Genomic DNA, 62665 nt, shown 5'->3' with positions numbered 1-62665 from the left:
ATATGGCATACTTGCTTCAGTGCCCACTAAATGAGATAGTAAGTTTTCCTCCTCTTTGCCAGGTTAAACTACAGATATTCCTTCCCGTTCTCTTGTACTGTCTCCCAGAGCACAAATAAAGCACCATCTGGCCCTTTCATTAACTCTATTTGATTTCCTTTGATCTCATGTAAACGATGAGAAAAAGATCTAAGACTCTCTTCTCTTTAGACATGTGCATAACTCACATCAGTGTCAATGGGAGTATGCCTACAGAGAGGAAGAAATAGAAACCACTGCAGCATCTTTGCATTTGCAAAATGGAAAACAAAATGGGTCCAAAACCTAATTCCCAGATCACATTCCTCCAAGTCTGAAAAGTGGACCTTAGAGAGGATGTAGAAATACCAGGATACTGTGACAGGGACACAATAGGGTAGTTGATGTTCTTATTCATAAAGCAAACCAATCTCAGTTGTCATGAATTCAAGTGTCTGCAGCTCAAAGGAAGAGAAAAAAGAATAACATTTAAAATGCATTTTGAAGTTTTACCACAATTTGCTTTATCTTCTCTGTATATACAGTACAAAAGTTTCTGCAAATCAAAGCCTGAGGTCACAGAGCTTTCCAGAGGCCTTCTTTTATTTGCCCCCCTCCCTTTCTCCACCATCGCTCCCCAACTGAAAAGTTCAGCATTATCTCCTCTCACTGCTGCTCATGATTGTAAGGGCAAAAGATGGTCTCTGCCTTTACAGTGGCCAAGGAAGCAATGGGTGTGGAGAGCTGGCAGTTGGCCAGCTGACACCCCAATAAGGCATGTGGAGAAGTTTGTGCCTGTATAACATCACTGGTGCTAAAAGCCAGGGGTACATGGACCCCCAGGAGAACCACAGTCAGCCAGGTGCTCATAGTCAGGGAAGGGAACCGGGGCACTTGCATACCCTTAGCATGCCCCAGATTGAAATGCTTGGGGTACCATGCTAGCTGAGCCCTTCACACTGCCCTGACAATGAGGGTTCCCTGTTTTTGCCCTGCTGCCAGGGAGGTTCTTACTCCCCCATTCTACCCCCTCAAAATCCCCTGACCGCCCCTTTAGTGAGGTTTTTTCATGGATTAAATTATGGGTTTAGGGATGCATGAGGGTAGTAAGAGCTGACAAGCCTGCTCAAGAGCTAAATAAGGGGTCTAAATATGTGACCCCCCTCCTGCCCTGAACAAAGTCCTACATGTGTGTGCATGCACACATGCATATATGCACGCACACATGTATAGAAGGACTGTTTCCAAAGCCTCAGGCAACCCCTGCTTTCGCACTAGCTGCACAGCCCAGGTGCAGTGCAGGATGCGCCGGTTGCTCTCCTGCTGGACCAGGACGAAACAAAGACATGGGAAAGGGCCTGGGAAGGGTGGACGTCCCACAGTGCTGCGCTCTGGAACTCCACGGGCGCGCAGCCGGGCAACAGCCCCGTCCCGCCGGGCTTGGAGCTGCTCCGAGGCACCGCTGCGGGGCGGCTCGTCTCACCGCCATCCACGGGTGCGCAGCGCGGCGGAGCCCCCGGCCGCAGAGAGATACAGGCGGGAGCCGGGCCTGTCCCGACAGACTGTTTAGTTTCCCTGACGTCTGACGCGTACTGTGATCTCGTGCAATAATCAATAACCATCCTTCAGCCTTTGAACACCAGGGGGCTGAGAGGACTTTTCAAGACAAATTCCTCGGGCGATGATGTATACTTCACACTTACTGTGCAGTTTCCACTTGAGAAGTGAGAAAGAAAAGAAAAGAAAAGAAAAGAAAAGAAAAGAAAAGAAAAGAAAAGAAAGAAAAGAAAAGAAAAGAAAAGAAAAGAAAAGAAAAGAAAAGAAAAGAAAAGAAAAGAAAAGAAAAGCAGACAAGAAGAGAAAAGAGAAGAGAAGAAGAAGAGAAGAGAAGAGAAGAGAAGAAGAAGAGAAGAGAAGAGAAGAGAAGAGAAGAGAAGAGGAAGAGAAGAGAAGAGAAGAGAAGAGAAGAGAAGAGAAGAGAGAGAGAAGAGAAGAGAAGAGAAGAGAAGAGTAAGAAGAAGAGAAGAGAAGAAGGAAGGAAAGAAGGAGGAAGGAAGGAAGGAAGAAGGAAGGAAGGAAGGAAGGAAGGAAGGAAGGAAGGAAGGAAGGAAGGAAGGAAGGAAGGAAGGAAGGAAGGAAGGAAGGAAGGAAGGAAGGAAGGAAGGAGAAAATAATTAAAAGGGGGAAAGAAGGAGAAAAGAAAGGGAGAAAGGGAGAAAGAGAGAAAGAGGGAGAGAAAGAAAGAAAGGAAGAAGGGAAAAAGAAAGGGAGGAAGAAAAAGAGAGAAAGAGAGAAAGAAAGAGGAGAAAGAAAGAGAGAAAGAGAGAGAGAAAGAAAGAAAGAAAGAAGAAAGAAAGAAAGAAAGAAAGAAAGAAAGAAAGAAAGAAAGAAAGAAAGAAAGAAAGAAAGAAAGAAAGAAAAGAAAGAAAAGAAAAGAAAAGAAAAGAAAAAGAAAAGAAAAGAAAAGAAGAGAAGAGAAGAGAAGAGAAGAGAAGAGAAGAGAAGAGAAAAGAAAAGAAAAGAAAAGAAAAGAAAAGAAAGAAAAGAAAAGAAAAGAAAAAGAAAGAAAAGAAAAGAAAAGAAAAGAAAAGAAAAGAAAAGAAAGAAAAGAAAAGAAAAGAAGGAGAAAGAATAAAAAAGGGAGAAAGAAAGAAAAAGGAAAACAGAACGGGGGGTAACAAAACAAGAACACAAAAGATTAACAGCAACAACAACAACAACAAAGTCGTAAGGAAATCATTGCATTTTTTCTACAGAAATCAACTGAGTGACAGAAACCCGGACTGCAAGGCGTGCGTGTGTTTAATGGGAGGACCTTAACTGATACACATGTATCTGCCTGCATGTATGTTTATGCACACACATAGATTTAATACTATTATGTGTATGGATATACACACAACGCATTCGTTTGCTTTTAAAAAGGCACCAAGGGGCCTTTACACACGCAAACCTGAAAGGAGGGTGACTTTCAAGCCCCGCTTTGCGACACGAAGCTGGAGTCTCCGCAAGCCCCTCGCCCCGGGTAATTGCAAGCAGAGTGCTCGCAGCGTTTTTAATAACTGTCTCCCTTTCAGCACATCGGAAAAGCAATATATTTAAAAGATATATTTTGTATGCAACGCTTGCTAGGGAGCTCGGGGAAAATGATCTCCTGGATGTTCTTCTGAAAGTATTTTGGTCTGGCTGATTGCAGAGCAATTTAATTTTGACGAGCAAATCCCTCCTCGCAGGTGACACGAGGAATCGCTCCGCGCTCAGGGGCTCGCTGCAGTAGGCGAGCCCGGGGCTGGCGCGGGCAGCCGATGTGCGTGGGCTGCGCGACAGAGAAGCCTGTTGATGGCTTCTTTCAAAAATCGCTGCCCAGATGGACCTCAGCTTCCTCCTCAATAAAACTCCTTCCTGCCCCTAAAGCCTGTTCGCCTCCCTGTTTCTCCGACGGCTCCCCGCAAAACCCACTCGCTCGCCGCCTCCGGGGTGTCCCGGCCGGGCATCGAGGCGCAACGGCCCCCGTTCCCACCTGGAGTTCCCCGAAAAGGGGCAGTGCAGCTTAGCAAGGGCGGTTGCGAGCGATGTTGATGTCCTGTCACGAATGCGGGGCTGGGGGTAGTAGCCCCAGCAGCATCTCGGGGTGCTCGGTGCCTCATCCCCGTCTCCTGGCGTGGGCCGCCCAGGCTCGCCTGGGCTTCAGGAGTGTTTGGGGCGGGGGGAGAAATAAAAGGCGCAAAAAAAAGCGAGAGCCTTCGCCCCCATTTGCGTGGGTTTTCGCTTCCCTGCGAGCGAGGAACGCCGAAAATCCGAGCTTGAGGCTCCGAGAAGAAGCCCTTCGGGCTCCCGGCCCCGCGTCCAAACGGCCGAGGTTTTACCAGGCGGGGGAAGGTGCGTTCCAGTCAGCGAAATACTTCAATTCCCCGCGCATATAAACACAGGAACGGCCTTTTCAAGAAACTCAGACAACTTTGTAAAACACCATCTACTCACACGTTCACACCGAGAAGAGCAGTAAAAGGGTATGAAGTGTAGGATCTGGGATTTTATACTTTCCTGTCCTCTGGGGGTCTGGTGTTAGACAGAGGGAATTGGGTTTTATTTTAGGGATTTTTTTTTTTCTTTTTCTCTGTGGGGAAAGATTAACCTTTCGAGCCGAGAAATACAGGTGCTCCCAGGAATTTCTTCCCCGCACCGCCCCATCGAACACATTGAGGCGAGAGCCGCAGAGCCGCACGCCTGCGGGGCAGAGAAAGAAAGATTGCGAAGCTGCAAGCTAAAACAAAAGGGCTTTCGTATTTCCCACCAAGTAGTAGTGGGCTACTTGTGGCAGGGAAAAGCTATGCCCTTAGCAAGTGAGAGAAGCAGGAAGAAAGCCAGTTCAAGGCGGAGAGGCAGAGCCTTTCGTTCAGAAATTGATCTACGCTTGGAACAGGAAAAAATGACTCTTCCTCTCACATCTGTCAGATTATTTCGGTTTATTTATAGCTGATGGGGAAATATCATCTTTTTCCTTCCCCTCCCTGGAAACGGGAAAAGTACTAGTAGCTCTTTCCTACGGCATAAACTTTCCCGCCGCTGCGAACGGGCTCTGCTTGCGAGACCCGGCGGCGGCCGGTCTGCGCTGGGGGCGGTGCGGTGAACCTCCCGCCCCGGCCAGCCCCGCCGCTCCTCTGGGCCCCTCGCCGCAGCCTTTCCAGCAAAGCCTTGTACCGCCTTACACACACCATCGGGGTCGTGTTTCGGGGGGATCTGCGAGGCGTGGAAGAGGAGGCCCGATCCTGCAGTTAGACTCGCGTAAAATTCGGAGGAAGTCTTAACTAAGCAGAAAGTGTAAGGTCAGCTTCTAAAGCAGGCTCCTGGGCTGGTTTTGTGGCCATAAAGTCCTTAAGTAACCTTACATTTAAGAAAGAAAGGGGGAAAAACAGAAATTAAAAAAAGAAAAGAAAATAAATAAAGGAGACGCCTTCTTTGACATGGTTCTGTAATAAAACAATCGAAAAAGTTAAACTTCTCCCACTCCGTCGCTCCAAGAAGGGAGTTTGCAATTAGCTGCAAAATCCCCTTGTGAGTTAATGACCTAATTTGTGAGGTATCAATTCACTGTCTTCTTTTATTTTTTCCTTCATTTTTTATCTTTTTCCCCACCACCACCTTCCTTTCTTTTTTTTTTTTTCCCTTCTTTTTGCCACAGACCTCCATGGAAATGTCTTTGTTCATTTGTTGGGAATATAGCAAAACTAGGGCTGCGACACTTGGCTGCGCAGCCTTCAGAGAATGGAAAGTACTCGCCTGCGTACCCTGGGCTTTGTAAATAACTGCGTTGCCAATAGATGGCATAGTGTCCTTTCCATTGTGAGGAAGCTCCGCTTCCCCGTTTGTTTACCTTTGCTTGTTTGTTTTGCTCTCGGTTTGCCTTTTCTTTTTGTTTCTCTTTCACGCATAAATGTCTCTTTGCATTTCCTTCCCGGGAGTACAGAAAACATAGGTATCTTTAAAAAGGTATATTGCAAAAATTAAAATTACAGATGTAATACATACTGTGAAACCTATAAAAACGCGTTTACAATAGTTACTTAAAAAAGAAATTTATAACTTTCATATGTACCTTACCCGTGCAATATGCGACTGCCATATGTTTCCTAGTTCCATAATTCAGTTTTTCCTGGACAGCTGGAGCAGGTAGTACTCCTTAAAGTGCATTTCATGTAATATGAGAACTAGTCCTGACTAAAGACCGAGGGTTACCATAAAAAGACACAAGACTTGCTTTAAAAAAAAAATGTTTTTTAACTACCCATCATTTCTTACAATGATATGGTAGAGATAATCCCGCAGGTCCACGTTAAGATAAAACGGGGGGTACACCGTGTCTTTTTTACTGCTGAAATCCCAGCCCCGCAAACATAAATACTTTAAATTAGTGACTCTACCCTAAACTATAGTGATTTAAGGCTACCTAATTTCATTTAATTTCATTTCATACATGTTTTCATATTTTTTCCCGAGACAATGGCGAAAATATGAGTCAAATTTATAGCAGAGCAATAAAAACAGTAAAGCCAGAAATTTCTTCGACCCTCATTTAGCGTTTGCAAACGCTTATTTTGTGACTGGAGTAATGAAAATGCTATTTTAAACAATAATTTGTCTGAAACGAACAATATCATGTAAGTGGGAGCGTCGTATTAAAGACTAGAAATTTCCTTCAAAATTCCTCATACTCGTGGCTACGCAATTCCAAATTTAAGACAGTAATTTAAACGCTATAAAACGCAACCACCACAATATTTATACTTTTAACACGAGTGCCTTTAAACTGTGTTTTCTGTTCTTGAATGCGGCTCTCGGAGTTTTCATCCTCCTGGAAAGCCGCTGGGTTGGCCTCGTATTTATTTCGTGTGCTGATCTTATTTATACGCCGCTGCAGGGAAGAAATGTTTTGGGTTGTTCTGGTTGTTTGTTTTTTATTTGGGCTTTTTTGTTTTGGGGGTTGTGGGGTTTTTTTTCGCAGTTTTTAAACGAGACGTGAGGCTGCGGGGGGCACCGGCCGGTAAAGGCGGCAGGTCCGAGGGGCCCGGTGGGGTGTGCGGGGAAAGGCCGGCCACCGCCGCGCCGGGAATAACGCGCGGCTGCCCGCGGACCCGGAGCCCCGTCGGTGGGCATAGCGGGTCGGCCCAAACCCGTTCGCGCATTCCTTGCGCAGAGCGCCGCGGTGCTGAAGCGGGAGCAAAACGTGCCACGCCACACCGATAAGCCTTGCTATAATTCCACTCGCGGCGGTTGTTTGAGGGCTGCCGTCGCGCCTCTGTGGCCGTTCTCCTGGAAGGTTTGACTTGTTTTCGGGGCGACCCGCGGCATCCGTAGCAAGTCTCCCTGAGGTTAACTCTGGGTCACCGTAGGCGACAAACGTCTGTGAGCTGTGAGGGCGCGGGAGTTCCCTTCACCTCCCCAGCCTGCTCGCCTCCTGAGCTAGGACAACGGAGGGGATGCTGCATACACTCTAGGCTTGAAGGCCGGGGCCGGGTCGGCTCCGCCGTCCGCTTTTGGAAGCGGCCAGTGGAGTTCGAGCCCGAGGAGTTTCAAGTGCTGGGGAAGTCAGCCCCGCTCCTTCCCGCCTTAGTCCGGCCGCGAAACTAAGTCCGTCGGGAGGACGCACTGGGCGGTGTGTCCGAGACAGGCCCGGGATGAATACTAGGGGCTGAGTCCAGGATCGCCGGGGCTCCGCGGGCCTGGGCCCGATGCGGGGTGAGCTAAGGCCACCAGCGCACATCTGTGAATCGCGCTAGTTACATGCCCGCGAAGGCGACGCACATAAGCGGGGGACAGAGTCCGGGCCGCTATTATCGGGAACTGAAGCAGAGCCCAGCCGCCGCCCCGTACGGCTGCTCCCGCCGGCTCCTGGTGCAACCTCCTCCGCAAGGCGATAGCCCAGTGGGAAGTGGCGAGAGCAGGCTGACTGGAGGGTCCCCGGCACAGCGGGATGGGCAGGCTGTAGTACCCCGCCGCGGCCAGGGGGACTGAGGGGGCTTTCCTGCCTCTTTTAAATTTAAGCCACACTTAACCTTTTCTCAAGCATGTTTTGAAGGTGACCTGAATCTCGGGAAGAGTCACTGCAAGCTTGCCGTGCACCCTGTTAGAGGAAAGCGGGAAGTGCTAATTCGGCACCAACACTCGCAGTCAGCTCAGCCGCAACCGCGGAAAGCAACGAAGAGAGACGGGGGCGAAGGTGCACTTGGAAAGCACAAACCCCAGAGTTTACATGCGATTTCCTCACCAGCGTCGGCAGTTTTTCTCCAGTTGATAATGTTTGACCGACTATCCCCCTCACCCTCCCGTCAGCTACCTGCTGTCAGTCTTACACACCGCGTCTCCTTAGGATGAAGCGATCAGGTTCATGGTGGGGAAAAGTGGATAATGGTATAAATATGTTTTCCTTAATGTCCGTTCCTCTGGTCCCCTGCTGGGAAGCTATGGAAAATCGTGGCTTGGAAGAGAAAGGGACACTGAGGCTGTTTTACTCTCTAATGGTATCCCGGCTTTAAGATTCGAAAAGATTTGCAGAAATCACACTGTGAATGGTGAATTATGGCCATAACTATTCCCGAAATGTTACTCTAGATTTTCGAAGGTAGCACAGGGAAAGATCTTTCTGGTGGAAAATATATATATATATTTTTTTTGTTTGGCTTTTTGGTTGTGTTTTGGGGTTTTGGTTTGGTTGGTTGGGTGAGTTTTGTGTGTGTGTATGTTTGCTTGGGTTTCTTTGTTTTGGTTTGGTTTGGTTTGGTTGGTTGGTTGGTTTGGTTTGATTTGATTTTAATTCCAGGAAGTCTAAATATGCGACTCTTCTACATCAAATACGCAGCAATTCATCCAACTGCCTAAAACCCCAGACTGCGTTTTAAAGTCCGGAAATAAAAGTAACTCCAAAATGAAGTGGTTTGAATATGGATATTATTCTATTAGCAGATCCCTATATTGAGAGATTCTTCTCTCTTTCATCATCCCTCCCCCCCCCAAAAAAAACCCCCACAACAACAATAACAACAACCACCCACCCCAAAAAAGCTTGACACATACAGATCGTTCAATAACTTTAAATCCATCCAGGTCTTTTAAAAAGTCGAGAAATGACAGCACCAATTACGGTAATCTGGCAAGAGGGAAAAAAATGAAAGAATAAAGAAAGAAAAAAAAAAAGAAGAAGAGAAAAAAAAAGAAGCCCTAAACAACAACAAGAAGAGCCCGCCCTCCCCGAAAAAAAAATAAATAAATTAATCCAGACGATTTGTAGGACGGGGAGGTTGCGCGCACCCCACGGAGCGGTGCGGAGAAAGGGATCAGGGTTTCCTCCACGGAAAAGAGCGGCGCTTGGCTCTAGGGGAAGGGAAAGTAATAAAGACTGCGCAGGACCGGCAACCCCCTGCCCAGAATCTTCTTCGGGACCGCCACGGCACGCTCGCTGCCACGGTCCCGACCCGGCCTCTGCAGAAGGGACAGTACTCCGCCGCTCAGCGGCGGAGAGCCCGGCACAGGCGAGGGACAATCTACTCCCCCTCAGCAGGTCTTGGCGGCCGCTCGGGGCCGACCTCGCTCTCCCAGTCCGCGCTGCGCTCTTCCAGAAGCGCAGCCTCGGCCTAAAGCCTCCCGCGCCCTGCGCCGCCCTCACGGCGCACCCGCCTCTTCCCGCGCTCCTCCACGCCCCGCACTGGGTTGCTGCGGCGGGGGTCGATACCTGCTCCCGCGGGCCCCGCCGGGGCCGTCGCACCGGTGGCGGTGGCGCGGGTGGCCGGGCTGACGCGGGCGGCGGGATCACGGAGAGGGACCGCGGAAAGTGCCGTCGGAGATGGGCGAGCGAGTAGGGAGGCTGCCGGAGCGCCCTCGGACAGAGAGCATCCATTTCCTTCCTCCTTTCCTCTCCCTGTGGAACTCATCCTCACCGCGATGGCGGTTTAAACTCTTGCAAGAACCTCTAGCTTAGCACGTTTCGATCACTCTCGCACATCTGATTTCCTTCAGATTCAATCACGGCTGGAACAGGCAGAGCAGACAGACTTTAGACCATGGAACAGTTAATATGTCCCAGATTTAATCTAAAGATAAACTAACTCCACAGCACTGTTCGTTAGTGATAGGCATGAAGCATTTTCTGCTCTCCTATTCGATTCAGCGCGACAGCCCGCTGCCGGGGCTTCTTTTTTTTCGTAGTGATGATTTTTTCTCAGATAAATTTTCACCTCTTCCAAAGTGAAGAAGATTATTGCCCCTGCGGCATTTCGTTTACTTAATTTTACGTTTAAAAAAAATATTTGCTGTATTCAATTGACTCCCTGTCATATACCTGCATTTCGCCGTCTGGAAAGCACTTCTACAATTTAATAACCTTAGATAATTTATCTCTAGAGTACATTTATTAATCATCCTCTTCCTCAGACTCTCTGACGAAGCAGCAATTAAAAATAGGGATAAATTAACATTTTAAGGATAGGTAAAACGCAGGAGTGTAAACGGTTACGTCTCCTAAATGGCAGCTATTTCCTTTTTAGATTACGATCAGAAATCTCATCTGTGCCACTCGACGTCCCGAACAGGACCTCCAGGGCTGCAATGCAGACGAACCACACCACCGAATTTCTCTCTTTCTCTCTATTGCCAAACAGCGAAGTGAAGCTGAGATCCCGTTCCCCGAAAGCGTGAAATTTCAGAGACTCATTTGGGCTGGAAAAGACCTTCCTTACGATATTTTACAGAAAAGGGGAAAAAAAAAAGGGGGGGAGAGGAAGAGAGAGAGAAAAGGATTTCTATTCTGTTTCCTTCAACGGAGCACGTCACCTCATTTAGTTCTCTGGGGAAAAAGAAAAAAAATACATAAAATCTGCGAACAAGAGGGGAAAAAACACAAAAGAAAACTCAACGAAAAATCTCAATAACATTTTCAATTCTCTAGGCATTAAAAAAAAAAATCTGGCTCCAAATCTTTAATAGTTTTACTTACTGGAAAGATACGAAAGGGTTTTCCCCCTAACTATTCTATGCATCTGAATGTGATTATTATTAAAGTCGCTGCGGCTGGACGCATCGATGTTCATACATGGTTCCGTTTAATTCTCTTTTATTGCAGCTTCAGCGCCTAATGGGTTGGGTTCAAAGGGGGCTTCGGATGCTGAGCTGAAACCCCTCAGCAGCCAGCGTTTCAATAACAACGCGATCAATCTCAGAGTAAAGCAGCTGAATAATACTAATAATTACTAAGCCCTAACAGCAAGAAAGGGCACAACGTCTTTTTTTTTTTTTTTTTAATGTCCGAAGGGTTTTCCCGAGCGAAACCCAGTGACCCGGGAGGCCTCCCTCCCTCCTTCCCTCTGCTTTTCGGAGGGAGCTGGGGCTCCCGGCCAACCCGGTCCCCGCCGGGGGCGATGTGAAGGGGTGTGTGGGATCTCATTAACGTTTATGGCGGGGTGCATCTGCCGCTGGCCGGGGCGCGCGGGGCAGTTTCGGCGTGGGCGCGGCAGGGCTGGGGGCGGGCCGGCAGGCCGTCCCCACCTCCCCTCCTTGCCAGTCCAGGGAGGCAGGGGCCCCTTGGTAGGGCCGCGGGCCGGAGCGGCGGGGCCGGGGCCAGGGCGACGCTGATTGGGCTGCGGGCGGCCGGGGCCGTGGTTGCCCCCGCCCCGCGGCTCCGCCCTGCCCCCGCCGTCCCAGTGACACTAATGAGCGAGTTCTTCCCACCGGTCTCCTGCCTGGAAGTGCTGACAGATCAAGGCAACAAATTTCAATTACAAGCCCTAATTTGTGTCCGCAGAGCGTTTGTTACCCATGTCAGTCCTGCCTGGCCCATCAGACGGGGCAGAACGTGGAGGAGGAGGAGGGGGAGAGAAGGAGAGCCTCTGCAGAAAGGAATAGACTTTTTTTTTTTCCTCTTTTTAAAAATCCACCCCCCCCCCCCCCGAAAAAAAAAAACACCCAAACCAACCAAAAAACCCAAACAACAACAACCAAAAAAAATCTTGGCTGATAACTCGGATTTAAAAAGAAAGGCGAGGAAAAGCCCCAGCCCCTTGTCTGCGTGGTTGGGAGAACGGGAGGGCGGCCGGCGCGGCTGGCCGGACGCGGGTGCCGGTGCCGGCGGCCTCGGCGCGTCTGGATGCGCGGGCTGTAGGGGGGCGGGCATGGCCGACAAGCGGCGGTCCTCGCCCGGCACCACCATGAGCCTCAAGGCTCACGCCTTTTCTGTGGAGGCGCTCATCGGGGCCGAGAAGCAGCAGCAACAGCAGCAGCAGCCGCCGCCGCTACCGCGGCAGCCCAAGCGGCGGAAGCTGGGCAGCGAGGACGAGGCGGCGGAGGACGAAGGGGGCAGCGGCTGCTGTGCCAAGAGCTCCGCTGCTGCCGCCGCCGTCGGCAGGACCTGCGGCGACATGGAGCTGGGCTGCGCCGCCCGCGCCCCCGCCGGTGAGTGCCGCCCCGCGACCTGCCGCTCGGTCGGGAGGCCCGCTCCTCCGCCCGGGCTCTGTCTTCCATCTCCCTCAGCCCGCACTCGTTTCCTCGTTATTTCTTCTGCCTTTCCACACTGCATGGACAATCTCCCCAGTCCTTGCTGCGGGTGTAGCCGCTTAAAACTCGCGGGGCTGGCCGGGCCCCAGTCGGCGGCGCGGAGCCGGTCGGCTGTCGGCCGGAGCTGCCCGTGCCGCAGCGCGGTGGAGCAACAGCTGGAGGCTTGTTCCCGAGGAGGCGGGAAGACCGCTCATACGATGCATACGCATATGTGTACTGCTAGGAGTGTGTGTGTAACAGCGTGTGTGTATATATATATATACAAAACATGTATGTATGTGTCCGTAATTTACTGTATACGGACGGGACTGCACTTCGACGCTGCGGGGGCAGAAGGCCTCGGCCGGCGCCGGTTGCGCTGAACGCTGCAAACGAAATGCGCCCCCGGCCTCGCACCACGGACCCAAAGCCGCACGCTTGGGCCCGGTCCGGGTTCGCCGCACGTTTGCTCTGGCCCGGGCCAGCTCGGCGCAGTGCTGGGGGCGGCTGGTCCCTGGGATCCACGTCGGGGAGGCCCTCTCGCCGCCTGGCACTCGGGTCTCCCCTGGGCCCGGCCCGCAAGGCCGCGGCCCTGGCCCGTCGCAGCCCGTCAGCCCTGCCGGACCGGAGCGGTGTCGAATCGGCGCGGCCCGGCTCGGGCAGTGGGAGCTCGCCGGTGTGGAGGATCCCACGTTCCCTCATGCTTCCTCAGCAATCTGCTCTCTCTGCAGGCGGCTGCGAGGAAGGTTTCCTGGCGGGCTCCCCGCCCGCCTCCCCCGGCGGCTCCCCCAAGGGTTCGAGGCCCAGCTCACCGCTGCCCACGCCGCAGGCGCCGCGAGTGGACCTGCAGGGAGCCGAGCTCTGGAAGCGCTTCCACGAGATCGGCACCGAGATGATCATCACCAAGGCAGGAAGGTAACGGGCACCCGCGGGGTTTTGCCAGGGCGGTCGGGCACATCAAAGCGGGTAAAACCCGGGGGGAACCCCCCAGATTTACGAGGCAGGTAGATGGCGATAATTTTAGATGGGCACAGGAGCATGTGGCGTTCGGGTTTCCTGTTCATTAGGGCCAGAGCTGGGAGCGCCGTGTCCTTCTGAGGGGAAACTTTTCCCCTTTCCAGTGGATACACATGGTGAAAACCTGGGTAGTATAAAAGTATCTGAACTTATTAGAAATTACAAAAACATATTTTATTGAATCCATATGCTCCCCTCTACGTTTGCAGAGAGGCTTTATTAATGATTGAAACGCGGTCTTCAGCAGCACAAAGCAACATTTGTCTTAAGAGAGTCCAGTCGGGGAATTTGTTTTATCTTACAGGTGCACTGAAATAACAGCAAAAACTAGTTAACCGCAGTCAGCTTCACCCTCCTGCTTATTCAGAAATAGGAGAGATAGGATTTTTCTTTCCAATAACGACTTTTAATTGATTTATATATGTACGTAACAGCGGCAAATACTGAATAAACTGGAACGGCTCTCGGTTGTTATAAAAGGCAGAAAAGTACCATTCATTACCTTGCAGCCGGCTCGTCACTAGGACGTTTCTTTTTTTGGCTTCAAGAATGAACTTTCTTGACAGAAGGCATGCCAAGCATGAGCTAAGTAGTGCATTTTTACGTTAAAACCTCCGAATTGGTTAATTACATAATTTTCTCTGCAGAAGGATTTAAATCGTCAACATTTGAGTTTTGTTCTTTTTCTTTGTTGGTTTGGATTTTTTGTTTGTTGGGGTTTTTTTGGTTATTTTTTTTCCTCCTTCTTAGAAATTACTTCGTAGATTTGTTTCTGCTTTCAATAAGGAAGTTTTACTATACCTTTCAAAGGCAGAGTAGCTCTTGCACTTCACCTTTAGTAAGTTGCAGACAGGAAGTCCTGTCTCAATAAATACCATATTGTTGGGTTACAGCATGGCACTTTGGCTTTTACACAACGGCATTCTTGCAGTGTTATAATTGTGTCGCTGTGCTCTCTAATTTGCTGCTACAGAAATGATACACCATTTGCTGCTGTCAGTTGAAACTTCAGTGGTAACTTGCAATTCTGTAAGGACTGGTCTTCCTGGGCACGGAGGTGGTGCTTGCACATCTTCAGAAATGTATTTCTAGTCAGTATCTCCAACAAATGCGTGCGCTGCCGAAGTCAAGTCCCCAAACCGAATGATTTACTGTCTAACAATAAAGTTGAAATGATGTGGTAATGGCTGTACTCCCAAAGCGTATCTCAAAACATATGAAGCATTGTTCGAGTAAATGCACTTTAGAAATCTGTTTTGACATATCGAATGGGCCATTTCATGTCTGTGTAACTGTAATCGTCCAAAAGGACTCTGTAGCCTAAAAGGAGGAACGAGAAAAATCCCACGAACCAGTTACTTTTCCTAAACAACCGTTCCCGAGTCTGTTTCATATTAAACATGACCTCTCTCTTTCCATGTTCAGGCGGATGTTTCCCGCAATGAGAGTGAAGATCTCAGGTTTAGACCCACATCAGCAGTATTATATTGCTATGGATATTGTGCCAGTGGATAACAAAAGATACAGGTATGGTGATTTTTAAGGCAAAAAAAAAACCCCAACCCATAGGATGCACGCCATAGGGAGCTTGGCTATCGCAAGGAAGCGTTAACACTACATAAATTAGCAGAAGGTTGTGTTTAATTCTCCTTCAGTTTCATATTTTTATCTCAGTGCATTAAAAAAAAAATTGTGCAGAGTATCCAAAACCAACTGAAATTCCTGCTGAAGCCCTTCATGCATTTGCCTCATTTTGCATGTGTGCAGCGGGCAGATGCTCAGGTTTTGGCTTTCAGAGAGTGCGGTTCTGGTGCGGTCAGGAAACGTTGCCCTGTTTTATTCCTCATCGTGTCAGTGGGAATTGTTGCCTAGTAACAAATAAATATGAAAATGCACTTATTTCTGTGGCTGAACGGCATTAACATCAATTAATGGCATTAATAGCCTTTAATGGCTGTGGTAGTTTCAGGCTGTGCCTGGAAAATCTTCCTCAGACGTCGAACAGAAAGGAGTAGAATGTAAATAACTGGTAATTTCATGTTGGGGGGAAGTTTCAGCCTGCCACAATGGCACATAAGCTTTCTTGGTGGTGCTTCAGACTGATTACACAATTTAATTTAAAAGCTGGTCATCTCTCACATACTGGGTTGCTCAGGTTCACAAAGGGTGATGTTTCTGATGATTGTTTTTGAAAGAGTTCATGGCATTACTGTCTGAGCAATGATGCGAGGAGCAAAAGTAGTTGTTCTCTGAACATTTAAGAGTAGGAATTAGATGCTGAAACTCACACTGTTTTGAGGACAGTCCCGGTTTGGGGGAGCTAGTTGGACTCTGTGAAATGTTTGCAGGATTGGGCCCACAGCAGTTACTGCTGTGAGTTGTAGATGGTTTGTAGGTCTTGCTTTACAGATGCGATCTCATGCTCTGGGGCAGCCAGGAGCCTGGCCAAGTACTTCAGTGGAGGCAGGATCCTTACCAATTGCTGGTTTGATTGTTTCAACCCTGTACTTAGTATGATCTAGGGAAAAACCACTGCAGGTCTGATTGTAGAACCAGGAATATTTCAGACTAAGGCTGATGTAGAACCAGGAATATTTCAGACTAAGGCTGAAGGCTGGATTGTAGGAACGGTGCCTTGTTTCCATCCTGCTTTGTCTCCTAAGCAAGCACTGCCCTGTGTTTCTTATGTGTCCTTACCTCATTAACTGCAATTTTATCCTTTACTCATATGATTTGTCAAACATTTCTTAGGACCATTTTAGGTTTTGTGTTTTTCAATAAGGTGCAGATAGCAGTGCTGAGAATGTCCAGTAAGTTAGGGCAGGCTTTCCTGACTGTACCATAGAGAAAAAAATGCATTTTTTTCCTTTGGACCAGAGCAGTACAGCTCAAATGGAAGCCCTTGTCAAGCTTTATGTTGTGTGTGTGCACATTTACTTTGCACTCCATGTGTATCATTCTTAGAAGGTCTGAGCGATTCCTTAATTGATAGAAAAAGCCAGGTAAATGTTTCAAGCTGAATACAAATGATACAAATATTAATCTTAAAAAATTAAACCCAGTTATGTTGAATAGGAGTTGTTTAAACCTTATTCCACTGAAAATAAGTGTGGACATCCCTGAGCTGCACTACCTGCCCGGTGTTGATGCGTGGTGCCCAGATAACTGAAGTAGCTTAACAAAAAGCTCTGTGAAGGGCATTATTTCCTTAGATGGCAAAATCAGATTTCTGTGCTGTCTACTAGTACCATGCCTTTACCTTCCCCCTAAATACTAATGTTTCTCATGTTTTGCTAGATTCCACTTTTCATTCTTTGCTGTGCAATCTGTGACTTTCAATTTATTTATGTTTTATTGGTGAAACTCATTTCACCTGTGGTCATTCTTGTGGCTTTGCAAACTGTCCTGCAGATCTTTAGATTGGAAAGATGCAGGAGGAGTTCAGATATGGAGCCTAGTCTTCAGCTCTCCTAGCAGACAGCAAAACTAAATGCAAATGAAGAAAATAACAACTGGGTGTAGACCTCTAGAAAAATGGGGCCTTTTTTTTTTTTGTCAATAGTTGGAAGCTCAAGCTGGTGCTCAAAATATTTTGTGTGTTAATGATTTGATTTATTTTTGTACAGGAAGTACTGATTTAGTATAAGCCCATAAATACTAACTAAATAAAAAAAACATGCTAACACTTGACTGTGTGATCTGGAGTTGGGAATTTATCTCAAGGAGAGAATTTTGCCCTCATTCTAGATCTCAGTTTACAGCTAGATATGAATTGTGTGGAACAAAGCACGTGTTGGATCATTTTATTCTCATTTCCAATTACTGTATTCAGTATTCAGTATCACTAAGGTTGGATGTTGTTTGTCCTTTTCTAATAAGGAACTGGATTGTACAAACAAATTATTTGATGAAGTCTTTGTTGCTTGAATTTTCAAATACAGCTGTCTCACTGGAATTTTACTGTACTTGAGGGGGAAAAAATCTTTAATATTTCAGTTAATGCTTTTTAAATTGTCCTGTGAAGTGTCTGCCTTCAGAATAAGTTTTCTACCCAAGCAGGCAGTGTTTTTCTTAGAAACTTACTTTATCAGCATTGGCCTACCAAATTAAATATGGTCTGTGGATTATTTTTTCATTTTTAAGCCTTTCTGCAGCACTATTCAAGAAAAATTCTGAATATGGTCTTGCAGAAATAGCAAGAGGATAGTATGATGTAGTTTCATTTTTTTTTTCCCAATCATAATGTTCTTTCTCTTCAATAACTTTATAATTCTATTCAACTCAACACGTTAAGTCTTCCAAACGTGGAGTTCCTACTCAATTTGGTAAATGAAGACCTAGGTTCTTCCCTGTTTGCTGACTCTTGTGCAGAGCAGAGCTGCAGCAATCGATGAACTGACACCAGCTTAAAGCTCAGTGTGGAGCCTAGTGTGAAGGCTGTTACTGATTTGAAGAGTAGGGGCAGAGCAGAGAGTAGTTTAACTTTGCTTTTTCAGGTAACTGTGAAGCAAAGAACCCTCAACTTCAATTTTTTTTTTGTCCTTTCCTGTTTTGTTGAGTTCTTGTGGTGTGTCTGGCCCTTAATCTACTAATACTGAATGGGTCTGATAGAAATTATTTTGGTTTTGTGGTTGTAAGTATTTGTTGGCTCTTTTGTAGGTACGTTTATCATAGCTCCAAGTGGATGGTGGCTGGGAATGCTGACTCCCCAGTACCCCCTCGTGTTTATATTCACCCCGATTCACCTGCCTCTGGGGAGACGTGGATGAGACAAGTGATCAGCTTTGACAAACTGAAGCTTACCAATAATGAGCTGGACGATCAAGGGCATGTGAGTACTTGCTCTTCTGCAGTATTATGTGTAGGCACATTGCTCAGCCCTGACACACAGTTTTCAGGGGGCCAGAAATAGGCTTGACTTTTCAAAGCTCTTTTGGAACTTTACCATCCAGATTTAAAATCTGCTTACTTTCTACTCTGATAATTAACTGCTTATTAGAGCCTGCTGTTTTACTCCTGCCTCAAGAACAGAGCTCCATCTGCAAAGTAAGACTTTACAAGGCTAAATTGCCTAATATGAAGGGGCAGAATTGCTCTCCTGTTTTCCCACCGAGTGTGTTAGTCGCAAACTTGTGCTCCGATCAAAAAGGACACTGCAATTCACAAGTGGCTGGGAGGAACATTAATAGTGTGTAATAACTTCATGCGAATAAAAATACACTTAACTATTTTCTTAACCTAAACATTTGTGTGAAATCCCAGGAGGTGTTAATAATTGCAGTCAAGAGCGAACAACATGGGAGCTGGGCTCGCTCTGATAATGATTTATTGCATACCTTATGAAGCAAGACCCTTTCACAGCTGAGGCTCATTACTTCTGCAAAAACTGGCGAAGACGTATGCAGTATGAGTGTTCTGTTTGCAAGTTCTAAATTGTTTAGTTATGACATTATCTAATGTGACAAAATGTGTTATGTTAATATTTCCTTTTCTCTTCGACGCTGTTGAAACATGACAGATGTAAGGCAGTATCTTTCCAGCAACCCCTCAGATAGTTTTGCTTGACGCTCCAGTAAATAATTAAGAAAACGAGAAAGGGGTTGGAGTCAGGGTGAAGTCTTTTAATTTTGCAAGGTCCTGTAAGAAATGGCAAATGTTAGCTTCCTTTCGGGAGGAACATCGAGTTCCAAGTGGTGGAGCTTTAAAATCTTGGAGGCAGGTTTTGAGACAGGATGTGGATTCCATTGTCCTTAGCGTAGCCCAATTCATTAATCAGGTTACTTTCTCCCTCATGGAAGGGGGTTGAGGAAAATGGACTTGGCACAGGGTACAAAAAAAGTTCTTTGCATTTTTCAGTGTTGTTGTGCTTCTGTGATACAGAGCAGGGTATTTTGTCAATATGTAGTCCAGTTCTTAGTTTGAGATGTTTTCTCCCGCCATTTATGTTTGCACAGGAGATTAAGGTGAGGCTCTGGTCGAATGGTGCAGGAGCTATAGATTTTCTGCTGCAGAAGCAGGAATACAGGAGACTGGCTGGACTGAGCTAGTAAATGTGTTAACAGGGATAAAAAACATTGGTGTAATGCTGTTCATAATTCTATTGCACTCTTTCTTCACATGGAGGTAGTCCCATCTCTTAAGTTGGCACTGCTTTTCTTTAGGGTTGTAAGAAAAATGTTTTGTGTTGCTTCTTTCCAGCATCAGAGTTGCGTGGTCTCATTGGACGGGGTCTGTTTGCATGAAGGTTAGCGCACGTAGCTCATTTAGTTTCCTCAGCATTTGTGTATTTGCAGCTCTCCTGGAGCTGGAATTGCTTTCTCCAAGTCTTGTGTATATTGTAATGGCTTTAAAAAGTGATGTGGAGGCGAATGGCAAGATGTCACTTTTCCAACAGAGAGCAGGTTGGCTGATTTTTTTTGTACTCACTCATTTCAGGGGGATGAGACCTGGTGCCGTGGTCCACCCGCGCGCTCGCAGTCATAAACCGCCCCGTGATAAAATCTCAGCTATGCAGAGAATTGTATTGCTGGATTTTCCCCCTTCCAGATCTTAGCTTTGTTTTCATTCTGAGCTGAAACCTGTGTAGTGTACACAGCACGCCATTATTCATAATGCGAGGGGATATAAATTTTCTGGTCTTTAGCGGAGTGTTTTGGTTTGGAAACTGGTGAAGGGAAGCCCAAGTGAAGTGATTTGAGACACGCTGAACTGCTCCAGCCCTACGGCCGTGCCCCATCCTCCCCAAAAAATGGAGATTGCAGGATTGAAATGAAAGGACAAAAGAAAGATGACTGTAAAATAATGTCGTGTTCCTCAAATCTGGGAAATTGCAAACATGTCATTCATAATTACCAGAAAAGGCGCAAGCAGAAAGCAGAAAAGTGTCTCTTCCAATGGGCACATATTTTCTTTTAAAGCTATGGTAATGTGGAATGCTGTATTGAAAAAAGCTATGTAGCCTCTGAAAGCCTCCAGCAATAATGGAAAACGAATAATCATATTTTGTGATGAATATAAAAAGCAATTGTTTCTCATGAGCAGGAAGGAACCGTTTTTCTCCACGGAGTGTACCAGGGGAGGGATGGGGGGGGATTACAAGAGCTAAGGGTCAAGGCTGTACTGTCCCTCAAATACTTGGTTTTACATCCAGTGTTCTGACTCTCCCACCTCCATATGGGAGGTGGAGTATGATTTAGATTATTAGAAAGCTAGTGGGTTTTTTTCTCCTCCTTAAGCAGAATGACCTCAAGAGAAGCTTCAGTGGGGTCTCTAAAGTCCGCCATCATTCCTCCAGTAGTTCAAGCAGTGTCAAGCTTTAGCTGTTGTTCTTTGGCTGTGTTTTCCATGCTGTCTGGTTGTAGGACTTCAGTCCTTGTTGAAATTCTTTCCCTTTTTTTTTCTTCCTGTGCTCCACAGAAGTTTGTGTGTTAAAATCCCAGGGCTAGGTTTTGATCTTGCAGGCGTTGAGAATAAGGAGCTTGCGTGAGATCCGTCCAGCGCCCTTTTACCTGTTCTGGAGTATTGACTTTCAGAGTCAGTGAGAGAAGTGACCCATGGCCATGGGAATGGGGACAGTATTTACAAAGAGATGCTAAGGTAGTATTCCTGTGGAATATTTATATTGTGGTAGTAGTTTGTGGTAGCCACCTCCTCTTGCATTGCCTTGGCATGAGATTAGCTTCTTGTGAAAGGAGATCAGCCATCTCTAAGACAACTTGCTTTGCTGCTTGACCACTTTCTGGGCTCCATCCTGTCTGCTGCTATTTTCATCAGTATTTTGAGTGGGAGTTTGTGACAATGTAATCTTACAGTGCTGTTCTGCAGAGAGATTTTGAAGTACATCTGCACGTAGGACATTCTGATACATGGATTCCACTTGCAGGCTGAGGAGATCAAGCGGAATTTACAAGGCTATGTTTTCCTTGTGTGTTTTTGATCTCAAAAATGAGTCCCAGGGTGAATTCTCAGCTTTGGAAAGATTGCATGCTCATAGTGGCATTAAGGCCTGATGACATCTGTAAGACACACACTGACGTTTGTCTCTTACCATCTGAATTGCAAAGGTAAGGAAAAAGTAACCTTGCATTTTGCAGCTGACACTGAGAAGTGTGTGGTCTGGGCACTCTGTTAATGCTTCTCATCCCTCTCTCATCTGTGGAGTAAGTGCTGCATTGTAAAAGTGGTCTTTCCCTTTGGCGGGTTAGAGCTGGCTGATTTTTGGTCTGTTTTGATGCCATTTTTTTAATCTGACTTTCAGTGGAGGGGGAAAAGTCAATATTTTTTAATGCTGTTTTCCATGCTTTTCAACTGAGTAGTTTTTGATGCAGAGGAACATCTTTTAACTTTTAGTGCAAATGAGGCTGTTAGCGTGTTAATTGTTCCTTGGTGGTTGGTGTGTTGGTGTTCTTCTGGGGTTTTTTTTTCCTTTCCATTTGAAAATGGGTTGAGGCTGGAAGCATAGACAGACTCAAACTCTGCCCAGAGCTGGCTCCAAGTAGCAGGATCTGCTTACAGGCAATAGGCAGTTACAATGGTCACAATGAAAAGCTGGGAGGCATCAGCGTTTGCACTTGCAGTTTTTGTCTTTGTGAAGAGGGAATCTGTGCTCCTTGGCCAGGCACACTTCCCTGCCTGCAGAAAGCCTGGGCTTTGAAAGGGGGTAAAGGAGGATTTTTGGTGAAAACCTCATCAAGGTGAGGATCATGCCATTGATGGGGATGTGACTGGGCCATCTGTGTGCTGTCAAGCTGGCAGAGGATTGGCATCCCCCCTATGAGTCAGGCTTTTGCTTGTGCCGGCTCTGACATTCGTGTCACAGTGGTACCCAAACTCAGGGTCAGTGCTGAGGCCTCATCATGGCAGCATCTCTCAGAAACCAAGTTGAGAAGATAGTCCTGAAGGTAATCTCAGTTTTGTCTGTACTGTGGGTGTCTTCACTGCCTTTGCTCTTGCCAGCCTGTTGCCTGGCCCTGCTGCCTACCTGTGGGCTCCCTGCTGCAGTGTCTTCCATCTGATAATCATGTCTTGACAGCTGCTGTGGTGAGTAATTTTGCCTTTGGGGAAAGAGGTTTATTTCCCCACGAAATGTTTTGGTTGTGCCCTGTGAGGAGTTCGTAGGGCAAGGCAGGCTCTTCGGCTGTGAATTGCAAAGCCATGCTGGTTTGTGTTCAGTAAGACTTCTGGCTGGTTGATTTTGATTGTTTGTTTGTATTGGTGGCTTTTAAAGGTATGAAGGGAAAGTTGCTGCTCCTGTAGATAAGCTGTGAGATCCTATGTGTGCTGTTAAATGTGCAAGCACCGTGAAAAACAGGAATCTCGTTTTCAGAGCTTTTCCTTCACAGCAGCCTTAGGTGATACTTTTGGAGATGCTTAGAATTAATAGAGCTAAACTGTTTCCAAAGTGGTTGTGGCATCTCCCTTGCCTTTCATGCCCTCTCTTTGTAGTGTTGCTCTTTAATTCACTAGGGTTCTGCAATTATGAATGATTTACTTAGAATTCAGCGTTGTGATTGATAACAAAGATCCCATTGTACAGGGCGTGCTACAAAATAGACAACTAAACATTTCTTAGCTGATTGTCCAGCAGCATGTCAGCCCAGGAAATGTCAGCAGAGCACAGAGCCAAGCCAGGTTGCTCTTAAGAGCTGACAAGAGGCAGTTTAGCTGTAATAGCAGCCATCCAGATAAGCAGTGGGAAGTGTTCATCTCCGTGCTGCCGTGGCATCGCTTCGTTCTGATACGTGAGCTGTTTGTAGCTGTCTGGGTTATCGTGTATGCTCAAGTCCACCATGTGGGCAAGTGGTGGTTTACACTGCAGAGTTCATGGGGTGAAGTGATTGAGGTGGGAGCAGAACGTGCCACGCTCAGTGGCCCTGAAGCAGATGGCAAGGCAGAGCATATAGGTGAGTTTTATAGGTGGGTTTTAACAGTGGACCAGGGCTTTCCTTGATAATGCTTTTTTTCTGTTGCACCAGTCCCTCCCCTGGTGTCCCTGGGTGTTCACAGAAAAACAGGGTCAGGAATGTGCTGTCCTCTCTACATTTTCATTTTGTGCATCTTTGCCAGCAGGGAACTGAAAGGAGCGTTGTAAAAGAGAATACACATTTGCAAGATAAAAATCTTGCTCTGTGCAAGGTTTCAGAAACTGGGAAAAGGCTTCATATGAGAACATCATAGAGCACTCCCAGAGCAAATTAATTGGAGCCTGTGATGTCACTGTCAAAAGCCTTAGCTGCAGGCTAATAAACCCCCTGATTAGCCAGAGACTTGGATTATCCACAGCAAGGTCATGTCATCTGGCCAGGACCAAGCGTTCTAAGCTAGCCAAACTCTGGCTTATCCAAATGAATGTAACCTCCTCTAGGTCATTTGGATGAATGAACTTCCATGGTGTCTGGCATAGGGGCTCTGTTGAGTGCCTGAGCACATGCACACTCTGAGGCTACTCAAGGAGCAGGAAATTAAAAAGCTTCCCCTGAATGTTGATTAGGGGTTCCACAGGCCAATAGCCATAGGACTATTTATTTATCGAGTTACTAATTTCTGAGGCCTTCCAACAATAATAGTTGAGCTTCCAATTTTTTCTTTTTTTCCTTGAAATCTCCTATTTTAGTAGTGGTTAGTGGAGTGAAATGGGGGGGGGGGGGGGGGCAGAAATCTGTACTTTAAATATCCTCTAAAATTTCAGAGCAGTAACAAGAGGGGTTTCTTTGTGTTTAATTTATGCCCCGTGAGTTCATATACTTGCTGTAATATCCTTGCTATAATTGATTCTTAATTGAGTTTTTGTATGCTGGGAGAAGTTTGGGTGTTGATATTCTTGGTGTGCACTACCAATCTAGGTTTACTAACACTTCAGAATTTGGGGTTTTGGTGGTGTTGTCCTCCTCTTAGTTTCTGCTTCAGAATTTGGGGTTTTGGTGTTCTTGTCCTCCTCTTAGTTTCTGCTTCAGAATTTGGGGTTTTGGTGTTATTGTCCTCCTCTTAGTTTCTGCTTTAGAATTCGGGGTTTTGGTGTTATCGTACTCCTCTTAGTTTCTGCTTCAGAATTTGGGGTTTTGGTGTTATCGTACTCCTCTTAGTTTCTGCTTCAGAATTTGGGGTTTTGGTGTTATCGTACTCCTCTTAGTTTCTGCTTCAGAATTTGGGGTTTTGGTGTTACTGTACTCCTCTTAGTTTCTGCTTCAGAATTTGGGGTTTTGGTGTTACTGCACTCCTCTTAGTTTCTGCTTCAGAATTTGGGGTTTTGGTGTTACTGTACTCCTCTTAGTTTCTGCTTCAGAATTTGGGGTTTTGGTGTTCTTGTACTCCTCTTAGTTTCTGCTTCAGAATTTGGGGTTTTGGTGTTATTGTCCTCCTCTTAGTTTCTGCTTCAGAATTTGGGGTTTTGATGTTATTGTCCTCCTCTTAGTTTCTGCTTCAGAATTTGGGGTTTTGGTGTTATTGTCCTCCTCTTAGTTTCTGCTTCAGAATTTGGGGTTTTGGTGTTACTGCACTCCTCTTAGTTTCTGCTTCAGAATTTGGGGTTTTGGTGTTATTGTCCTCCTCTTAGTTTCTGCTTCAGAATTTGGGGTTTTGGTGTTATTGTCCTCCTCTTAGTTTCTGCTTCAGAATTTGGGGTTTTGGTGTTACTGTACTCCTCTTAGTTTCTGCTTCAGAATTTGGGGTTTTGGTGTTAGTGTACTCCTCTTAGTTTCTGCTTCAGAATTTGGGGTTTTGGTGTTACTGCACTCCTCTTAGTTTCTGCTTCAGAATTTGGGGTTTGGTGTTACTGTACTCCTCTTAGTTTCTGCTTCAGAATTTGGGGTTTTGGAGTTATTGTACTCCTCTTAGTTTCTGCTTCAGAATTTGGGGTTTTGGTGTTACTGTACTCCTCTTAGTTTCTGCTTCAGAATTTGGGGTTTTGGTGTCATTGTCCTCCTCTTAGTTTCTGCTTCAGAATTTGGGGTTTTGGTGTTATTGTCCTCCTCTTAGTTTCTGCTTCAGAATTTGGGGTTTGGTGTTATTGTACTCCTCTTAGTTTCTGCTTCAGAATTTGGGGTTTTGGTGTCCTTGTCCTCCTCTTAGTTTCTGCTTCAGAATTTGGGGTTTTGGTGTTATTGTCCTCCTCTTAGTTTCTGGTTCAGAATTCAGGGTTTTGGTGTTATTGTACTCCTCTTAGTTTCTGCTTCAGAATTTGGGGTTTGGTGTTCTTGTCCTCCTCTTAGTTTCTGCTTCAGAATTTGGGGTTTTGGTGTTCTTGTCCTCCTCTTAGTTTCTGCTTTAGAATTTGGGGTTTTGGTGTTATTGTCCTCCTCTTAGTTTCTGCTTCAGAATTTGGGGTTTTGGTGTTGTTGTACTCCTCTTAGTTTCTGCTTCAGAATTTGGGGTTTGGTGTTATTGTCCTCCTCTTAGTTTCTGCTTCAGAATTTGGGGTTTTGGTGTTATTGTACTCCTCTTAGTTTCTGCTTCAGAATTTGGGGTTTTGGTGGTGTTGTACTCCTCTTAGTTTCTGCTTCAGAATTTGGGGTTTTGGTGTTACTGTACTCCTCTTAGTTTCTGCTTCAGAATTTGGGGCTTTGGTGTTATTGTACTCCTCTTAGTTTCTGCTTCAGAATTTGGGGTTTTGGTGTCACTGTACTCCTCTTAGTTTCTGCTTCTCTGGCGTGTGAGAGGCTCTGCTTGTGTTCAAAACAAGATATGTTTCCAGTCTTCAGGAAAAAAGCCTATCCTGAAGGTTCCAAAAACAAAAGGCAAATGCTGCTGCTATTAATTCCTCTCAGATCAAATCCAGGCTCCAGTGAAAAATACCCAAAACTTTCTAATTCCGCCGGGACCAGGCCTTCACTCCTGAGTTTGGTTTATTTATTTATTTGTTTGGAGCTGGGCTCAATTGAGCCAGCCTCTGACTTTGGAGCTCCCCAGTCGTAACTTTTAAATGCTTAGAATTGGCAATAACATAAATGCACAGGGATTAGACTACTGTAACAAGAACCTTCAGAGGTTAAAGAAAACATTGGATTTCCAGTAAGTGGCTTGGTAAACACATACCATAATCTGTTCCAAAAAGCTATTAGTCCTGAACCGGCGGGGTGTCTTTTCTAATAAATGTTATCTTTCTCCTTTCATGACTACACAGATTATCCTTCACTCTATGCATAAGTATCAGCCTCGTGTCCACGTCATCCGAAAAGACTGTGGAGATGACCTGTCCCCCATCAAGCCTATCCCTGCAGGAGAAGGGGTGAAAGCTTTCTCCTTTCCAGAGACAGTTTTCACTACGGTCACAGCATATCAAAATCAACAGGTAACTTGGGCTTTCTGCTTAGCACTTGACAGGCTTGGGGAAGTGAGAGATAGGAGCCACCTCTGCTACAAAGACAGGCTGAGGGAGCTGGTGTTCAGCCTGGAGAAGGGGAGGCTCCAGGGAGACCTGATAGCCACCTTCCAGTAACTGAAGGGGGCCTACAAGACAGATGGAGAAAGACTATTTGCAAAGGCCTGTAGTGGTACAATGAGAACAGAGTAGAATAGAATTAACCAGGTGTGAAAAGACCTCCAAGATCACTGAGTCCAACCCATCAACCAGCACTATCCAGTCAACTAGACCATGGCACCAAGCGCCCCATCCAGTCTCCGACTCATTGCCCATGAGGGGCAATGGCTTCAGACTGGAGAAGAGCAGATTTGGATTGGATGTTAGGAAGAGGTTTTTTATCATGATGGTGGTGGAACACTGGAACAGGTTGCCCAGGGAGGTGGTTGGGGCCCTGGAGATATTCAAGGTGAGGTTCAACAGGGCTCTGGGCAACCTGATCTAGTTGAGGATGTCCCTGCTTACTGCAGGGGGGTTGGAATAGATGATCTTTGGAAGTCCCTTCCAACCCAGACCAGGCTATGATTCTATGAAAAGCAGATACTTTTGTTATATGACCTTTTAAAAAGCATTGTCTACACTTTTTTATTCCAACTGGCTTTCACTGGTAGTATTGCAGCAGCACCTGGAGGCTAGAGCTGAGACTTCAGGCTGTGTAGGCTATATGCTGCATGTAAAAAGTCATCAGGCAGCCTAATTAACCTAGGTAATGGTGTCTTAATTATAGATCCAGCATTGAAGATCAAGGCAAAGAGCAGTCTATTTTTAAAGGTGTTTTTGTACCTTGAGTGTCAATACATGTCTGGATAGACCTTTTAAAGCACTTTTGTTCCTGGCTCCAGGGGCCTTAACAGAGAAGCTGAGAACCGAACCAAGTTGCAGTTGTTTTCATTAACTGTATTCAGCATGTTACTAACTGTAGTTTATCTTGGTTCACACAGGTTCAAGGCCAAAAGTAAACTGCAGGTTGTGTGACTGCAATGTGTGGCTCTGATTACCACTTTTTAAAGTATTAACATATGTAGCCATAACCCTAGTTAGTGTTGTGATGAGGGAGTTGGGGCTATTCAGTCTGGAGAAGAGAAGGCTCCAAGAAGACCTCATTGTGGCCTTCTAGTATCTGAAGGGGGCCTACAAGAAAGCTGGAGAGGAATTTTTAGCGTGTCAGGTAATGATACAACTAGGGAGAATGGAAAAAATACAGAAATGGGTAGATTCAGATTGGATGTTAGGAAGAACTTCTTCCCCATGAGGGTGGTGAGACACTGGAATACGTTGCCCAGGGAGGTGGTAGAAGCCTCATGCCTGGAGGTTTTTAAGGCCAGGCTAGGTGTAGCTCTGAGCAGCCTGATCTAATGTGAGGTGTCCCTGCCCATGGCAGGGGGTTAGGAACTAGATGATCCTTGAGGTCCTTTCCAACCCCAACAATTCTATGATTCCATGATGAATTCCACACAAGTTTTTGCAGGCATCTTTACAAAGTGAAGAGCAGGGGAGCTGTGTAAATACTGAGCTATAAATATGAGGTGCCTGAACCCTTTATTTAAATAAATTGCAAGTATTTTGGGGTTGGTTTGCTGTTTTATTTTTATGGGGAGGGGAATAGCCTAGAGGTAATCTCTTTTCACACTTCCTAGTGGCCCATACAGAAATAAGATGTAGTTTAAATTTTATTGCAGTTAAACAGTATACTCTCTTAAGGGAAGAATGACATTTACCAGAAGATTTCTCTTAAGAATTCCAACCTGCCATTTCACAGAATCACAGTATCACAGTATCACAGTATAACTTAGGTTGGAAAGGACCTCGAGGATCATCAAGTCCAACCTATCAACACAGACCCCATGACTAGACCATGGCACCAAGTGCCACGTCCAATCTCCTCTTGAACGCCTCCAGGGTCGATGACTCAACCACCTCCCTGGGCAACCCGTTCCAATGCCGAATGACTCGCTCGGTGAAGAACTTCCTCCTCACCTCGAGTCTAAACCTCCCCTGGTGCAGCTTGAGACTGTGTCCCCTTGTTCTGGTGCTGGTTGCCTGGGAGAAGAAGCCAACCCCTTCCTGGCTACAACCACCTTTCAGGTAGTTGTAGAAGGCAATGAGGTCACCCCTGAGCCTCCTCTTCTCCAGGCTAAACAATCCCAGCTCCCTCAGCCTCTCCTCATAGGGCTTGCGTTCAAGGCCTCTCCCCAGCCTTGTTGCCCTTCTCTGGACACGTTCAAGTGTTTCGATGTCCTTCTTAAACTGAGGGGCCCAGAACTGGACACAGAACGTTACGGGCTGGAAGGGACCTCAAAAGATCACCCAGTCCAATGCCCCTGCCGGAGCAGGATCACCTAGAGCAGATCACAGAGGAACACGTCCAGGCAGGTTTTGAATATCTTCAGGGAGGGAGACTTCACAACCCCCCTGGGCAGCCTGTTCCAGGGTTCTGTCACCCTCACAGTGAAAACATTTTTCCTCATGTTTCCATGGAAGTAGCATTAATTAAATGCCTATTAGCTGCACTGGGGATTTGCAAAACATAAATGATTGGAAGGCTGGACCTTATTTTGCTCTATTTCAGGACACTCATCTTAAACCACCCAACTGTGAAGATGTTGCTACTCCACCATCAGCTTAACTCTGCCAGGGTAGTAATGTTGTGCATTACTTGGGTGAATTTGCTGGTGATAATCTCTTGACTCACTTTCACAGATAACTCGTCTGAAGATCGATAGAAATCCATTCGCCAAAGGGTTTAGAGATTCGGGACGTAACAGGTAGGTGTTGAGGAAGGAGGTGGGCTTGTTACTGCTGACAGAATTGGGTTATGCAGGCTGGTCAAGGGCAATACCTGTATTCACAGACAAGATAGTCTGAGGACTCAGACTGCTAGAGGGAGTGCTTAGGTTTCCCCAGTAATGTCCTCTCTGGTGGGCTCCTGTTTCTGCTCCTCTAACCTAGGTCAATGGATTAGCACATGGCTTGACTCAGGTACTCAGATTTCCTTTTGATGGAAGCCATGGCATACTGTGAAAGGCTGCAAATGAAGTGAATGCCTACTCAGGTCTGTGATTTCAGGCTGCTCCTGAAATCATCTAACTGGAAACACAAATTACAGGTACCAGAGTCAAGCAAAAAGCTCAGGCCTTTTTTTCCCTGTAAGTGGCATTTAGTAGGGATGAATGACTTGTTTTCTCTTAAAAGTGGAAAAACTGAATTGCCTCTTGCAGTAACCTTATATTTAGTACACTTGCCTGGGAAGCTGGAAACCTGTCTTCAGCTGTGTCTCTAGCCTGAGGAGTTCTAAGCCCACATCCTAGATGAATGCCTTTCATACTGGGCTACAGAGGACCTTGATATGAGCCCAGTTTCCACCTCTTATGTTGTGGTTGGGCTGATTAATTGCTTGTTCTCTTAATCCATGAATCTTTCAAAATAGCAGTGGGGAATCTGAGTAGTGCAAAGTGGAGACTCGAGTGTAGTCCCATCTGCCAGTACTGATGAGGTATTTTGTCCAAAACCTGTTTAGTACAAAATACTTAAGACTGTTACAAATTGCATGTTAAACCATTCCAGCTAAAAAAAGCAGCATTTAATTGTGGTGCCTATTACACATTAGTTCCAGTGACTGTATTGAGTTTGGTGTCTACAGCTGTTGTATTTATGACCTAGCCTTGCAGAGAAGGAAGCAGACGGTGTGCTGGTAGGAATGCTCAGAGAGGATCTTTTGGTAGGTGCTTTGTTGAGCTCCACTCTTAGTAGTGGCTACAGCATCAAAGCCTATTTTGTGCTTCCACCAGAGTTACATAGATATTGAGACTGGGCAGCAAATGAAAATAGTTGTAAAGGTTTACAGAAATTCCCTCTGAGTAACTTTTTCAGTTTGCACTCCACAGTTGGTGCTCTCTTTAAAGTTTCTGTCTTCTAGCAAGAATCAGTTTGCTGTGCCCTGTCCTAGGGCCTGGAAGGGATCCCCCAAACTGCTGTTGTAAATTAAAGAGTTTTGTCCTCCTTTGTAACCCTGTTGTTTGAAATAAAGTGAGCAGTAGCTTCCAGATAAAGGCAGTGGCAGAGCAGCCAAATACGCTGTGTGTACTTGGGGAAAAGAGAGTTGTTGTGTCTGCCCTGTGTGATAGCTCTGCATAGGCATTTGCAAAGCTAAAAAATGAAGTACTGAGGAGCCTCCTAAGCAGTGTGAAGCTCTACCTCCTCTGAAATTTCTGAGTTTAAGTGGAGTTAGAATTTATTCCATCAAGTTACATGAAACAAGAGAGGTTGCCCTCGAAAACAGGGAGGAACAAGTACTTCAGAAAAGTTTTGGACTGTGTTTAATGTGGTCAGGCAGCCCAAGTATTACTCAAGGACAGCATAGGTGAAATGAGAGCACTGCATCTGCAACCATGCAGATCCAGTTGTAGGACTAGGGATTTTTGAGGGGACAGAGAGTTTTTTTTGGGGGGGAGTTAACTATGAAGAATAAATTTGGTTCAGGCCATCAGTATTGCTGGCCTCTTTGTGTTAATTGTGCTTGAGAATGCAGCTCAGATTTTGAAGTTTTGAGGAAAGTTTCTTTTAAAATGGTAAATTACTGGTTCACTCAGTTGATTATTAACTCAGTCTGTTGTTAAACAATGAAATTCAGTGCTAAGATACTATAATCTTTGTTGTTCTAGCCAGTGTATGTCTCACTGAGGCATTTGAGTCTGCAACAAAAAAGTGTTACACACACACAAAAAAGCCACCCCACCCCTGTGGTACTGTTACATGCAACTTTTCAATGCTGGTTTTAATTATTGCAGCTATTTTACTCTGCCCTGCTGCATGTCAGAATTCTGTTTAATTAAAAATCTTCCCTTTCAGGTCAGTCCTGTTCAGTCCCACAGGCTATTTCACAGAAATCAGTAGCTTCACCTTTTAAAAGCATTCCCTGTGCATTTGCAAAGTGCAGCAGAATTTATGTGCTGAGAATAGTTTCATTCTTCGGTTGGGCCTTAGGTTTGACCCTATAAAAACTTCTACTCTGGAGAGGACCAGAATTTCTCCCTTTTAAATACTTCAGGGAAAAACATAACTGTTTTGTTAAATAAACTTGGCCATTTGATAGCATAAATGAGGGTGGTGATAAAATGTGGAAATTGCTGGAGGGCATCTTGTGTAAATTATCGCCTTGGCTACACTCCTCCAGGAGGTGGCTTTTATCTCCACTTTTAACTATAAATGAAAATTCACCATTACTGCAGAAAATGAAGGCTGTCTTTTTAGTCCAGGGTTCAGCTAATGAAGACTTTCTAAATGTTTCCTGACATAGGTTTGTGATCCTGCTGGCAATGCAACAGGGAAGAAACGGTGTCAGAAGAACGTGCTGGTAGCTTCAAATTGGGCTCTTTGCATAATTTGAGCTTACAGAATGCTGCCTGCTGAAAGCCTTGTGTTTGGTGTGTGCCTGATGCTGACACTTACCAGACCTTTGGGGCCCAGCAGCCAAAATTAACAGCAAAATTATACCTCTGAGGTGCATTATTCACAAAATTATGTCAGAAACCAAATGAGCCTTTACTTTTAGGAAGTGGAGATTCTGAGTACTGTCTTGCCACAATTTTCTACCCAGTTATTCGTTTCCTCACAATACTGTGGAAAGAAAATGACAGAAGGCTTTTCGTTTCCAGGGGCATTTTGCTCAGCATGTTATAACCGAGGCACAACATTGCTTTACACATTTGGGAAGCAAAAGAGCTGTACACCCAAACGTTGCTCATGTTGTAAGGGTGGTTTTTCCAGCTCATTGGTAATGACCAGGTATAGTTTCATAGTTTCATTCAGGGTTGGAAGGGACCACAAGGATCATCTAGTTCCAACCCCCCTGCCATGGGCAGGAACACCCTACACTAGATCAGGCTGGCCAGAGCCTCATCCAGCCTGTTCTTAAACACCCCCAGGGACGGGGCCTCAACCACCTCCCTGGACAACCCATTCCAGGGTTTCACCACTCTCATGGGGAAGAACTTCCTCCCCACGTCCAGCCTGAATCTCCCCACCTCCAGCTTCATTCCATTCCCCCATGTCCTATCACTACCTGAGATCCTGAGAAGTCCCTCCCCAGCCTTCCTGTAGGCCCCCTTCAGATACTGGAAGGCCACAATGAGGTCACCTCGGAGCCTTCTCTTCTGCAGACTGAACAGCCCCAACTCCTTCAGTCTGTCCTCACAGGAGAGGTGCTCCAGCCCTCTGATCATCCTTGTGGCCCTTCTCTGGACACCTTCCAGCACCTCCACATCCCTCTTGTAACAGGGGCTCCAGAACTGGAGGCAGTACTCCAGGTGGGGTCTCACCAGGGCTGAGTAGAGGGGGAGGATCACCTCCCTCGACCTGCTGGCCACACTTCTCCTGTTTTAATGGAAGTAGTCAGTAGATCACCTTTCTTCTAGGCAGAAATAAGGGATCATCCCCCTGGCAGTTAGAGCAGTTGCTCTTAAGGAAATGTCATATTGGCATTAAGTATGACCCATTTAATGTCATTTCTCCTCTTGAATTACCTTCCTTCAAACCACTACACAGCCTTACGGAGTTGCGAATCTTTTTGTGTACTGATGGTGCAGTGGCTGCAGATCACAGTGATCTCATGGGTGAAAATGTAGGGCCCTTTTCTGAAAAGCAAAATGAACTTCACAATAACAAATAGGAACATTTCATGATTATGTTTTCTGAGGTGAAGTATCCAGAGACTTGTAACAAAATGCAGCTTTCTTTCATGACACAAGGGTATTTATGTTCCAAACAGAATGGGTCTGGAAGCGCTGGTAGAGTCTTACGCCTTCTGGAGACCTTCTCTGAGGACACTTACCTTTGAAGATATACCTGGGATACCCAAACAAGGTAACAGTCCTGTTTGTGTTCTTTCAAAACAAAAATGCATGAAGGATGTTGACTTGGTGGAGTGTGTCCAGAGAAGGGCAACAAAGTTGGTGAGGGGTTTGGAACACAAGCCCTGTGAGGAGAGGCTGAGGGAGCTGGGGTTGCTTAGCCTGGAGAGGAGGAGACTCAGGGGTGACCTTACTGCTCTCTACAACTACCTGAAGGGAGGTTGTAGACAGGTGGATGTTGGTCTCTTCTCCCAGGCAGCCAGTACCAGAACAAGAGGACACAGTCTCAGGCTGCACTAGGGGAGGTTTAGGTTGGATGTTAGGAAGAAGTTCTATACAGAGAGAGTGATTGCCCATTGGAATGGGCTGCCTGGGGAGGTGGTGGAGTCACCATCATTGGATGTGTTCAGGAGGAGACTTGATGGGGTGCTTGGTGCCATGGGTTAGTTGTTTAGGTGGGTTGGATTGGTTGATGGGTTGGACGCGGTGATCTTGAAGGTCTCTTCCAACCTGGTTTATTCTATTCTATTCTAAATCAACCAACCAACCAACCCCTGCGCAGGCCAGTACCTCTCATCAAGAGTTATTCTGAGTCAGAAAACTAATGCTGGCTTAACCATTGTGGCAATATAAATGTTAGGTTGCAAAGATAATCAGACCACATGTGGAGGAGAATGCCAGTTTTTAAAGGATGGAAAAGAAACTATTCCTCATCTGGCTAAAAACATGATGTAGAGATCGTTTGTGGGTGATGTCCATTGTACACATCCAAGCTGCAATGTAGGAATTACTTCTGTGTTTTTAAGGGGGGAAAAAAAAAAAGGTATGAAAGGAGAAAAATCCTCTCAAGTAATTAATAAGTAATAAAAAGTTGAATTGGTTTTCTCCTGTGGAAAGCTTTCCTGGTCCTTAAAGACCTAAAAACAGAGCATTCAGCACGGGTATTTGTTCAGTTAAAGAATTTGTTGCTATGAGAATGACAGTTTGCAGTTTGCTGCAAACCTAAACCTTCACCTACTCAGTAAAAAAAAATGAAGCAGCCATGCACAGTACTCAGTCTACACTTTTTCTGAAGTTTTCTCCTCTTTTTTTTTGGGTAGAAATTGGAAATGTTTTGTTCTGAAGTCGTGAACCTTCCTGAAGCTGTTACGCTGTGAGAGCCTCTATGATTGAGCTAAGGAGCTGCTGGTTCCTTAGCTGCTGCTCTGACAGTGACAGTGCTTGAAGCTCACTCTAGGCAAAAGCAGAGAACACAAAATCTGTCATTTTGAAGAAGGTTGCTGGTGGTGTGGTGCTTAGTTTGCTGCATCTTAGCTGCCATGCAATTTCCTCCTAGTATCAGATAAAGAGTAGTTAGCCTTCTGGGCAGGAGCTCTGTGTATTGGGTGGTTGTGGCAAATGTATAACTAACTATCTTTCTGGGTTGGGTTGTTTCATTAACAGTATGCATGTGCCATACACATCCCCTCCTCTACCCTCCCCCAGTATTCTTTTAATTTGGGTCATGTTTAATGTCACAGGTTATTACAAAAGACAAAGGTCTCCATCTGTCACCTAAGGAGAACCTTTCCCAGCATTCTTCTTACACTGTAATACTCTTTTCCAGGAAATGCAGGTTCCTCTACTTTACTCCAGGGCTCTGGCAGTGGAGTGCCATCCACCCACCCTCACCTTTTGCCGGGTTCCCCTTGCTCGTCTCCGGCCTTCCACCTCAGTCCCAACACCAGCCAGCTCTGTAGCCTTGCTCCAGCTGACTACACAGCTTGTGCCCGCTCAGGCTTGACCCTGAACAGATACAGCACCTCCCTGGCCGAAACCTACAACAGGCTCACAAACCAGAGCAGTGAGACGTTTGCACCCCCGAGGACTCCCTCCTACGTTGGTGTGTCAAGCAGCACAACTGTGAACATGTCCATGAGCGGCAGCGACGGGGATGCCTTCAGCTGCCCGCAGACTGGCTTGTCTATGCAGATTTCAGGGATGTCCCCGCAGCTCCAGTACATCATGCCATCCCCATCCGGCAATGCCTTCACCGCTAATCAAACCCACCAAGGCTCCTACAACACGTTTAGACTGCACAGTCCCTGTGCTCTCTATGGATACAACTTTTCCACCTCCCCCAAACTGGCTGCCAGTCCTGAGAAAATCGTTTCTTCCCAAGGAAGTTTCTTGGGGTCCTCGCCAAGCGGAACCATGACGGATCGGCAGATGTTGCCCCCCGTGGAAGGAGTGCACTTACTTAGCAGTGGGGGGCAGCAGAATTTCTTTGACTCCAGGACCCTAGGAAGCTTAACACTCTCCTCTTCTCAAGTGTCTGCACATATGGTTTGATGAAGCCTTTAAGTAAAAGTACAGTGTGTTTGGTGTCTACGATGTATTTCTCTTCGGAATACGAGCGGACACTGGATGTAGCTTGTAAAGAGTGTGTGTGTGTGTGTGTATATATAATATGAGAGGAAGTTTCACTGAATTTCTGACTTGCTTGTGGCCAGATTATTCTCCTATTTTGAGTTACACAGCGTTCGCCGTGGCGCAGCCTGCTTTAGTTTGCTGGTATAATACACTTAGTTGTATAACACGTTGAGACATATGCAACAAATTAAGGAAGACTTCCTCCCCTTCCCCCCCCCCCATCCCCCCCAACCTCCTCTGTTCTAACCCCTTTAAAGAATGAAATGACACTTGGAGTATTAAACAACACAAACAAGCCCACTTACATTTCCTATAGTGCTAGTGAGTTTCTTTAAAGCATTCATACAACTGATGCACCAAAGGCATTTTGTAAGTTGATTTAAGTTGTCAGGGATGCGAAGGGTATTTTGGACTTTCAAGTGTTAAGCATCAAGCATCCAGCCTGAAATAGAAGTTTAGCTAATGGATTATTTACAAAGTAAACAGAAAGTTTAGTTTGCCTTCTCATGGTACTCTCTTTTTAGCTTATCAAGGGCACAGAATTCTCACTAGGATTTTTTTTCTTTCGGTGTTAGTGTAGATTTATGGTTAGGCATTTGAAGAAAAAGAGTGAAAATTGTGGTGATGGGAGTAATTTAAATCAGCAGCAGAAGCAGCAGCATTCCTTGCTACAGAATGAACTTTGGGCTGCTTCCTTTTCGTCACAGGAAAGGGCTTGATGCATATTTTTTGTTTTCTCCTCCATAAATATTGCCTGTAAGACATTTACTGGACAGTAGGATATTATAATGTAGCTTTGTATTGTTTACTTTGTTTTAAAGGAAAATGCAGGTTTGATTTAGAAAAAGAGGGGAAAAAAAAAAAGCAAGATGAGAAGAACCCATTACTGGTTTTTACTCATTTACTCTGTTATGTTTTGGGGTTGGGTTTTGGTTTTGGGTTTTTTTTTTTTTGAGTAAGGGCAAAATTTGCTCCATCCTCAGTATCTCATAAATTCATTGCCTGTATTGATTTAGGCAGATGACCTAGTTTGCCCACAAGTGTTTCTGGAAGCAGAGCTGCCTCTCTGCTGCTTTGTTTCTCAGTCAGTTTTTTTTTTTGCCCTGGAACTGGAGAGGTTCCCTTCCTTCCCAGTTCTGGTTTTAAATGGCACTTGTAAGAATGCAGATCGCAATCTGCTCCTGACCAGGCTTCTCCAGAGTGACAAAGAAACGGAGAGACGCTTTCCATGGTAAAATTTCTGCCCTCATCTTCAACTGCACTTGCCCTAGTGTGCATCAGTCCTGCTGCAAAAGCTGCCTCATAGCTGAGGCAGCTGAACCACAGAGGTCGTGGAACAGATTTTAATGCCTGAGAGAATGGGTTGGCTTCAGCGTTGTGCTGGGCCTCAATTACGTGATGCAGGTGATGCGAAGGCATTATAAAGTGGCTACAAAGGTAGTTGAAAATGCTTCCCCAGTCAGCACTGAAGGAAAATGGGGCCTTTCAGATGTTAGGTTTGTCTGTATTAGACTGTTTTGGTGAAGGTAGTTTGTTGTGTTTTGAGTCTCAAGACGTTCTCTGTCTATTCTAGAAAACAGTGGCCTCAAACCGCTCCCACGTCAGGAAAGAATCATTGCAGCTCATTTCTTCAGTGGGGTGGAGATACTGCACGCAGAAATGTGCATCTTGCTGTCTCCTCCTGGGAGTAGAAGGGAAACCACAGCAGTCTTTTAAGCCTGTGCTTGGAGAAAGCTTTATTTCTATTGGTTATGTGTTTTTTTATGTTTCAGAAGACGTGTAGGAAACTCTCACTCAAAGCTGGAAAAGTCCAGAGGGCGCAGTTGAGGAGATGCGGGTTTGCTTCTTTGCTGTCTCAAACTTCCCAAGTGATCTTGGGCAATTCACTCAGCCTCTCCCTATCTGATTTTGTTCTTCTGTAAAGTGTGATGATAGCACTTCTCTGCCTCGCAGGAAAGGGTGCCAAGTATGCTGGAGATGAAGATTGTCTTTACATCTGCCGTACTGTGGTCAGTACATTACAGGTGAATGGCTTGGTGGAGCTCACGTGGGAGGATAGCAAAGAGCATTTGTGTGCTTGAGGCCTGTCACTGGTTTTGGCATTGCAGTGTCCTTTGAGGTGGATCTCCTAGCAGAGACCTGCACTGCTAAAAAAGACTTTTCAAAACCCTCACACTCATGACGTGAACTGGTTCTAAGATCTGTAGAAAATGGGCAAATTTTCAGTCACATCATTTATCATAGTCCATTGGTTTGAATTAACAAGAAGCTTGTGTATAGGTCTGGAGCCCTCAACATGGACCTGATGGAGTGGGTCCAGAGGAAGGCCATGAAAGTAATCAGCGGAGTGGAGCACCTCTGCTGTGAGGACAGGCTGAGGGAGCTGGGGGTGTTCAGCCTGGAGAAGAGAAGGCTCCAGGGAGACCTGGTAGCAACCTTCCAGTACCTGAAGGGGCCCTACAAGAAGGACGGAGAGAGGTTGTTTGCAAAGGTCTGCAGTCATAGGCCAAGGGCCAATGGCTTCAAACTAAAGAAGAGCAGATTTAGATTGGATGTAAGGACAAGTCCTTTCCTATAAGGGTGGTGGAACACTGGAACAGGTTACCCAGGGAGGTGGCTGAGGCCCTATCCCTGGAGGTACTCAGGCCGAGGTTTGATAGGCCTCTGAGCAACCTGATCTAGTTGAAGATGTCCCTGCTGACTGCAGAGTGGGTTGGACTGGGCGACCTTTGGAGGTCCCTTCCAACAGAGACCACTCTGTGATTCTGTGATAGTAATCCCTGCTCTAAACAAAACCCTGGAGTGTTGCAGTGGGGCAAATCTTTAAATGGGAGGAATGGTACAATTTGTCTGTACTGGGAAAAAACCAAAAGACACTTACCCATGTCATCTTAAAGGCTGTGACTAGGTACAAACGTGGAAGAGCTAACTCATGCTTGTTCCTACAAGAGGAAAACAGAAACACCCCAGAGCTGTGTGTGGGTTTTCACAGAGGTGCTTCTGGCAAGAGTGTGTGCTCATGGCCTGGGAATTTTTTAGAACTGGTCTCTTATTTTTTATTTCCTTCCCCCCCCCACCCCCAAATTATTCTTATCATATAACCACACAATATTGCTTGAAACATTTGTTCCTTAAGAGTTGGATGCTATTGTAAATACTTCCTGGTGTGCCATTGTGAAAAGGCTAGCTTTTTGTCAATACAGTAAATGCTGTTATATGCATTATATCTTATAATATTATATATATCTGTATTTTACAAAAATGCCACAGAAAATATATTAAAATGTGTATTCAAACACTTTTTACTACATTTGGAAAATTCAGGGGCTTGGGCCTTTTTTATTCTCTACAACTTCAGCAAGATCGAATGAAGTGACTCCAAAGTAAGCTGTGAAATTCAAAGACTTAATACAACCAGCTGCAGCAATCCAGCTATTGGATTGGTGGATAAGAAGCTCAACATGAGCCACAGGTGTGCACTTGCAGCCCAGCAAGCCAGGCACATCCTGGGCTGCATCAAGAGAAGCATAGCCAGCAGGTCGAGGGAGGTGATTCTCCCCCTCATCTCTGCTCTGGTGAGACCCCACCTGGAGTACTGTGTCCAGTTCTGGAGCCCCTATTACAAGAGGGATATGGACATGATGGAACATGTCCAGAGAAGGACTACAAGGAGGAGCAGAGGGCTGGAGCACCTCTCCTATGAGGGCAAACTGAGGGGAGTTAGGGCTATTCAGTCTGGAGAAGAGAAGGCGCTGGGGAGACCTCATTGTGGCTTTCCAGTATCTGAAGGGGGTCTACAAGAAAGCTGTTGAGGGACTTTTTAGGGTGTCAGGTAGTGATAGGACTAGGGGGAATGGAATAAAACTAGAAATGGTTAAATTCAGATTGGATGTTAGGAAGAAGTTTTTCCCCATGAGGCTGGTGAGGCACTGGCACAGGTTGCCCAGGGAGGTGGTAGAAGCCTTATCCCTGGCTGTGTTTAAGGCCAGGCTGCATGTGGCTCTGAGCAAGCTGATGTAGTGTGAGGTGTCCCTGCCCATGGTAGGGGAGTTGGAACTAGCTGATCCTTGAGGTCCCTTCCAACCCCAACAATTCTGTGATTCTATGATACTCCAGAATTCTTAGGTGGCTCAGTTGCTATTGAACCTCTGTGTTATTTGTGTGCAAAGGTCCTGACAGATGTTGAGTACAAGGAGATGCTGAGGCTGATAGCAGAGCTAGGAAGTTTTTATGTGGGGAAAGGGGGGGCTGAGCTGCTTGCCAGGCTTGTTAGCTAATAATAGAGCTTCACTGCTTCCTCATAGCCCAGGTCATCCCAGTTGCCTTGACCAACCCAGCTGCCTAGTGTGAGCCAGATTTGGGAAAGATTCTCTTCCATGTGACCAGATGCTTGAGTTGGTGACCTACATATTTTCTACTTGGGCTCTTACCTTGGCCATTCCCTCTCTGTGCTGCTTATTCTCAAGGAGAGAATCCATCAATTCTTAAAGCACAGAATACAGAATTGGAGCACAAGCTTTATGAGGGGTGGCTGAGGGAGCTGGGGTTGTTTATCCTGGAGAAGAGGAGGCTCAGGGGAGACCTTATTGCCATCTACAACTACCTGAAAGGAGATTCTAGCCAGGTGGGGGTTGGTCTCTTCTCCCAGGCAACCTGTGGCAGAAGGAGAGGACACAGTCTCAAGCTGTGCCAGGGGAAGTTTAGGCTGGATGTTAGGAAGAAATTCTTCACAGAAAGAGTGACTGGCCATTGGAATATGCTGCCCAAGGAGGTGGTGGAGTCACCATCACTGGAAGTGTTTAAGAAGAGACTGGATGGGGTGCTTAGTGCCATGGTTTAGTTGATTAGATGGTGTTGGGTGATAGGTTGGACTCAATGATCTTGAACGTCACAAACTGCTTACAACCTGCAGTCAGCTGAGTGCACTCAGCAAGGACCAGCACTTCACCCCACAGAAACACTGTTAGCCATGGTGGCCTTATTTCCTATTGTAGTGCAATAAATGATTCCTTGTGATGGAAGCAGGAGCAGGGCCTGGAAATTGGATTACTTGAAAGAGGAGGGTTTCATAGTCGCTTAACACCAGCATTGTTACGAATGACCAGTATTAGGGCAAGAGAAGGAGGCACGAAATGCTTGATCATGAGTATCAGGCCTCAAGAGAGAGAGAATGAAAACTTCTGGGTTTAATAAAAGAAGAAACTTCTTTTCTTTTTTTGGAATAGCATAATCAGAGTGTGAGAGGGCTCATTTCTGCTTCAGCAAGGGACAACAGGAGGAACTTTAAAATCACAGACAGTGCTGGATTTAGTGCTAGAAAGTCATTACAGGCCAAACACATCCTGGGCTGCATCAAAAGATGTGCTGCCAGCAGATCCAGAGAGGTGATTCTGCCACTTTGCTCTGCTCTGGTGATAGCTCAGCTGGAGTACTGTGTGCAGGTCTGGAGCCCTCAATATAGGAAGGACATGGAGCTCATGCAGAGGATCCAGAGGAGGGCCATGAAAATGATCAACTGGTTGGAGCACTTCTGTTACTAGGACAGGCTGAGGGAGCTGGGGTTGTTCAGCCTGGAGAAGAGGAAGCTCCAGGAAGACCTAATAGCAGCTTTCCAGTACCTGAAAGAAGCCTACATTAAGGATGGAGAAAGATTATTTACAAAGGCCTACAGTGACAGGACAAGAGGCAATGGCTTCAAACTAGAGAAGAACAGATTTAGATTGGATGTTAGGGACAAGTTCTTCACTATGAGGGTGGTGGAACACTGGAACAGTTTACCCAGAGAGGTGGTTGAGGCCCCTTCCCGGAGATACTCAGTGATGCTCAGCAGGGCAACCTGCTCTAGTTGAGGATGTCCCTGCTGACTGCAGAAGGGTTTGGACTAGATGACCTTTGGAGGTCCTTTCCAACCCAGACCATTCTATGGTTCTATGATTCTGTGATTCTATACCCACAAGCAGTTTAATAGAAGAAACTTGAATGACCACCAGTAGTAGCTCACAGGTTCTGTTGGCATATCTTTCCTGTCAAGATAATATATCTAATTAGTTTGCACAGAAAAGTGATCAAAAAGGCTGAAGAGTAGCTACTTGCAGAGATTTCTCTACTAACTTTGTATGAGAAATTAGAGATTCTGAATACACTGTCAAACTCTCATGACATCAATGTTTAAATTTACTTCACAGTCCCAACTTTAATGTCAATAACTGCAGTTTATCATAGTGAGGTAATGGTAAACCTGTGTGCACTGACTCTGCACTTCAGCTGACAAAATACATTGTCTTGTCACAGAATCACAGAATTGTCAGGGTCAGAAGGAACCTCAAGGATCACATAGTTCTAACCCCCCTGCATGGGTAGGGACACTTTCCACTAAAGCAGGTTGCCCAGACCCACATCCAACCTGGCCTTACAAACAGGAGTAGTTTCTACCACCTCCCTGGGCAACCTGTTCCAGAGTCTCATCACCCTCATGGGGAAGAACTTCTTCCTGATATCTAATCCAAATCTCCCCTCTAGCTTGGATCCATTCCCCCTAGTCCTACCACTACACAACACCTTAAGAAGTCCTTCACTAGCTGTCTTGTAGGCCCCCTTCAGTTATTGGAAGTTCACAATAAGGTCTCAGAACCTTCTCAGCTGAGCTCTTCATTAATGAGATGCTCAGATTCAATATTACCCCTTGTATTTAGCACAAAGTTGTTCCTATGTCAGTTTCATGTGTGTAAAACTACAGGACCATTCATTCATGGCCTGCCTTATGTTCCCTTCAAAACACACCAACACACCAAAATGACACACAGTTTGAAGAGGTGAGGGCTTGCTTCATTAGGAAATAACATTGCTAGGTAGTTCTTCATGAGGGTAGGGAGGCTCTACAGGGGGCCTTGCATAGACTGGATCCATGGCCAACGTTAACAGGATGAGCTTCAACAAGGCCAAATGCCAGGTCCTGCACTTGGGTCACAACAACCCCAAGCAACCCTACAGGCTTGGGGAAGTGTGGCTGGAAAGCTGTCTGACAGAAAGGGACCTGTAGGGTTCTAATGGACAAGCAGCTGAATATGAGCAAGCAGTGGGCCCAGATGGCCAAGAAAGCCAATGGCATCCTGACTTGCATTAGAAATTCTGTGTCCAGGAGGAGTAGGGAGGTGATCATCCCCTTGTACTCAGCTCTGTTGAGGCCACACCTCAAGTAGTGTGTCCAGTTTTGGGCACCTCAATACAAGAGAGATATGGAGGTGCTGGAGCCAGTGCAGAGGAAGACAATGAAACTGAGGAAGGGCCTGGAGAATCAATCTTATGAAGGAACTGGGGGTGTTTAGTTTGAAAAAGAGGAGGCTGAAAGGAGACCTCATTGCTGACTACAATTACCTGAAAGGAGGTTGTGGAAAGGCTGGTGCTGGTCTGTCCTCACAGGTAATTAGTGATAGAAGAAGAGGGAATGGCCTCAAGCTGTGACTGGGTAGGTTTAGACTGGACATCAGGAAAAATGTTTTCATGGCAAGAGTGGTCAGGCCTTGGAATGTGCTTTCCAGGGAAGTGGCTGAGTCCCCAAGCCTGGATGTGTTTAAAAGTTATTTGGCTGTGGTGCTTGGGGATATGCTTTAGGGGTGACCCATGTAGAGTAGGGCTCTTGTTTGGACTTGGTGATCCTGAGGGTCTTTTCCAACCTGAATGTTTCTGTGATTCTGTGATTCAGTTTGCTTTAAACGTTTGGGGGGTTTTGTCACTTTTCTTACATTCACACTCTGAAAATGTGTATTGTTTCCCTTTGAAGCAGAAGTCTTATGGAATCATCACTTACTCTTGGGAAGCAGCAATGAATGGCCATAAAACTATCTCAGATAGGTGCCCAGACCACAAACAGAGCAGTTCCCACAGATGAGGATCTGAAACTTCTGGATGCACTTGGAGAAAAATATTGTCCTGAATTGATAGTTTTAGCTATTGTTTACATAAAATCTGAATTCTCCACCTCAAAAGTCTAGAGCTAAAGCAGTTTCCCAGGTCTTTTCTAGCGAAATATAACCTGCTGCAGGCTGGCTGAAAGCCTGTTCCTTCCTGAAATACCCTCACTGTTCCAGTTGCTCCCCTCTTTCAGGCTCTCTGCTTGCATACGCAGCAGACAGGTTTGCAGGGGAAGAGCTCAGTACTGCTTCTTTGGGGCAGGAACAAGGAGGTGATCATAGTATCATAGTATCAGTCAGGGTTGGAAGGGACCACAAGGATCATCTAGTTCCAACCCCCCTGCCATGGGCAGGGACACCCCACACTACATCAGGCTGGCCAGAGCCTCATCCAGCCTGGGCTTAAACACCTCCAGGGACAGGGCCTCGACCACCTCCCTGGACAACCCATTCCAGGGCTTCACCACTCTCATGGTGAAGAACCTCCTCCTCACATCTAGCCTGAATCTCCCCACCTCCAGCTTCATTCCATTCCCCCCTCTATCCAGCACTGGTGAGGCCACACCTCGAGTACTGTGTTCAGTTCTGGGCACCTCACTACAGAAAGGACGTTGAGGTTCTGGAGTGTGTCCAGAGAAGGGCAATGAGGCTGGTGAAGGGCCTGGAGCACAAGATTGTTGTTCAGTCTGGAGCTGAGGAGGCTGAGGGGAGACCTCAACACTCTCTACAACTACCTGAAGGGAGGTTGGAGTAAGGAGGGAGCAGCCTCTTCTCCTTGGTATCAAACGACAGGACTAGAGGAAATGGTTTCAAGCTGCACCAGGGGAGGTACAGACTGGGTGTCAGGAAATATTTCTTCACAGAGAGGGGTCATAATATCACAGTACATTAGAGATTGGAAGGGACCTCAAGAGATCATTGAGTCCAACCCCTCTGCCAAAGCAGCATCACTTAGGGTAGTCCACATAGGAATGCATCCAGATGGGTTTTGAAAGTCTTCAAAGAAGGAGATTCCACAACCTCTCTGGGCAGTCTGTTCCAGTGTTCTGTCACCCTCACTGTAAAGAAGTTTCTCCTCATGTTGAGGTGAAAGCTTCTATGTTCAAGCTTGAACCTGCTGTTTCTTGTCTTATTAGTGTGTAGTGTGCACTAATAAGACAAGAAATGTTCCAAACATTGGAATGGTCTGCCCAGGGCAGTGCTGGAGTCACCATCCCCAGAGGTGTTTAAGCAGCGTGAGAACCTCGCTCTTAGAGACATGGTTTAGTGTCAGCCCTTCAGTGCTGGGTCAAGGGTTGGACTGAGTGATCTTGAAGGTCACTCACAACTGGATGGATTCTGTGATTCTGTGCTCAAAGACTCATTGCCCCCAGGGAAGTAAAGTGATAACTGCAAAATGTCAGCCATGATGTTTGCCTCAATTTTAGAGTTTGAAGTCCATACAGTAAACATTTTTAAGAGTTACAAGTCAGTCAGAAGAGCAGTACTGTTGTCAGGAAAACACAAATGCTATGGGCAGGTAGAAATTTGGGATTTATTTGCCTCCTGGATTTTTTTTTTGCCTGTCATCTATTTAGAACTTCATGACCCTTAATATCTCATTGATGTTATGTGACCCTTAATCTCTCATTGATACTATTATGACCCTAAATCCACACCTTGAGTACTGTGTCCAGTTCTGGGCCCCTCAGTTTAGGAAAGATGTTGAGTTGCTGGAACATATCCAGAGGAGGGCAACAAAGCTGGGGAAGGGTTTGGAGCACAGCCCTGTGAGGAGAGGCTGAGGGAGCTGGGGTTGCTTAGCCTGGAGAAGAGGAGGCTCAGGGGAGACCTTATTGCTCTCTGCCTGAAGGGAGGTTGTAGCCAGGTGGGGGTTGGTCTCTTCTCCCAGGCAGCCAGCACCAGAACAAGAGGACACAGTCTCAAGCTGCATCAGGGAAGGTTTAGACTGGATGTTAGGAAGAAATTCTTTGTAGAGAGAGTGATTTGCCATGGGAATGTGCTGCCCAGGGAGGTGGTGGAGTCACCATCACTGGAGGTGTTTAGGTAGAGACTTGATGGGGTGCTTGGTGCCATGGTTTAGTTGATTAGATGGTATTGGATGATGGGTTGGACATGATGATCTCGAAGGTCTCTTCCAACCTGGTTAATTCTATTCTATTCTATTCTATTCTATTCTATTCTATTCTATTCTATTCTATTCTATTCTATTCTATTCTATTCTATTCTATTCCATTCCATTCCATTCCATTCCATTCCATTCCATTCCATTCCATTCCATTCCATTCCATTCCATTCTAAATATCTCATATCTTCTATTTGACCAGAATGAACATTAAACCTCCAGGAGCTGGATGAATGTCTCAATTTGTTTTCTGTGGCCTTTCTGAACATTGGAGTTAATGCCCAGGTTTCAAGACAAATGCTTGGTCTCCAATTCTGCATCAAGGAATGCCAGGAGAAGTGGAGATAGCACAGAAGAACCCTGTAACTCCACCATACCCATTTGAAATGTCTCAGGTACTGTGGCAGTACCCCCAATGTATGGTTCTATCCAAATGTGCCTCAGTGCACTCTCACAGGATTCTGTGGCCTAAAATGGGAACTGTCATCAAAAGCTGCTCAAGAAGGATTAAGCTTGATGTGAAAACTCTTGTGCTGTCCAAAAGCTGTGCTAGTGCAATGAACATTAAGTGCAACCCCAGCACAGGCCTAATCGGCACTGCAGCCACTTGGGCTGTGCTGTGCCCTTCTGTCTGTTTGCACACCACTGCCTTTTATTGGGATGCTATAATGTAGAGCCAAGAGCAAATGCAGAGGGAGAAGAACACCCTGTGGCCTGATCCTCAGACAGTGAAGTTACCTGCCCTTATCTGGAGCCCCTGTTACAGGAAGGATCTGGACATGCTGGAGCGTGTCCAGAGAAGGGCCACGAGGATGATCAGAGGGCTGGAGCTCCTCTATGGAGGCAGACTGAGAGAGTTGGAGCTGTTCAGTCTGGAGAAGAGAAGGCTCCAAGGAGACCTAATTGTGGCCTTCCAGTGTCTTAAGGGGGCCTACAAGAAAGCTGGGGAGGGACTTTTTAGGGTGTCAGATAATGATAGGCATAGGGGAAATGGGAAAAAAAAAGTAGAAATGGGTAGATTCAGATTGGATGCCAGGAATAAGCTCTTCCCCATGAGGGTGGTGAGACAAGGGAACAGGTTGCCCAGGGAGATGGTAGAAGCCTCATCCCTGAATGTTTTTAAAGCCAGGCTGGATGTGGCTCTGAGCAACCTGATCTAGTGTGAGGTGTCCCTTCTCATGGCAAGGGTGTTGGAACTGGCTGATCCTTGAGGTCCCTTCCAGGCCTGACAATTCTATGATTCTATACTGGAGGAAACCTGGCCTCCAGTGTGGCCTGTGGCAATGTCACTGGCCTGGGCTTTGTGGATACCACATTTTTAAACCCTGGGCCATCACTCTGTGGCTGGGTGCTTTACTAGCTCTACTCAGCCTGTTCTCAGGGCCTTTCTCCTGGCCCATTGTGGTGTTTTTCGGGTAGATAACTGCCTTTTTTTGTACTTCACATGCTCATATTTTTAACCTCTTGCTTCTGCTGTTTTTCAGCCACAGTCTGCCTCACACCAGAAGACATGACAGGGCTGGAACTCAATGCTCCCTCCCCTAGATGTCTTGCTGATGGGTGGTTTATTCCCTTCCACTGCAGATAATTGACTATATATTTCCCACAATACTTTAAATTGTATTTTACAGAGAAAAGTAATAAAAATGGAGGCTGTATCACAATTAAAGCAGTGTTTCCATTCCTTAGGCAATGCTTTTTTTCAACAACCCAGAGGAAAACACCTCCCCACCCATTCCTGGTTACTGTACTTGCTAGATGGTTCTCAGTAAGAAGAAAACCAGATGCCATGTTTAAAATGCAAGATGGCAGAAACCAGAAAACCAAAAAAATGGGTCCCAATTCAGTGCAATGTTCCCAGATAGCTTTTTGTATTCTTTCAAGTGCAACATGGACACAAAATTTTCCAGAGACATCTGCACAGACCCTTTGATACATGACCGAGGAGAGGGATGTTTGGGTATGCCAAATGCCTTGTTGACGCAGCAGGCAGGAGGCTGGCAGTGCCACACAAAGCTGTGTGACCAAATGCCATTTATGTGGTTCTAGTAATCCTACACAGAAGTGCAGCTTCACAAGTGTTAAACAGAGCCCAAAGCTATGTTAAGAGACCAGTTGTCGGGGAGAGCTAGCTGCATGCCAAACCCATTCCACCCATCAAGTCATCCTTGTGGTGGTTGTTAAATAGCATCCTACAATGAACATAAACCTCATTAATCTAAGCAGGCTTTTATTTCACTCTGCTGAAACTGAGGAGGATATATTCATTTCCTGAACATTTTGGAGAGGGGAAGAGGGCAAAATATCTGGGGCCTTAAGTGTTGAATGTTTTAGCCTTATAGGATTATTCTTCTTTTTTGTTGTTGCTGGAATAGGAGAACTTTGGGAATAAAAATTGAAGTTGAGAGAAGTAAATGAAGGCTTGTCTGTGAGCAAGGCACTTATAGACATCAGAATATACCTTCATAAATGTCTGAAAATGGACTGTCTTGTGTCACATCCTTGCATTCAGCAGAGCTCAGAGCTGTTACATTAAGGAGTGAAGTGATCCACGACACCTTAAACTCAAGAAGTGCTGGGTAGAATGAAGGCCTTTGTTTGGTAAGCTAAAGGGCTGGCCTACTTCAAATAACCTGAGGTTGAATGTCTGCCATTTTAAGCCTTTAACATTCTGTTCTTTATTCTTTATTGTTTTGTTTTTTAAAGAGACTGTTAGCGAAGATGAGATGATGTTTACAAATTTCCAGCCAGATGTGCCTCCAGACTTTCCCAGAGATGAAGGGTATTCAAATGCAGTGTGGATTCAACCCATTATATAGATAAGTTTGTTTTATAGCTGGCCACAGCTGTGAAGTTTGGATTCAGATCTGTAACTCCCCTAAACTTTGAAGACTGTAGTCAAATCTGTGGTTTTGGATGTGAACCTCCAGTTGCTTGTTGCATCAGACTGTCATTCACATCTGTTACGCTGGCAGCTCAGCGCAGAAACCGGTACCAGCTACAGGCTCTGCAAAGCTGCACCTCAGCAAGGCCACTTCTCAAGCACACTGAGGCATATGAGCAGCGACAGCAGCTTATTGAAGGTCTGCAGGTCAACAGCTCTCTACATGCTATCTAATGGCCATCAGTGACCCACCACAGAGCACTGGCTGGTGGGTCACATTCTGTCAGCTCCTGCGCTGCAACGTGTGCCTTACGTGTTTCCTTCAAATTATCTTTCTGTGTGAGTGAACCCTGTAGCTTCCCACAGGGATATCACACAATGCTGTGTGGAAAGGGAGAGGGCTGGTGTAATAGCAAAGGGGATGAAAGCTGGGGCTTGAGGTACTCTCTGAGGGCTTGTCTGTTCCGAGCAGTTCACAGGATCGCAGGATGTTAGGGGTTGGAAGGCACCCCTGGAGATCTTTAAATCCAACCCCCCTGCCAGAGCAGAACCATAGAATCTAGTGCAGGTCACACAGGAATGCATCCAGATAGGTCTGGAAAGTCTCCAGAGAAGGACACTCCACAACCTCTCTGGGGATCCTGTTCCAGTGCTCTGCAACCCCTACAGCAAAGAAGTTCCTCCTCATGTTGAGGTGGAACTTCCTGTGCTGGAGTGTACACCCATTGACCCTTGTTCTACCACAGGGTGCAAGTGAGCAGGGGCTGTCCCTTCCTTCTTGACACCCAGCCCTCAGATACTTACAGACATTGGTTAGATCCCTTCTCCTGAATAAACAGCCCCAGGTCTCCCAGCCCCACCTCATCGGGCAGTGCTCCAGTCCCTTCACCATCCCCGTAGCCCTCTGTAGGACTCTCTCCAGCAGATCCCTGTCCCTCCTGAACCAGGGAGCCCAGAAGTGGCTGCAATACTCCAGGTGGTGCCCCACCAGGGCAGAGCAGAGGGGGAGAAGAACCTCCCTCTATCTGCTGGGATTGCTGAGAAATAAACTGAAAGATGACTTTACAACACCTCAGCTCCACAGGTGGGCACTCTTAACATGCAGTAAGCAAGGGGAAGGTCCTCCACGTGGAAAATAAGAGAGAAAAAAACCACTTCACACACACAAGCAACGTTCCTGTGAGGATACAGTGCTGTGAGGCTCAGATCCTGCCGTTCCCCCTCTCTTGCTTGCTCTACAGGCAGACCTTAAGACTTCAGCCACACTGTAAAAAAACCAAAACAACAAAACCAAACAAAACAACGACCCACAAACGTCTGCCTGTGAGAGGATGTCGCTGGTTGTCACCATGGCATAGACGGCCTCACCGACTGCGGCGACGGAGCCACCCATGGTAGAGGCTGGACAATTCTTCTGACCTGTTAATGGTTGGCAGACTATTTGATGACAGTTGCAAGAATCTGATGCACAGCAGTATCCTTTACAGCAGTTTAATCTTTGTCATCAAATCCCCCAGCAGCCATGATTAATAGCCGCACTTGAGCTCGTTTGGAAAGTTGTATATTTGGCAGCTCTGAACTTTGATCTATGGTTTCGCTTTAAAGAGTCGCTGTGACACAAACTTTTCCTGTAATCCTTCCATCTAATTAAACCACACACAAATACTGTGTGGGGAAATACGATGCTATTGATATAAGCTGACTGTTTATTACAATATTTTAGGCACTTTATTAAAGCAGAGAGTCGTTTCCCAGCGAGGCAGTAGATAAGCTCCCCCCCAAAACAATAACATCGCCCAGAAAGAATATAGAAGAGGCCAAATTCGATTAGAAACTTTCTTTATTGATTAATGCTGCACCCTTGAACCCATTCAGGGCTCAGATGTTTTGACCTGAGCTGAAATTACTAGCGTTTAATGAATCCAGCCTACTATTTGGTCTCTTTTCCCAGGCAACCAGCACCAGAACAAGAGGACACAGTCTTAAGCTGTGCCAGGGGAAGTTTAGGCTTGAGGTGAGGAGAAAGTTCTTCACTGAGAGAGTTATTAGCTATTGGAATGTGCTGCCCAGGGAGGTGGTGAAGGTGTTCAAGAGGTGTTCACCATCCCTGGAGGTGTTCAAGAGGGGATTGGACGTGGCACTTGGTGCCATGGTTTAGTAGTCATGAGGTGTTGGGTGACAGGTTGGACTTGATGATCTTTGAGGTCTTTTCCAACCTTGTTGATTCTATGATTCTATTGAGGTGCTGGAGCAGATCCAGAGGAGAGCAACCAGACTGGTGAGGGGTCTGGAGGGAAAGTCTGATGAAGAAAGGCTGAGGGAGCTGGAGGTGTTCAGTCTGGAGAAGAGGAGAGTTAGAGGGGACCTTCTCTACAACTACCTAAAAGAAAGTTGTAGTCAGGCTGGGGGTCAGGCTCTTCTCCCAGGCAACTTGTGACAGGACAAGAGGGCACGCTATGAAGCTACACTAGAGGAGTTTTAGGTTGGATATAAGGAAGCACTTCTTCACAGAAAGGCTGATTAGGCACTGGAATGGACTGCTCAGGGAGGTGGTGGAGTTGCCATCCCTGGAGGTCTTTAAGAAAAGATTGTATGTGGCACTTGGTAGCATGGTTTAGCTGATGTGGTGGTGTCAGGTCATAGGCTGGACTTGATGATCTCAGAGGTCTTTTCCAACCTCAATAATTCTGTGATATGTACTTTTCCACAGTCAAAGGACTTCAATGTCTAACACGATAGTATCTGTCTGCCTGTAGTAGGTTGTTCAGTATCTGCCTACAGTTTAATGGGGAAACTTTCAAAGAACCAGGAAAATTTATCTTCCTATAAATATTTCAAACCATGAAACATCCATCTTTTTGTAGCTGAATCAATTGCAGACCAGACATTTATTGCTGGTCTCTATCCTGCTAGACACTGCGTGGTGAAATTCCCATCAGGTACATAAAGCTCATGTTTTCAAGCCTAAAATAGGAACCATGGATCAAAGTCTGAGCAGTGACTTTTCTAGGACTGAAGTACAGTTTCATAGTTTCATAGTTTCATTCAGGGTTGGAAGGGACCACAAGGATCATCTAGTTCCAACCCCCCTGCCACGGGCAGGGACACCCCACACTAGATCAGGCTGGGCAGAGCCTCATCCAGCCTGGGCTTAAACACCCCCAGGGACGGGGCCTCGACCACCTCCCTGGACAACCCATTCCAGGGTTTCACCACTCTCATGGTGAAGAACCTCCTCCTCACATCTAGCCTGATAGTGCTGCATAAGTAACTGAATAAGAGCAAGCAATGTGCCCAGGTGGCCAAGAAAGCCAGTGGCATCCTGACTTGGATTAGAAATGCTGTGTCCAACAGGAGTAGGGATGTGATTTTCCCCTGGTACTCAGCTCCGGTGAGGCCACAACTTGAGGACTGTGTCCAGTTTTGGGCACCTCAATCCTAGAGAGATATGGAGGTGCTGGAGCCAGTGAAGAGGAGGACAATGAAGCTGGAAAGGGCCTGAAGAATAAATATGATGAAGAGTGACTGAAGGAGCTGGGGATGGTTAGTTTGAAGAAGAGAAGGCTGAGGGGAGACCTCATTGCTCTCTACAACCACCTGAAAGGATGTTGTGGAGAGGCTGGTGCTGGTCTCTTCTCCCAGATAATTAGTGATAGAAGAAGAGGGAATGGCCTCAAGCTGTGACTGGGTAGGTTTAGACTGGACATTAGGAAAAATATTTAATGGCAAGAGTGATCAGGCATTGGAATGTGCTGCCCAGGGAGGTGGTTGAGTCCCCAAGCCTGGATGTGCATAAAGGTGGTTTGGATGTGGTGCTTGGGGATACGGTTTAGGGGTGAACCTTGTGGAGTAGGGTTGGACTTGGTGACCCTGAGGGTCTTTTCCAACCTGAATGTTTCTTTCATTCTGTGATAGTCTGATTGAGTTGTGTATTGTGTCTTCATGACTCCAGCATTTGTGCAGAAGAGGGTTCCTGCCTCTGAAGCAGGCTACCCCAGTTATGAGCAGACACTTTATGAAGCTACCTGGAATCTCTGGAGTTTCTCCTAATTGGTCCAAAGTGTGATCTGAGTGCCACAAAACTGAGAGATATCAGAGGTTCAAATTGCCATCTTGAGGTTCCTGCTGCTGCCAGGCCCACCAGCATTTACATTTCCCAATTGCCATCGTTTCCATGTTTTCTGTGCAGGCTTCCAGCCTAAACCAGGACTCCTGTCAGTACTGCTTAAGCCCAGTGACCATGGTTTCTGAGTCAGCTGGAGAGCAGACAAAGTACCATAATTTTCCTAAATCGTCTCACAAATTTCCAGAGTCTTCATATAAATGTAGAACAGCTGAAGCAACACGGGTTGATCCCTTGGAGAATTCACAGCTGAGTGCCCTCAAGCAGAGGGAATAGCTGCCCATCACCACCCTCTGGACTTGATCAGAAAGGAGTGAAACAGAACTGCTTAATGCAATTCCATCTCGTCGTGCCAGGTTCTCCAGCCTTGTTATTAATCCCTTGTGAAGAGCTGTGTCCAAGGCTACCATAAGGCTGAGCAGCATTGGCAGGGACATTCGTCACGTGTCCGGTTGTCATGAGGGAGGCTGGATCAGTGTCCAGAAACGGCCTTGACCTAACCTGCTCCTGAATAACTGGAAACAAGTTACTTGAGCTGTCATCCTCTCTTTAGTGGCTCTTCTGTGAAAAGCAAAACTTGCTCAGGTACCCTGGAACCCTTCCTGCATCTGCAACAGCCAGGGCTTTGAGTGACAGTCGCTGGCTGGGTCAAGTGGAGGCGTCACGTTATTCCCAACCAGCCACAAAGTCTTGGGGGTGGATATAGGGTCAAAATGTATTTCATACACAACTAGAATCAAGTTTTGTATAAAGAGCTTATAAAACCTCATAAGGACTTTATATTAGATCAAGGGCTGCCTCTTGTTCTTATGGAAATCAATGGGAATTTCGCTACTGACTTCAAAGGAAGTTGAAAGGAGCCATGAGGGGTTGATTTTCGCTGTTACATCTGTGCTTCTGCACACCAAATTTGCATCTGGAAGGACTGTGTTTTACTTGCTTTTGTTGCTGCAGTTGTTAGGGTTTTTACTGCTTGAGAGTGTCTATAAGCACAAGATCTGCTAGATGCAGATTGTGGATATAAGGTCGCAGGAGAAATTGCTTCTGTCTGTTGTACTAAATGATCTCTTCTCTACACATACATTGCATACATTCATGGGTGGTAAAGGAAGCTCTCAACTACCTCATCTGAGTGGAATCATTCTCCCAGGAGATCAAAATCACTCCTAACCACAGTGACTGGTGAAGCAGGTTCTTCACCTATCACTAAGCTGTATAAAACCAAATCAAATATAAATTAATGCAGGCCCGCGCTTTAGGTCCTGCACTTGGGTCACAACAACCCTAAGCAATGCTACAGGCTTGGGGAAGTGTGGCTGGAAAGTTGTCTGACAGTAAGGGACCTGGGGAATCTAATCCACAGGAAACTGAATATGAGCCAGCAGTGTGCCCAGATGGCCAAGAAAGCCAATGGCATCCTGGCTTGGATTAGAAATGCTGTGTCCAGCTGGGGCAGGGAGGTGATTGTCCCCTTGTACTCAGCTCTAGTGTGGCCAAACCTTGAGTATTGTGTCCAGTTTTGGACACCTCAATACAAGAGAGATGTGGAGGTGCTGGAGCCAGTGCAGAGGAGGGCAACAAAGATGGGGAAGGGCCTGGAGAATAAATTTGATGAAGAGCAACTGAAGGAGCTGAGGATGGTTAGTTTGAAAAAGAGGAGGCTGAGGGGAGACCTCATTGCTCTCTACAACTACCTGAAAGGAGGTTGTGGAGAGGCTGGTGCTGGTCTCTTCTCACAGGTAATTAGTGTTAGAACAAGAAGGAATGGCCTCAAGCTGCAAGGGAGTAGGTTTAGACTGGACATTAGGAAACATTTTTTCATGGCAAGTGTGGTCAGACATTGGAATGTGCTGCCCAGGGAGGTGGTTGAGTCCCCAAGCCTGGCTGTGTTTCAAGGTGTTTTGGATGTGGTGCTTGGGGATATGGTTTAGTGGAGAACCTTGTAGAATAGTGTTGTTGCTTGGACTTGGTGACCCTGAGGGTCTTTTCCAGCCTGAATGTTTCCGTGATTCTGTGTCTATTCCCAGACTGCAAAGTGGGAAGCTGCAGCTTCTGTTCTATAAGCAGGCTTGGAGCACCCTCAAAGCCAGATTCAAGAATCCAAACAGTTGTCCAAATAGTTTGGAACTTGCTTCTGAGCACATATTTTTCCATTCCTTCTCTGCAGCAATTTGCAGAGGATGAGATTCATCAACTGCAGTCAAATACACTGTGTAAGGGGAGAGGACTTCTTACACAGGAGTATGAGTCAAGACCTGAAACTGTTGAGAAATAGGCACAAAGTTGTTAGAATGGGGGCACAGTGCTTCACTATAAATAGGAGAGGGACCTTGAAAATAGCTGCCAGATCTGCAGAAAGCTTGTGGGCTCCAGAGGCTCCTGGAGGCCGAAGAAAAATCAAACTGAACTAATCTCTGTGTCAGTATTAACCTACTCTGCTTTACAGTTGATGGAGAGCTCACTGCTCATGGGTTTTTGTTGGTCTTTTTAGGGCTGGTTCCATAAGCTGGGGATCTTCATGTTGGGAAACACTCCTGCAGTGCATGCTTCACTAATTACCATCCCATTCTTGAGAGATACTCATTCTCTAAGAGCCTAAGTAATGCCACTATTGCATAGAATTTTCTATATAGTTCAGACATGAGAAAGCATTATCTTTGTGGCCTTCCAGTGTCTGAAGGGGGCCCAAAAGAAAGTTGGGGAGAGGCTTTTTAGGGTGTCAGGTAATGATAGGCATAGGGGGAATGGAACAAAACTAGAGATGGATTAATTCAGATTGGATGTCAGGAAGAAGTTCTTCCCCATGAGGGTGGTGAGACACTGGCACAGGTTGCCCAGGGAGGTGGTGGAAGCCTCATCCCTGGAGGTTGTTAAGGCCAGGCTGGATGTGGCTGTGAGCAGACTGATCTAGGTGAGGTGTTCCTCCCCATGACAAGGGGGTTGGAACTAGCTGATCCTTGAGGTCCCTTCCAACACAAACAATTCCATGATTCTATAATCACAGCCTTCCTCAGAGATCCTGTGGCCAACTCATCTGTATTTAATTCCTTCAACCTTCCCCTGTGAGAAGATACCAGACAGAACAGAAGAAAAGTTGAGGCATCATCTACATCTCTGAGTAAGGATAAAACAGAAAACAGAGTGATTGGGACCTCTCAGTCTTTCAAAACACAACTGCTCTGCTTGTTCCTCCCCTCCTGCATGACTCTCTTTCTGCATTACTCAAAGCAATGGTATCCTGGGGTGCATCAGGTCTAGAGAAAGTTCTTCTCCCTCTCTACTCTGCCCTGGTGAGACCACACCTGGAATCCTGTGTCCAGTTTTGGCCTCCCCAGTGCAGGAGACAGAGAGCTGCTGGAGAGAATACAACAGAGAGCCATGAGGGTGATTAGGGGTCTTGAGCATCTGCCCTGTGAAGAGAGACTGAGAGCCCTGGGGCTGTTTAGTCTTGAGAAGAGAAGACTGAGAGCGCATCTGATTAATGCCTATCAATATCTGAGGGGTGGGTGTCAAGTGGAGGGGGCCAAGCTCTTTTGGGTGGTGCAAAGGAATAAGACAAGGAACAGTGGATACAAACTTGAATATAGAAGGTTTCAGCTCAACATGAGGAGAAACTTCTTTACAGTGAGGGTGACAGAGCCCTGGAGCAGGCTGCCCAGGGAGGTTGTGGAGTCTCCTTCTCTGGAGACTTTCAAACCTCACCTGGATGCATTCCTGTGCAGACTACCCTATATGATCCTGCTTTGGCAGAGGGGTTGGACTCGATGCTCTCTGGAGGTCCCTTCCAATCTGTGATGTTCTGTGAAATCATGGGCATGGAGCAGAAGATTGCTGAAGCTTCAGAGGACATGGCTTCTGCTAAATTGAAGAGAGTTCAAGGACCAATTGGACATCTGTGGGAGGAGACTGGATAGAATAGAATAGAATAGAATAGAATAGAATAGAATAGAATAGAATAGAATAGAATAGAATAGAATAGAATAGACCAGGTTGGAAGAGACCTTCAAGATCATCGTGTCCAACCTATCATCCAACACCACCCAACCAACTAAACTATGCAACCAAGCACCCTGTCAAGTCTCCTCCTGAACACCTCCAGTGATGGCGACTCCACCACCTCCTCAGGCAGCCCATTCCAATGGGCAATCACTCTCTCTGTGTAAAACTTCCTCCTGACCTCCAGCCTGAACCTCTCCTGGTGCAGCCTGAGCCTGAGATAGCATGGAGATGCATAGTAGCAAGTAGGGAGCCTTGGTGAAAGCCTACCCAACCTTGGGGTAAAGATGTTTGGGCAGTCCCATAAAGCAACAGCATCTGCTTGCTGATGAGAACAAATCCTCTTTTCTGAGCTGACTGATGTTTCTTTGCTCTTCATGAAAAGCATTTATATATTTAAGATCTCACACTGGTCAAATTTCCAGAACAGGTTTGCTGTATTTCCTTGTATCTGAGGTGAAAGGGCTTTGCTGCAGCTGCAGCTCAGCCACATAATCTGGATCTGTTGCAGGAGTTACTAGTCAGAGCTCTGATTTGTGTCAGGTGTAGGTTCAAACCAGATGTGACAGGGCTACTTCCTGGTGTTGAAAGCTAGGTTAGGTGTTCCACACTTCCTGGGAGCTTAGCCTTGGGCAGTGTATGTTGAGGAAAAGAGATTTAAAAGACAGACAATACCAAAGAAAAAGTGACACTGGAAACTGAGTTATAATTCATCTAATAAACAGAAACATCCTATGCCAATGGTTGTGATTGGGCCCAGTGTTGATTGTTTTATGCTTTCTATAAGGCTTCCCTTATGTCCAGGATTAGCTTTTCAACCTTGTGGAGTGATAAGGACTTTGGAAGGGACATAGGTGGCTAGCCATAAGATAAAGGCACAGAGCAGTTCTTGCTGGAACGTGTCCAGAGAAGGGCAACAAAGCTGGGGAGGGGTTTGGAGCACAGCCCTATGAGGAGAGGCTGAGGGAGCTGGGGTTGTTTAGCCTGGAGAAGAGGAGGCTCAGGGGAGACCTTATTGCTGTCTGCAATTACCTGAAGGGAGGTTGTAGCCGGGTGGGGACTGGTCTCTTCCCCCAGGCAACCAGCACCAGAACAAGAGGAGCACAGTCTCAAGCTGCATCAGGGGAGGTTTAGGTTCGATGTTAGAAGTTCTTCCCAGAAAGAGAGATTGGCCATTGGAATGTGCTGCCCAGGGAGGTGGTGGAGTCATCATCACTGGAGGTGTTTAGGAAGAGACTGGATGGGGTGCTTGGTGCCATGGTTTATTTGATTAGATGGTGTTGGATGATAGGTTGGACTCGATGATCTCGAAGGTCTTTTCTAACCTGGTTAATTCTATCCTATCCTATCCTATCCTATCCTATCCTATCCTATCCTATCCTATCCTATCCTATCCTATCCTATCCTATCCTATCCTATCTGTCTCTTCTCCCAGGCAACCAGCACCAGAACAAGAGGACATAGCCTCAAACTGCACCAGGGAAAGTTTAGGCTGGAGGTGAGGAGAAAGTTCTTCACAGCAAGAGAGATTGGCCATTGGAATGTGCTGCCCAGGGAGGTGGTGGAGTCAACATCCCTGGAGGTGTTCAAGAAGGGACTGGATGTGGCACTTGAAGCTATAGTTTAGTTAGTCATGAGGTGTTGGGAGATAGGTTGGACTTGCCGATCTCTGAGTTCTTTTCCAACCTTATCGATTCTGTGATTCTATGTCAGCTTCCTTCCAACAATTAAGAGGATTTTTTCTCACGATGATGTGTTGGACTCCTTTTTAAAGCTGTTCACTGAGAGTCCAGTACTGCACCCTGTTTCCCTAAATGTGAACAGAGAGGAGGGAGTGTGTGAAATACCTATCTGGTGCTGCCTGCTCCTTAGAAACCACAAATCCACTCTGCATATGTAAAAGCAAGGCACAGCTCTCTTCAATAAGCAAAACGACAACACATGTAGTTAAATATCAGAGCCCGAACGGAGTCTGCTTCTTTTCCCACACCTCTGTAAAATCAAAGTTTGCAACCCTGTAGGAGCTCTTTTAAAATATCCTGGCTTCCTTGCTGCACACCATATGTTGTTTCAAAAAAAGCAGGGCTGCAAACTCGAATAGTTGCATGACTTGCATTCTATCACTGTAGACTGTGCTCCACTGGCTTCAGCTGGCACGGTTTGGTAGCTGTTACAGATGCCACAATTCACTGCTTTGAAGTCTGCACATTAGAAAAAAAATAACACAGGGGATGGGGGGGGGGGGAGGGGGAGGGAACACAAAACCAACCCACCAAACAAAAACCCAACAAACCCACCAAAACCCCCAGCTTTCAAAAGACTTTCCTGACTTTCTGTTGTGAATAAGACAATGTTTTGCAACATCTGTCCTAGTCCCTGCCACTTCAGCTTCCTTCCTCCCTCCACTCAGGCTTATGTGTTTTATGTGGATACTGGAGCAGCTGTGGGGATTCATGCTTTGAGTGAGGTGCAGCAGAGTGATAGAATTGTCAGGGCTGGAAAGGACCTCAAGGATCATCTAGTTCCAACCCCCCTGCCATGGGCAGGGACACCTCACACTAGATCAGGCTGGACAGAGCCTCATCCAGCCTGGCCTTAAATACCTCCAGGGATGAGGTTTCTACCCCCTCCCTGGGCAACCTGTTCCCTTGTCTCACCAGCCTCATGGGGAAGAACTTCTTCCTAACATCCAATCTGAATTTAACCATTTCTAGTTTTGTTCCATCCCCCCTAGTCCTATCACTCACTGACACCCTAAAAAGTCCCTCCCCAGCTTTCTTGTAGGCCCCCTTCAAATACTGGAAGGCCACAATAAGGTCTCCTCGGAGCCTTCTCTTCTCCATACTGAACAGCCCCAACTCCCTCAGTCTGCCCTCATAGGAGAGCATCTCCAGCCCTCTGCTCATCCTTGTGGCTCTTCTCTGGACATGCTCCAACATCTCCAGATCCTTCCTGTAACAGGGGCTCCAGAACTGCCTCCAGATAAGGGCAGGTAACTTCACTCTCTGAGGATCAAGCCACAGGATGTTGCCTTCCTTGCTCCTGCTGATGTGGAGTTGGGAGCAGAGAACTTGGATATCTGGGAGCAAATTGTCATTACAATGGTCTGTGGTAGTCTGTCCTTGTGGAACAGGCTCAGATCATTCCTGAGAGGTGCCTACAGGTACTCTCCCAGCACTGCTCAGGCATTTAGAATCATAGAATGGTCTGGGTTGGAAGTGACCTCTAAAGTTCATCCAGTCCAACAGCCTCTGCAGTCAGCAGGGGCATCCTTGACTAAATCAGGCTTCCCAGAGCCCTGTCAAGCTCTACTTTGAATATCTCCAAGGATGGGGATTTGGAGATTTAGTCCTTCTTCTCTCCTGCTCTGAAGAAGGACAGCAGCGGCTTGGGTCACTGGGGTGCAACTGATCTCTGTTTGTCTCTGCCCATGGCAGGGGAGGGGGTTGGAACTAGATGATCTTCGAGGGTCCCTCCCAACTCAAGACAGACTATGATTATATGGAGGCTCAGGGCAATGAATCCATGCTCTGCCCAGCCCCTCCTCATGACTAATCCAAGTGTTATCACTAGAGGAAATAAGCCTTTCCTGTGCTGTTTCTGTGCTCATTGATTTTCATATTTCTAGGTGCAATCTGTATGATCTCACTCAGTTGCTCCATGATAAGACTCAGAGGGGAAAGTATCTTCTGTTGCCAGCAATAAGCTTTGGAAAAATAAATGTTGCCAACGAGAAGGCAGTGCTCTCAGTGATAAGATTAAGCTTTGACTGCTGAAGCCTTTGACCAGTAAGAAAAAGCACCTTCAACTTTGGCAACTTCCCCTGGCTCCCCAGAGAAGCTGCAATGGGATAGCATTTTGCACTCCTCCCTCAGAAAAAAAACACCCAAACAAACAAACAAACAAAAAGGGACACCAGCTCCTCCTTGGCATCTTACAAGCAGGGTTCCTGGCATAGTGCTCATGCCATAGCTGCCTGCAAGTGCCCTGAACGCGCTGAACCTTGGCTCTTTTCACTCAGGCCTTAACGTGGAATAATTCCACCCGAGCTGTGTTCAGGTTTGAATCTGGGGAGCTGGAATTCATCACCTCGGAGGCTGCTTCCCCCTGTTTCAGCGGTGTGCTCGGTCACGAGCGGCTGTAAGCCCCGTAATCCATTTCACCCTGCTCGCCTTCTGCGTGGAGGATGGGAAGAGGGATGATCTGCCTCCATAAAAGCAAGCAAACACTGCCTGTGACCCTGCTTAAAAACCAGAGGAAGGTGTCCTTGAAGCTATTAAGAGGAGCTATGTGACAGCTCTTTACGCTATTATTTTAAGTATTGACTTCAGCTTCCTTATTAATTTCTAGTATATTTTGGGGGTGGGGGTGGTGGGGGTTATTTGGTAATAACATCCTGAGCAGGGCACTCATCTGGTTTAGCTGAGGTGGTGCTACTGAGGTGAGGTTCCCCCCCCCCACCCCACCCCTCTACACTGTTGATCTGGGAAAAGGGTCATAGGCAGAGATAATTAAAATGCCAGCACAAGAGCAGATTTTGTCCACATGTTCTTAAGATCTTCTTGTTCTCGGATTTGCTGTTTCCACGCACCAGGTGTTAAGACCAAGTTATGTTAAGGGGATTTCACATTAAAAGAGCGTGTTTGATGTGGTATATTATTAGCTGGCAGTGGTGGTGTCTTATCCTAGTGAGGTAAAGTGGAAAAGTTTTGCACAGCACTGCACTTTGCAGTCTTTTGCTATGTGAAGCATCTAGGCCTTGGGAAAGTGAATGCGTTGCAGCAGATACTGTTTTGGCTCTTCCCTCTCAGCCACGAGTCAGGAGGGTCTCTAAATCTTTGCCACTTGAAATCCCATCGAGCTGAAACCTGACCAAAAAATTGTCAGCCTTGTTGCCTGTTTTCCTTTAACATGCTGTTCATTGCTTCCATATACCTCCTCCCACAAATGAAAAAGGGTAAGGCAAAAGAAAGAGGAAGGAAGGAAGGGAGGAAGGAAGGGAGGGAAGGAAGGGAGGGAGGAAGGAAGGGAGGGAGGAAGGAAGAAAGGAAAGGAGGAAAGGAAGGAAAGGAGAAAAGGAAGGAAGGAGGAAAGGAAGGAAGGAAGGAAGGAAGGAAGGAAGGAAGGAAGGAAGGAAGGGAGGAAAGGATGGAAGGAAAAAAGGAAGGAAGGAAGGAAGGAAGGAAGGAAGGAAGGAAGGAAGGAAGGAAGGAAGGAAGGAAGGAAGGAAGGAAGGAAGGAAGGAAGGAAGGAAGGAAGGAAGGAAGGAGGAAAGGATGGAAGGAAAAAAGGAAGGAAGGAAGGAAGGAAGGAAGGAAGGAAGGAAGGAAGGAAGGAAGGAAGGAAGGAAGGAAGGAAGGAAGGAAGGAAGGAAGGAAGGAAGGAAGGAAGGAGGGAAGGAAGGAAGGAAGGAAGGAAGGAAGGAAGGAAGGAGGAAGGAAGGAAGGAAGGAAGGAAAGGAGGAAAGGAAGGAAGGAAAGGAGGAAAGGAAGGAAGGAGGAAAGGAAGGAAAGGAAGGAAGGAGGAAAGGATGGAAGGAAAAAAAGGAGGAAGGAAGGAAGGAAGGAAGGAAGGAAGGAAGGAAGGAAGGAAGGAAGGAAGGAAAGGAAGGAAGGAAGGAAGGAAGGAAGGAAGGAAGGAAGGAAGGAAGGAAGGAAGGAAGGAAGGAAGGAAGGAAAAAAGAAAGGAAGGAAGGAAGAAAAGTCTTTTCCTAGAAGCTGCTAAAAGGACAGATTTCTAACTGGTGGCAATTTGCAGTCTTTTTGCAACAATTAGGTGTCAGTGAAGGCAGAGATTTTTTTGGTGTATTTTCTTGGTTAGCATTGTAAAAGAAAAGTATTTTGAAGCGGTTGAGATATTGATGTTTGAGAAAGAAAAAGAAAGTAATTAGAACCCACTCTGTGCTTTTCATAAGGATCTGATTGTGTCTGTTGTGATGCTTGCAAAAGGTTCAGATTCTC

The 62665-nt window shown here is 46.3% G+C and overlaps 1 protein-coding gene across 1 annotated transcript; it reads left to right on the top strand.

Annotated features, from left to right (window-relative positions):
• The first annotated feature begins 11216 nt into the window (after nucleotides 1–11216).
• TBX18 (T-box transcription factor 18) lies at nucleotides 11217–38933 on the top strand. The gene is made up of 8 exons (XM_068149010.1): nucleotides 11217–11955; nucleotides 12768–12951; nucleotides 14479–14580; nucleotides 17713–17884; nucleotides 26171–26338; nucleotides 29108–29172; nucleotides 33174–33268; nucleotides 34862–38933. The coding sequence occupies exons 1-8, from the start codon at nucleotides 11217–11219 to the stop codon at nucleotides 35584–35586; spliced, it is 2250 nt and encodes a 749-aa protein (XP_068005111.1). The 3' UTR covers nucleotides 35587–38933.
• The last annotated feature ends 23732 nt before the right edge of the window (nucleotides 38934–62665 follow it).

This window comes from Melanerpes formicivorus, unplaced genomic scaffold (assembly GCF_026170545.1).
Source record: "Melanerpes formicivorus ecotype bairdi unplaced genomic scaffold, bMelFor1.0.p_v2 SCAF_2, whole genome shotgun sequence".
Classification (NCBI taxonomy): domain Eukaryota; kingdom Metazoa; phylum Chordata; class Aves; order Piciformes; family Picidae; genus Melanerpes; species Melanerpes formicivorus.
The sequence above is the reverse complement of the archived record's forward strand: the minus strand, read 5'-3'. Positions and strand labels throughout refer to the sequence as shown.

Bases quoted from the DNA above. Each gene is read 5' to 3' on its own strand.
- TBX18 (XM_068149010.1), top strand. From the start codon at position 11,217: ATGAGCGAGTTCTTCCCACCGGTCTCCTGCCTGGAAGTGCTGACAGAT. The intron at 11,956-12,767 runs GTGAGTGCCGCC...CTCTCTCTGCAG, and splicing joins CGCCGCCCGCGCCCCCGCCG to GCGGCTGCGAGGAAGGTTTC. The intron at 33,269-34,861 runs GTAACAGTCCTG...ACTCTTTTCCAG, and splicing joins ACCTGGGATACCCAAACAAG to GAAATGCAGGTTCCTCTACT.